General features: G+C 49.7%; 1 long non-coding RNA gene across 1 annotated transcript; it reads left to right on the forward strand.

Moving 5' to 3' along the window:
• Nucleotides 1–21,228: 21,228 nt before the first annotated feature.
• On the forward strand, nucleotides 21,229–24,642 carry LOC146858330 (uncharacterized). Its single transcript, XR_014979678.1, has 3 exons — nucleotides 21,229–21,379; nucleotides 23,036–23,303; nucleotides 23,711–24,642. It is a non-coding gene; the product is annotated as an uncharacterized LOC146858330 (long non-coding RNA).
• The last annotated feature ends 47,447 nt before the right edge of the window (nucleotides 24,643–72,089 follow it).

Raw genomic sequence — 72,089 nt, forward strand, 5'->3', positions numbered from 1 at the left:
CAAGATATATCTCGTGTTGTAACAGAGAAGGGCTGAGAACTATCAAGCCAGAGGATTGATAACCCACAAGAGATGTCGGAGGTCCCTGCCGGGACCAGCTCACAGCAGATGGAAATGAAAACGCTGCTTAATCTCATATTGGAGAAATTCAGGGAGATGAAAAAATCCCAGGCACATGAGACAGCCGCTCTTCATCTAAGACTGGAATAAACCGAAGGATCTATTGCAGCAAGGCTCGAAGAAGCAGAGTCTAGGATAGCTCTCTTAGAGGACCAGATGAGCTCTACAATCCAGAAAATTAATGAAGTGACGGCAGACAAGATCATCCTCGAGACAAAACTGGAAGATCTAGAAAACCACTCACCCCGCTCGAATCTTTGAATTGTGGGAGTGCCCGAGGGGAGTGAGGGTACCAATACCCTCCGCTGGGTTGAAGCATTTATCTAAAAAAAGTGCTCCCGGACCATTCTGGGGATCTAACATCAACTAGGGTCCATCGGGTTCCTGCCCATTCCATCCTAAATCCCAAGTACCCTTATACAATTCTAGTCAACTCTTCTGACTACAGAATTAAAGAGAATGTTTTGACGAAAGCAATTCAGCAGAGACAGTTTGCCATCGACGAGGGTACTAAATGCCGGATTTTCTCAGATATGTCAGCAGGGGCGGCACGAAGACGCAAAGAATTTGTTAAGTTATTATTTTTATTTAAAGCACAGGGGGCTCAGGCATCCATCGCACAGCATTCAAAGCTAAGGGTGCTCGTCAAAGGAAAGTTTCATTTGCTCTCGCGGGTAGAGGAAGCCCAGGAGCTTCTGAGAGAGATCACTGCTCTAAAATGAAATTGCTTTGAATCCAAGGTATTGAAGTGAAGAATGTTTGAATCTTTGTCCACTGGGGATTATTACCTCTGTGTGGGGGGGCCAGTCACCGAGGGTGCAGGATCAGGGCACCCCACCAAAGCAGGGAGGGTGAAATGTGGGTTGCGGGGCCTGAAGGACCACATTTCTGGGGAGGGTTCTACGGGTGGGGGGAGTGGAGACAGGGGTGGGGGGGTACAGTAGAAGCAGCAGTAAAATGAGAAGTACCAGGGACATTTTTGGAAAGATTGTTGGGATTATGGGATTATTGATGTATTTTGTATATTCTGCAGATACACTGTAAAAAATTATAAATCAGTGCTGTATTATCTCAGTTAACGTCAAAGGAATATTAAACAAGCAAAAGTATGGAGCATTAATTAGGTGGTTAGCTTCCTTCTCACCCCAGGTTTTATTTTTGCAGGAAACCCATTTGAAAACCAATTCCCCAAAGCTATTCCTTCCCAGATTGTACTCTCATGCCCTTTTTGCCTCAGCTGGGCTGACTAAAAGAGGAGAAGCTATGTATTTCTGCAGAGGTCTTCCTTGGGAATTTGGTCAAATTTGGAGAGATCCCCAGGGAAGGTGGATTTGGGTCGAGGCCAAATTAAATGGTACGATATTAAGCTTTATTAACTATTACGGTCCAATTGTGGATGACACTACAGTCCTACTCAAAATTAGCGAGCTACTTAGGGGGGCACGGGGAAAGATAATCTTGGGTGGCGATTTTAATTTTATTCAAGATCTAAAGAAAGATACTTCAAAATAAAAACAAAAAAGAGCTGAAACCAAAAACTAAAAAAGTGGTAGAGGTACTAAGACAGGAACATATTTCGATGGACCCTTGGCGTGACGCTAATCCAACCAAGCTTGAATTTTCTCCAATCAATTTCATACGGCTTCCCGAATTGATTTTTTTTTAATATCTCAATCTTTGGGCTATACAAGTATTAAAATAGAGGTAAATCCATTTTCTGACCACTCCCTTATTAAACTCGAAGTGGAGATTGAGGAATGCAGGAGGTTAAGATCCAGGTGGCAGATGGATAGTCTCCTCCTGCAGGATCCTCAATGGGTGGCCGATACAAAAGAGTGGATAGCAGAATTCTTCAGGATAATTGATAATACGGCAGAAATCTTTTCAGTTTGGGGAGGGTTTAAGGCAGCCCTTCGTGAGCAGATGATTGCGCTCGCAGCCGCTCAGGCTAAACAAAGGAGAGAAAAGATCATTAAACTCTGGCTGGCAGTAGAAAACGCAACGAGTATAAGAAATACACAGTCCTTTGAGACGGGGGACGCTGGAGTGAAGCTAGAAAGGGTGAAGTATGAATTGAAGGAGTTTTTCACAATTGAAGAGATAGCCAGCTCCAAAACATATCAACAGTGAGTGTATGAGGAGAGTCAAATGGTGGGCAAAATGCTTGCCAGAACAACCAAAACTAAATAGGAAGCAGCCATGATCTCTGAAATTATTGACCCCAAGACCAGAGCCTCTTCAATTGACAAAGAGGACATAGCTTGAGTTTTCTTAGAGCATTACTCACAGCTATAGACTACCAGATATGAAGCCGGAGCGGATCAAATTATTAACTATTTCGAGGAAGTAAATCTTCCTACTCTCTCAGGGCCATTAGCGGAACAGCTCAAGCTCGACATATCTGAACAAGAAATTATATATGTGGTAGAGTCTATTGCAGGGGCAAAAGCCTGTGGAGCCGATGGGCTCCCAATTGAATTTTATAAAACCTTTTCCAAGGATCTAACCCCCTTCTTGGCGAAACTGTTTAATAATATCAATCAGGGAGGCAGTGTTCCTCCAAGTTTCAAGGAGTCCATACTGGTCAGCTTTGTAAAAAAGGGAAAAAACAGTAAGGATATCAATTCATGCAGGCCAATTAGTCTCCTTAATGCAGATTTTAAAATGTTAATGAAAGTCTGGGCACAACGTTTTACCCCCATCGCACAGGCTCTAATCCACCAGGGACCAGACCGGGTTTGTTGCAGGGAGGTCTATGTCCACTAATACTGGGTTTTTAATTCAGGCCCTTGATTACGCGACTAGTAATACAATTCCAACCCTAATTACGATGGTCGACGCCGAAAAGGCGTTCGACTTGGTCAACTGGGATGCACTTTTTTATGGTTAAGGAAAATTTGGCATCCCGTTCCAAATTACAAGGATGTTGAGAAATATCTATCAAGGGACCCAAGCTCAGGGTTATAGTAAATGAAGACTCAATAGGGATAGTGGATATAAATCGTGGAACCAGACAAGGTTGTCCGATGTCACCTATACTATTCACCTTTTTTATCGAACCAAGCTAAAACTTTTTGCTGACGACATAATTTTGTATCTACGCCAGGACAAAGAGAATTCAGAACAAGTATTGGAAGAACTCAATAAATTCGAACAAATAGGGGGATACAAAATAAATCAAAATAAAAAGGCTGAGATTTTAACACTAAAAGCTGATTGCAATTTTTGACCCCCTAATCTAAAAATCCAGGCACTGAAGGAAGAACCGATCAGATATCTGGGTATCTACGTCTCTAATCAAGTAGAACAATTATTTAATCTGAATTACCTAGCTATGCGGAATAAAATTAAAGCCCTACTGGATAAGTGGACCCTTCTACCCTTAACTCTGATTGGCCGTGTAGCACTTTTAAAAATGTCTATACTTCCCTATTAATATTTCGTTTTATAAATGTACCCTTGAAAATTAATTTCAAATATTTTAAAGAAATGGACTCCATGTTCAGGGAATTTGTGTGGAATAAGAAGGCCTCCAGGGTCAAATTGCCCATATTGCAGTTGGAAATAAATCAGGGGGGTTTCGCCTTATCAAATATCCAAACTTATTATGAGGCAGCTATATTAGACCTTCCAGCACGTTTACAGGAACCTAATGGTCAGTTAGACATATTTTTGCTTGAAAGGATGATTTGTGAGTCTGACACACAAATCCCAATCTTTTTAAAAACATCTAAACTGCCGAAAAAGTCCCATTGCAAGACAATTCGAGACTATTCCGATAGATTGCAGTCTTTTTTTAAACAAGCTGACTCCCCAGGGTTTATTTTTCTGTAGCTAGAGGAATGTAAAACTTTCGGTCTGCAAATTCATTCCAGCCGGCTTAAAAGATGGAAGGATAGTGGCTTTTTTCATCTCTAAGACAGTGATCTCCTGGCATGAGGTTCAAAGTAGATTTGGTAATCAAAACAAGCGTGGGTTGTTGGAGTATTTGCAGATCGTACATTTTATAAAAAAATACAATCTACTGTCATGTGGTGTGCCAACTAATCAGGTTAATGCTTTATATAAACGAAATTAAAAGGGGTAGGAAATTGGTACTCTCTGTTGAGAAAATGCAAGGCACTCCCCCTGGTTGAGGAATTTCTGGGAAAAGTAACCTGGGAAACTAATTGCTCCTTCTCTCCTCAGGAATGGCAGTCAATAGCCCAGGAAGGAAGTAAGGCCTTAAGAGCAGCCAATTTTAAAAGGATGGCCTTTTTGTCTCGGTGAGTGGCCTCTTACACCCCGAAAACGCTAAATAAACGTCATACGGAAGTGGACAATAAATGTTTTCGATGCCAGGCTCAAGGTGAGGGAGACTGGCTACATATATTTTTTACGTGTCCAAAGCTTGAAGTTTTTGGGTGTAAGATCTTCTCGGCAATAAGCCAGGCAATTAAAAAGAAGCTCAACCCCGAGGCAGAAGTAGCTCTTTTCGGTTTCTCTAAAGTGAGGCCAGATTTGACCAAAGTAGAAGAGACATACATTGCAATTTGCTCCATAGTAGCTCGTTCTTTAATTCTCCAAAATTGGAGATCTGAAGAGGTACCATCCTATCCTAAATGATTGAACAAAATACAAAGGATAAGGAGGTTTGAAGAAGTTTATGCTACGAGGGTCGGGGCAACAAAAAAGTCTGCAGCGGTTTGGAGGTTTTTTGACAATTGGGAAACAATGACAGAAACTTAGCACTTTAGCATATTGCACTTTATGCCCTGATATTTAAGGGAAGGTATGATTGCACTTTAATATCGCCATTTTTAGTATAGGTAGAAGGTTTTTAACACTTATTGATGGATTTATCTCGTTGTTTGCTCGATAGCACGTTATGATCATGGGAAGAAGCGATTAAGGTTTTCATTTAGTGGCTATATTGAGGATGTAATAATGGTAACACTGTTAGTAATTATGCACATTTCACTTTATGGTCCTATATTTAAGGGAAGGTACAATTGTACTGTAATGTTGCTTTCCAAAAATAAGTCTATAACTGTCTGGAAGCTCTTCTTGTAATTGGGAAACAACGATAGAAATCTAGCATCTCAACTCATTGCACTTTAATGTAAACAGTGTTTGCAGCTATGCTCACCAAGACGTGGTTTGTATTCAAAGCACTTTAGCACCTTAGGGGAAAATTATTTTCTGTGTTTGATAGCCAGAACATGTGGTAGTTTTAAATGATTATATGGCTCTGCCGGACTCCCGCCGTGTCTTTTAAAGAATTTTGATTTATTGGTATGTCTATTTATTCTTTATGGGTTCCAGTTGACAAATGAAGGTGTATTATTGTAAAATCGATTTTTTATTCCTGACGATCAATTTTACTATAATGTTGTAATGTCTTTTGCTCTGCTCTACAAAAAGAAAATAAAAAACAAAAAAAAAGAATTCCGCTGGACGATCCACGCTGAGAGACTGGACTTTTGCAGGTTTATTCAGGCTGGCTGACTTGTTTAGAAGAATGGCATTCCCTTTCATCTGAGAAGACATTGATGGCTGGCTGAGTAATGCAGTGTGACATGGGGTTGGATCCATCAAAGCACCGACCATGAGCAGTGCAACTTTGCACCATCACTGGTAATGGCTTTGCTGATGCTGCCCCGGCCGGGTGTGTGCGGCACTCAGACCAGGGACCACTAGAACATCAGTTGGGCCCAGGAGCAGACGGTCCCTGCTTGGTGAGCTATGCACAGCGCACACCACCTTGAATGGCTTTGCCCTCTTGATTGCAGATGTGTGCAGGATCCGACAGCACCACAAATATCGCCCCCAAGACTGATAAGGTACTGTGCAACTTGAAATTCCAGGCAGGATGGGAAACCTTGCCTCCTGGAATTTGAACCCATCCAGTTTTATGGTTAAAGCCTCAACTAAATCAAGGGAGGAGAGGCACACCAGGGACAGTTCCCCTGGGATTCTCCCAATGAGGGTTCATAGTGCATTTTGCGCATTTACTGGTTGAAATATGCCTTTTTGGAACAGAATGGGTTGTTCCCTAAACTACATTACAACCCATAGTTATGATGTCAGTGTAACATGCGGCACGCCCTCTGAACTTTATGTACAGTATTGTGTTGTTTGTAAAAGTAAAGTACTTTTTCTTAGCAGAAGCGCTGGCGGGGCATTGGTTTATTTATCGCTGTTGGATGGTCTGTTGAGTTGTGAGTCGCCAACCTGACACCACCATCCTGAGTTAACCCTCAGACTGCTCGACTTTGCTATCCTGAGAGTTAAGTTCTAAAGGTTACAACTAAGGGTGGGCGTAGTTCGCGAAGTAGCACTTCGCGAAGCTACGCAAAGTGAAATTCGCACTACGCGAGCTACGCGTAGCACTTCGCGAACTGCGTAGTAACATGTTTGCACTGTGCAAGATGTTGTTTTCAATGATTGCACAGTGCGGACAAGCAACCGGCACTGTGCAATCATTGAAAATGGCATCTTGCACAGTGCGAGCTGTAGTTTTCTGCTGCTCGAATAGATTTTTACTCGAGCAGCAGCTTTCTCAACGCGAACTGGTAGTTTCTCATCACGAGCGGTCGCGAGCATACGCGACCCCTCGCAATGAGAAACCTGACCTCCTTGCATTGGGAATCTCGCCGGGAGGTTTATTTTCCATGCTCGCGATCGCCAACTTGATGTTGCTGATCGCGAACAAGGAAAAAGTCTCGCCGGGATGTCATTTTGCTTGCTCGCGGTCGCCAACTTGACGTTGAGGACTGCGAGCAAGCAAAAAATGACCGCAGCACTACGCAACTCTACGCTACGCGTGTTCGCACTGTGCTACGTGCAGTTCGCGTAGTGCGAAGTAGCGCGAACTTCGCAATCTACGCGAGCGTAGCGTAGTGCTTCGCCCAGGCTTAGTTACAACTTAGTGCTTAGTTGTGAAGGATATATTAAACGTTAAGCCCCATGATGGCAGTGGTAAAAGTCAGGATTACCGCAATCTGAGTTAGAAGCTCTGGAGTCGCCTCTGGGGCTACAGAAAGATATCCCACATCTGGAACACTGATAAACACATCAGGACTCGCAGGGAAGAGACTAAAGAACTCCGATTATATTGTGGTTATCTATATTGTATGTTTAGTAGTTAGCTGTGTGTGTATTAATGTGCTTTTCTTTTCTTAAATCAAAATCACTGAGTGGCCATTGATTCATTGATTAATAACATTATGCTTTGCAGGGTTCTGAGTTTCTAAGCCCTCATCACCCGTCTGAGTAACCCTTGGACTCCTCTGCCTCGCTATCCCGAGAGTCAAGTGCTAAAGGGGTGCACTTGTATTCATTTTGGATCCAATAGTATGCAAAAGCTGTGAGACAAAAGGTAAACGACCACAATTGTTACAATTGGGGCCCAGTAACATCAATTGCTCTGTAACTACTCAAACCGCATCTCACAGAAGCCCTGAAAAGTTGGAATAAATGTTTCAGCACATTAACGTCTGTTTCAAAATTATAGGCTTTGCATGTGTAATGTGTAATAGCCAGCCTGTGAAAAGATAGTCTACCAATGGAGAGTCACTAAATGAAGCTGAGTGATGTTTTGTGTGAGTTATATTTTTTATTTCATTATGTGTTTGGAAACACCTGCAAGCATGCACCAGCGAGCACGTTTTCCAAGTGACCAGAAAAATCCACAATAAAGCATCAGTAACTCAAGATGTCCGGCCCTTTCTTCAGGGCAATATTTGACCCAGCTGTTGTCTGTTAGCTGGTGGATATTGGTTGCAGATTGGTACCCTTACCCTTATCGATGCTGAGGGCACCCTACGGCATTCACCCGCGGGCCAAGGAAAAAAGGTTCAGGTACCGGGACTGGAGAACTGAAAGCAGCCCTGACAAAACTGCTCACACCAGCCTCACTCCTTTCGTCTCTTCATCCAATCTTTCTATTCACATCCATTCATTCTCTCCCTTCCTCTCTTCTCCCTCTTTAATCACTTTCTCTCTCCCTTCCCCTCCCTCTTTTCCCTCTCTTGTGACGCCTTCCTATTAACCCCATGGAAGAGCGTCAGCGTTGCATCCCTTGATCCCCCGGGCAGCACGGCAGAGCAGCCCACGGCCTATCCAGGGAGCTGGTGTGCGCTGGACTCTTAGGATTCAATGGCACACAGAATAATGCTGAATAAATCAATGCCCGGCCAATGCATTTTCTTGGGAAAAGAAAAAGTACTTTATTCTGAATCTCGCAGCTAAATTCTAGGCAGAAAGTAACAATGGCACTTAGCGCTCGGTTGCTCTGGCAGACAATGCTTTGCAGTAGAATGGTAATGGAAGGAAGTGCTGCCCACTGGCATTGGCACTATGGTCTGCCCGCGTACTCGCTCGGCCAGCTGGCACTGGCTTCGAGGAATGTAAATGTTCTCAGTGTTAAGTTACAGTTTGTGCCAACTCACTGTCGGGCTATGCTGCTCTGTTATAGTGAGTTCATGGCAGGCTTTACCTTGCAACACCTGCTCCCAATGCTTTGGCAGGGGTGCACCGCCATCACAGACATCCATTCTCTCATCACTGCGCCCCCTTCCTGTCCTCTGCCAGGGCACTTCTAACCAGTACCTAAAAGTAAGAGCCAAGCCCCTTCTCTGGAAACCCCTACAGCTTGCACCACTCTTTGCCTCTGCCATTGTTGCCAAGGACTGTACCGGCACAACTGCGAGCCATTGCACCCCTACAAGTGTGACAAATGAGACTATTCCAGGCACCCCAAGGCTATAAGAATGGCTTAGTGGAAGGCATAGTTCATCTTTAATGTAAATTAAATTATTAAACACTGTTATGCTCATCTCAACATTAGATAGATAGCACCACCATGTAATAGATTGTCATTAGTGTCGGAAATGAAGTGCTGGTGTCGAGCACCGGAAACAACCGGCTCAAATTAAGCACTGCCCTTGCCCTCTTCTCCGTGAAGCTGCACTGGACTCCAGTAGCATTCACGGTCGAATGTCGTATCTTATTAACCTTCACCATGTCGAAAGAGAAAGTTCCAGGAGCATAGTCGCATAAAGACTTCAGGTGAAGCAGGAGGAAAGCTGAGTGCTACAGTTGTCCCCTAGAAACCCTGGCACCGAATCCCCTGGTCTCTGTGGTGATGGGAGGACCGAGGGTTACAGTTTAACGCAGCATCACAGCACCCCGCCGCACTTGCGCTGTCAGTCTGGAAAAGCTGCTGATCATGGCTCTGTTTTACAAACACGGTGAACTCCTGGTACTTGGACACAGAACCACAACACTGGGGCTCCTTGTAACCGGTTCACCGAAGCCACTGGGCAATGTGGAACGCACCTAGGGGACACTCCCAGGCCATGGAACAGGGCCAAGTGAGACTCGAGGTGCAGTTTGTGGGCAACTAGAGACATGCCCTTTGCCTGTATGGGCTCATCACCAATCCTTATAGCGCCAACCTCTCCCTAGGCGTTTAAGTGCAGGTGCAGCAGATGTGAGGTTTATCTAGTTCTTCGTGTGGTCAACGCCGCTTCCTTGAAGCAGCTAGACTGGGACATTCATCCCATACGGGCAAGCCATGGCTTTGTCCTCCAGTGTCAGCAGACAGGATGGAGGGGCTGGGAGCTCCCTGTTTGAGTAGCTAAAACAAGGGCACGAAGGACAGAGGAGATTCCACACTCAGCCACCACACAGCCTGGAGTGGATAACACCTTTGGGGATGAATGGAGCAGGCTGGGTGCAAGGACTCTCCTTATTCTTCAAAGGGGCCCTCTGGCTCCTATCCTCAACACCCTAGAGTCTTGTACCCTTTAAAGGCGATATCCTGCTTTGGAGGACTCCAGCAAGAAATGTTGCTGTCTGACCAACTCCCTTAAGCATCCATTTTGTGTACCATCCACATACAAGAGATGACGTTCAGATAGTGAGGAGGGCCCATGGTGTGCCCCTCAAAACCTCAGCTCTGGTTCTCAATCCATTCTTTGCAGACCATCAGAGCACATGCATGATTGTGGTATGTTGGGAGCGCAAAACTCACAAAGATCCAGTGACTTACTACACAGGGGCGGCTCCTCCGTCGCTCCACTGCTTTTAAACAGTGCACTGCAAAGCAAAGGAAACATAAAATGATAATAACATTGAGTTATTAGTTTATTTCTTGCTGCTTTGCGGGTGGGCTGGTGGGCGGGGCTGCTCTGCTCTCGGAGCAGGGCAGGGGAGGAGTGGTTTGCCCACTACTAAGTGCGTAATGACTGTTTCGTCGCCGCGATCTCGGGCCGCCCAAACCAGTCATGCATACTTTCTCCATTCCGGCTGCATTACAGCCTGCATGGAGAACAAGCCCAGGCCCCCATTCCCTGGTTGTGCGTCGAACAAGGACACTCAAAACCAATCAAAACGCTGCTTTACCTCGTTGAGATTGGTCAGGGTTAGCCTTTTCCGTTCTTCCTGTGCCTCGGTCTGACGAGGAGCGTAGGTGCAAAGATGCAGGATTGGCGCAGCAAGGTAGGTGTTGCTTTTATTATTATTATTTGTGTTTACCGTCCCCCCCTGCCTCACACCCCCACCTCTCCCAGGCGCCCACACCTGCCCCGCCACCCACGAATAATGCCGGCCGTCACTGTTACTACATGGAAAATTCAGGAAGGGGTTTGCATGATCTCCAGAGCCATGCAGGGGGCATTTCGGTCACCTACGTTTCTGCACAGACCATGACTGGATAACAGCTTCCACCACCTGCTAGAAACCTCGCTGCTAATAGCCCTAAGAAGCAGGACTTTTGGAGAAAACTCACTGCTCATCATTTCTGTACACAATGCAGGACAGAGGAGCAAGGGCGCACAGGTTATTGACTTGCAGTTCACTGGCTTGTAGTATCTTCATTTCCCTACAAGACCAGACTGACATTTTTTTTTTGGGGGGGGTGGGGGGAGTATGAATTGTAACCTGAAGCATGGGTCACAGACCCATTGTGATGTTTCAATGGGTGTGAAGGTGACTTCAAACAAAATGTCAGATGCGATTTTTGAAATTCAAACCATTCTGTGGTAAATGCTGCTGTGTTTTTGTGATGCTTGTTGTTAGTGGGATACATTTTTGTTAGAAATGTTTGTAGACAGCCAGTGTCAGGCCTATATCCGCATCGTGAAGTTGTAAGGGCCACCTAGCAAAGGAAACAGTGGGACTGCATGTTTTCCGTACTGATAGGAATGCTAGATGTGCGTTTATTGTATTTTATAGAGAGAAGCAAAAAAATACATGAAAAAACATAAAACTAAATTAATTATTTCGTTACAAGTCAGAGAGATCACAACGTTGCTAACCATAAATATCCATATTATATAACTTTTTGTTACAGAAACAAATGCACAAGTAAAACAAACTAATTTACAGCAATAAACAAACATAGATAATACTGATTATGGTATTTTAGATTGTAACGTGAACTACTTTGTTTTAAAGGTCTGCTCGTTGTTTTTGGCTTTAGCCGTGCAAAGTGTGTGATATCACTAAGTAAATTCCTGCCACCGACGATTTAAAGAGCGGCTCTTTATCCAGCCAGCCCTAGCTAGGATCAGGTGTCCTATGACCATGGAGGGGGCTGTATCAGATGCCCTTTGGCCATGGAGGGGCTAGAACCAGACGCCCTATGGCCATGGATGGAGCTAGGATCAGACGCCCTATGGCCATGGAGCTAGGATCAGACGCCCTATGGCCATGGAGGGGGCAGTATCAGATGCCCTGTGGCAATGGAGGGGCTAGGACCAGGCGCCCTTTGGCCATGGATGGAGGAGCTAGGATCAGTCACCGTATGGCCATGGAGGGGGCTAGGATCAGGCGCACCAGGGCCATGGAGGGGCGAGGATCAGGCACCCCATGGCCATGGAGGGGATTAGGATCAGGTGCCCTATGGCCACGGAGGGGGCTAGGATCAGGGGCCCTACTGCAGTGGAGGGGGATAGGATCAGGCACCCTACTGCCATGGAAGGGGCGAGGTTCGGGCGCCCTATGGCCATGAAGAGGGCTAGGATAAGATGTCCTGTGGCAATGGAGGGGACAAGGATCAGGCACCCTATGGCCATGGAGGGGGCTAGGATCAGGCACCCTATGGCCATGGAGGGGGCTAGGATCAGGGGCCCTACTGCCATGGAGGGGCTAGGATCAGGGGCGCTACTGCCATGGAAGGGGCGAGGATCAGGCGCCCTATGGCAAGGAAGGGGCTAGGATCAGATGCCTTGAGGCCATGGATGGGGTTAGGATCAGGCACCCTATGGCCATTGAGGGGGCAAGGATCAGGCACCCTGGGGCCACCGAGGGGGCTAGGATCAGGCACCCTAAGGCCATGGAGGGGGCTAGGATCAGGCACCCTGGGGCCACCGAAGGGGCTAGGCTCAGGGGCCCTACTGCCATGGAGGGGGCTAGGATCAGGGACCCTACTGCCATGAAAGGGGCGAGGATCAGGAGCCCTATGGCCATGGAGGGGGCTAGGAACAGGCACCTTATGGCCATGGGGGGCTAGGATCAGGCACCCTATGGCCATGGAAGGGGCTGGGATCAGATGCCCAGTGGCCATAGAGGGGGCTAGGAACAGGTGCCCTATGACCAAGGAGGGGGCTAGGATCAAGCAGCCTTTGGCCATGGAGGGGGCAAGGATCAAGCGCCCTATGGCCATGGAGGGGGCTAGGATCAGGCGCCCTATGGCCATGGAGGGGGCTTGGATCAAGCGCCCTATGGCCATGGAGGGGGCTAGGATCAGGCGCCCTATGGCCATGGAGGGGGATTGGATCAAGCGCCCTATGGCCATGGAGGGGGTTAGGATCAGGTGCTCTATGGCCATGGAGGGGGCTAGGATCAGGCGCCCTATGGCCATGGAGGGGGCTAGGATCAGGCGCCCTATGGCCATGGAGGGGGATTGGATCAAGCGCCCTATGGCCATGGAGGGGGTTAGGATCAGGTGCTCTATGGCCATGGAGGGGGCTTGGATCAAGCGCCCTATGGCCATGGAGGGGGCTAGGATCAGACGCCCTATGGCCATGGAGGGGGATTGGATCAAGCGCCCTATGGCCATGGAGGGGGTTAGGATCAGGTGCTCTATGGCCATGGAGGGGGCTAGGATCAGGCGCCCTAAGGCCATGGAGGGGGCTAGGATCAGGCACCCTGGGGCCACCGAAGGGGCTAGGCTCAGGGGCCCTACTGCCATGGAGGGGGCTAGGATCAGGGACCCTACTGCCATGGAAGGGGCGAGGATCAGGAGCCCTATGGCCATGGAGGGGGCTAGGAACAGGCACCCTATGGCCATGGGGGGCTAGGATCAGGCTCCCTATGGCCATGGAAGGGGCTGGGATCAGATGCCCGGTGGCCATAGAGGGGGCTAGGAACAGGTGCCCTATGACCAAGGAGGGGGCTAGGATCAAGCAGCCTTTGGCCATGGAGGGGGCAAGGATCAAGCGCCCTATGGCCTTGGAGGGGGCTAGGATCAGGCGCCCTATGGCCATGGAGGGGGCTTGGATCAAGCGCCCTATGGCCATGGAGGGGGCTAGGATCAGGCGCCCTATGGCCATGGAGGGGGATTGGATCAAGCGCCCTATGGCCATGGAGGGGGTTAGGATCAGGTGCTCTATGGCCATGGAGGGGGCTAGGATCAGGCGCCCTATGGCCATGGAGGGGGCTAGGATCAGGCGCTCTATGGCCAGGGAGGGGGCTACGATCAGGCACCCTATGGCCAATGGAATTATTTACCAGGCCTTTTGTCTCAGCTGATAATCTGATGGTTAGATATAAAACCGAATATATTGTAGTGAGCAGTTTTACAAAATTACCATCAGATATGCTTTTAATCTTCAAAGAAATTCAACCCAGAAATTTGAAATTACCGAACACTCTGTAAAACGTGTGAGAAGTCAACATCCGAAGTCCAAAATCTGGGACATTCAGAGAAGAGTCGTCCGGTCAGAAAATGATTCCCATATTTATTGATATTGGTAGATTTGTGTTACAGTGTATCAGATACCAACCTTTGACCCGCCCTAGAGTAGTTAGGATTCGACTGTTAGACAACAAGTACTTCAAGTAAATTAGCCCTGCTTAACCATTGCTCACTAAGGACCCAATTTAGAGATTAAGCCGGGCCCTAACTAATAATGAGCCAGTACAGGGAGCATGCCATGCCTCCTTTAAATTGCCAGGCATACGCTCACTCAACAGGCTCTAAAAGAAAAGAGATAGAAAAAGGACAAAAGAGTGAGAGTATCGTGCATAGTTTCACGTGACTAGATTCAGAGTTATTATATTTTTCAAGAGTTTGTTACATTGCACCCATGTACTGAAAGTGATGTATGTCAATGCTAAGACCTCTTGTCCTTCTACCTGCCAAGTATGCTTGAGTTACAAGATACCAACCCGAACCATCAGACTTCACACTCTGAAATGCTGATTTGTGGTTCTTCAGAAATGGAAAGATATTTAGTAAGGCCGGGACTTTGAACGGCAGGAAGGTCCAGAGAACTTATGCTTGAAACATGAAGACTGAGGCCTTTCTGGCTGTTAATATTTTTGTAAAACGTGTTTAATGAAGTGCTGACTTGACCCAGCAGGGAGTCAGAGTACTTTCCAGAAGCAGCAATAATACAACGAAGATGCATAATGGCATGGGATGGCATAGTGTCACATAGAGTGAGGATGGAACACTGTACCACTGTCTGTGTTCAGAGTGTATGTAGTGTTAGCATCAACACATAACAAATTAAGGTCAATCAATCAATCAGGGGTTTGTAAAGCGCGCTACTCACCCGTGAAGGTCTAAAGGCGCTGGGGGGAGCAGCTCTGGATCAGCCAAAGAGCCAGGTCTTAAGGTTCCTCCTGAACGTGTGCACAGGGAGATCGCTCCAGGTCTTGGCCGCGATGTAGGAGAAGGCTCTTCCGCCAGTTCTGTTTCTGCGGATGCGTGGGACCTCTGCCAGGGTGAGGTCGGCAGAGCGGAGGTTCCTCCTGGGTACGTGGAAGGATACTCTCTCGTTGAGGTATTTGGGCCCGATGTTGTTGAGGGATTTGTAGGCGTGGGTGGTGATTGATGAATACAGAAGCCTAATGATTATAAAGAGATGCATGGACTGCTTCCTAAAATTGTACCTAGAAGTTGGTGCTTATTACAAGAGTATGATTGAAAAAAGTACAATGTGAATTTTTGATGGAATATATGGTAGTAGGCACAGCTCCTATAGAGTAGTGTACAGTGGGAACTAATTAGGATATGAGCATATATATAGAAGAGCATCTAAGAAACTCTTAGTAGGAAAGTTACAAAATCAAGTTGCATAAAATGTGATGGAAAGGGGTAACATTGATTATAAAGACGAGTATCAGGGGCCAGTACATTGAGAGTGGGGAGGGGGGCAGTGTCGATGCAGAGTTGACATGTCTCAGAAAGAGTAATGGGGAGTAAGGTTTATTTTAGGGGATTCCACATGGGGAAAATTAAGGTGGCTCCATCTCGTCTGGTGATAGGAGGCAGCACTAGAGGAAGAGACAACCTGTACCCAAGCTCCCGGCGGAGGGGGTGTTCCTGAGTCTGCACGCTCAGTGCGGGAGTATTGGGTTTGCCGCCTATACAGGAGGAATGTGGTAGATGCAGGAGCACCGGTGGACTATCACAAGAGGAGCAAACTCTGCATTTCAAGTGACTATTGAAAAATATCACTTCCAGTTTCTAATACGATGAACAGGGTGTAGGGTCAAGAGGAAGAAATATGTAGGCACGAAGAGCATTATAGAAGGAGGCTCCACTCTGGGACTAGGAATGTTTTAAGACCTGGTATCGCTGGTCAGTTATAAAATACTCGAAAGTATTGGGCATTGGGTGTGGAGTGTTCAGAGACAGTTCTTCTGCATGATGGAAATCAAATATTAGCTGGAATCTGTTATGTTTCGCTGTTTTATCAAAGCGCGCGTATCTTGGGACAGTTCATCTTGAAGCGGGAGGTGCAAACTGTCAAGGTCTGTGACCAGCCGCTGTCCATGCTGGACCTGTGCTGGGGTGAGGGAAATGGCCACAGCCGCTGTCCATGCTGGACCTCTTCTGGGGGTGAGTGCAGGTTGCACAACCGCTGTCCATGTCGAACATGTTCTGGGGGTAGGGTAAGTTTGCACAACCATTGTCCATGCTGAACCTCTTCTGGGAGCGAAGGAAGCTTGCACCTGTCCAGGGATTGAGAGAAGCTTCCACAAACGCTGTCCATGCCTAACTTGTGATGTGTTTGAAGGACGTTTGCACAACCGCTGTCCAAGCTGAAGCTGCCTGGGGGTGAGGGAAGTTTGCACAATTGCCGTCCATGCTGAACCTGTTGTGAGGGTGATAGAGCTTTGTACAACCACTGCCCCTTTTGAAACTGTTCTGGGGTGAGAGAAGTTTGCACAAAAGCTGCCCATGCTGAACCTGTTCTGAAGGCGAGGGAAGATTGCACAATTGCTGTACATGCCGAACCTGTTTTGGGGGTGAGGGAAATGTGCACAATCGCTGTCCTTGCTAAACCTGTTCTGGGGGTGTGGGGAGTTTTCACGACCGCGGTCCATGCTGAATCTGTTCTGGGTGAGAAAAGTTTGCACAGACGCTGTCCACGCTGAACCTTTTCTGGGGAAGAGGGGAGTTTGCACAATCACTGGCCATGCCTAACTTGTGCTGTGTAAGAGAAGTTTGCACAGCCGCTCTCCAAGTTGAAGCTGCCTGGGAGTGAGGGAAGTTTGCACAATTGCTGTCCATGCTGAACCTGTTCTGAGGGTGATAGAGCGTTGTACAACCACTGCCCCTGTTAAAACTGTTCTGGGGTGAGAGAAGTTTGCACAATAGCTGCCCATGCTGAACCTGTTCTGAGGTGAGGAAAGTTTGCACAATTGCGGTACATGCTGAAGTTCTGGGGGTGGCGGAGGTCTGCACAACCACTGTCAGTGCTGAAGCTGTCTGCTCGTGAGGGACGTTTGCACAACTGCTGAACCTCTCCTTGGGGCAAGGGAAGTTTTTACACAACTTGTTTTCATGCCGAACCTGTTCTGGGGTGACGGTAGTTTGCACAGCTGCTGTCCATGCTGAACCTTTCTGTGGTTGAGGGAAGTTTGCACAATCGCTGTGCATGCTGTGTCTGTTTCAGGGGTGTTGGAGCTTTGCACAACCGCTTAACATGCTGAACCTGTTCTGGGTTTCAGGGAAATTACCACAACCAATTTCCAAGCAGAACCTGCTCCGTTGAGGGACGTTAGCAAAATTGTTGTACAGGCTGAATCTGTCCTGAGGGTTTGGAGCTTTGCACAACCACTGTCCAAGCTGAGTGTGTTCTGGGGGTACGGAAGTCTGCACAATAAATGCTGAGCCTGTTCTGGGGGTACGGAAGTCTGCACAATCAATGCTGAGCCTGTTCTGGAGGTGTGGGAAGCAGGCGCAATCGCTGTCCATGCTGAACCTGGTCTGGGGTTGGGGAAGTTTGCAGAATCGCTGTCCATGCTGAACCTGCTCTGGGGTTGGGGAAGTTTGCAGAATCGCTGTCCATGCTGAACCTGCCCTGGGGTTGGGGAAGTTTGCAGAATCGCTGTCCATGCTGAACCTGGTCTGGGGATGAGGGGAATGTTCACAACCGCTATCCATGCATAACCTCTTCTGGTAGTGAAGGAAGCTTACACCTGCCCAGGGGTTGACAGAAGTTTGCACAAACGCTGTTCAAGCTGAAGCTGTCTGGGGATGTGGGAAGTTTGCAGAACTGCTTCGTACGCTGAACCTGTTCTGGGCATGAAGGACATTTGCACAATCAGTTTCCAAACGGAAAATGTTCCGGGGGTGAGGGAAGTTTGCAAAATTGCTGTCAATGCTGAACCTGACCTGGATGTGAAGGAAGTTTGCACAATTGCTGTCCATGCTGAACCTGGTCTGGGTGTGAGGGATGTTTGCACAATTGTGGTCCATGCTGAACCTGGTCTGGGTGTGAGGGATGTTTGCACAATTGGGGTCCATGCTGAACCTGGTCTGGGTGTGAGGGATGTTTGCACAATTGGGGTCCATGCTGAACCTGGTCTGCTTGTGAGGGAAGTTTGCACAAGCACTGTTTATACTGAACGTGTTCCTAGGGGTGAAGGACGTTTGCACATTCGTTCTCCAAGCTGAACCAGGTCTGGTGGTGAGGGAAGATTGCACGACCACTAACCATGCTAAATTTGTTCTAGGGGTGAGGAAAGTTCGCACAACCTCTGTCAATGTTGAACCCGTGCTGGTGGTGAGGGAAGTTTGGACAATTGCTGTCCATGCTGGACCTGTTCTGGTTGTGTAGGACGATTGCACAATCGCTGTTCATGTGGAACCTGTTTTGGGGTTGGCGAAAGTTTGCACAACCACTGTTCCTACTGAACCTGTTCTGGGGGTGAGGGAAATGTTCATAACCACTGTCCATGCTGAACCTCTTCTGGGAGCGATGGAAGCTTGCACTTTTTAGGGGGTGAGGGAAGTTTGTACAATCACTGTCCATGCTTAACTTGTGCTGGGGGTGAGGGAAGTTTGCACAGCCGCTGTCCACGCTGAAGTTGTCTGGGGCTGAGGAACATTTGCACAACGGCTTCACATTCTGAACCTGTTCTGGGCATGAGAGAAGTTTTTACAAGCAGTTTCCAAGCTGAATCTGCTCCGGGGGTCCATGTTGACCCTGGTCAGGGATGAGGGAAGTTTGGCCAACGGCTGTCCATGCTGCACCTGTTCTGGGGTTTAGGGAAGTTTGCACAACCGCTGTCAATGCTGAACATGTTCTGGGGTGGGGGGAAGTTTGCACAACCGCTGTCAATGCTGAACCTGTTCTGGGCTGGGGGAAGTTTGCACAACCTCTATCAATGCTGAACTTGTTCTGGGGGTGAGAGAAATGTTCACAACCACAGTTCATGCTGAACCTCTTCTGGGAGTGAGGGAAGCTTGTGGTGCTACTGTCCATGTTGCACCTGTTTTGTGTGTACCCACTAGCTAGCTGAATCTGGGACCAAGAATCCTTGAATGGGCATCTGAAGCTCTGCTTTCACACATGAAGCTGTTCTTGTGAGTCACATTGGTACCTTGGTATATGAGGCTTTTTCTGTTGATGAGACTGTACCTGTGCCCATAAGGCTATGCACTGAGGTACAAGTCTGGTCACTGGGATATGCGAAGTTGTGGTTTCTTCACGAGGACGGGAGAGCGTCATCCCCCGTCCGCTGCGAGCTGGGCAGAAAATGTCATTGCCATTTTATTTTTTACCGATGTGCAGCAGCCAGCCTACCCCAAGCCCAGAAACATGGGGGGGGGGGGCACATCCTCTGCTGTCGACTGGCAGCATGGAGGACTGAACCAGTGGCTGGCCAGACCCTTCAAAGTGCGCATGTCACTTTGGCTGGCTGTTTTGTGCCAGCCACAGTAACTTGCTCACTTTGAAGCTCTCCGCCCAGCTGTCTTAGACAAAGCACAGGCCTCCAGGGCCTCAAGGAGCGTCCAGACAGCCTGCTCCATCCTATCCAGGTGCTTCTCTCATGCGGATTAAAAGAATGAGAGCAGCATCTGGACTGGTTAGGGGAGCTTGACTTCCACAGTAGACTGGAGATTCAGAAGTGGAATAACGGGGAGGACGAGCAGCCGTTGACAAGTACCATTTATTTAAAATGTTTTTGTAGTTGTTTTTTCGGCTTTTGGAGGGAGGGAATGTTTTATTTTGGGCTTTTGGAGGGAGAGGTACTCTATTTTGGGCTTTTGGAGGGAAGGGTGTTTTACTTTTGGGTTTTGGAGGGAGGGGGTGTTTTATTTGGGGGTTTTGGAGGGAGGGGGTGTTTTACTTAGTTTTTTGGGAAGTGATGGGGCACTTCACTCACCCACCACTTTCAACGGGTACCAGCTGCCCCTGGATATGGGGCTACCTCTGGCCACTGAAAAACACACACTGATGTTTGTGGGAATAAGGATTTATGTCAAAAAGAAATTAAAAAATGGCAGGAACAGGAAAATCAAGTATTATCTACGAATACTTGGAGGACCATTAATCAGTTTAATTTTAGTATACTTAGAGGAGCTAATTGGCGCAGAATGTTATTCTTTGGGAAATGGTTATTATATCGTACTCCTGCGGCTATTTCCAAAATGTATTCAAATTATCCATCGAACTGCTTCAGATGTATACAGCATACTTTTGCCAACTGGTCCCATGTAATGGTCCATTGTACGAAAATCAGGATATTTTGGGAAGAGATTTTTGGGTTTTTTTCAGGCCTATTATAAAATTACGGTTCCTTTTAATGAAAAATTGATGCTTTATGGTTTTGACCCGGATCTTAAAATCCCCACCCATTCTGTTAAATTACTGTTTATAGCAATGGCAGTGGCAAGATCTTTGTTATTGCAGAACTGGCGGTCAGAACAGATCCCATCTAAAGTAGAGTGGATACAGAAAATGAGGAGAGTTAGGAAAAGTGAACAAATTTATGCTATGCGGGTGGGAGGTACAAGAAAATTTGATAAAATCTGGGGGCCTTACTTTGATTCCGATTGATTTCCTCGATAGACGATGTTAAACTTCTTTGCTTGGCTGTATTCTAGGCTGAACCTGTTTTCGTTGTATCTGATCTTATGTATTGTTGATTAATTCTCTTATGTCGCTAAAGTACTTTAAAAAAAAAAGATGTTTGGGGGAATACAATTACGAATGTTTTTACTAAAATGTCACGCTGTTGTTTGTGGGCCAAATAAGCGAATTAAAAAATGAAATATCGCTAATTGTAGACAAAATTAGCATCTTTTCAAAAATGAAAGGGCTGGTATTTGTGGACAAAATAAAAATAGTTGATATCGATCTTATTTGCCAATGGAGTATTCAAGCAATTCTAAACACTTCAGAGGAGAGTGCGATTCCCTCAGCAAACCATACATCCCTAAAATATTTCACGAGCCTGTACTTTCTATGACTGTTCGGTAAAGTCTGACAGAGTATCCTGCAAAATGCACTATTTGCATTTTGGGGGTTTTCCCAAAACTGTCCATGGGAGGGATGGGGGAGGGACCATAGCTACCTTCTTAGCAAGGATAGGCTTGAAACTGATCTGCGCCCGCCAGGTTCAAAGGTCACAGCCAGCCGCCACTACGCCCGCCGGTCAGCATGCTCCCCAGACCACGGTCCCTTCGGACATCCTGTTTAAAATGGACGCGCTCCTGCTGACGTATTCTGCTCTGTAACCCAGAGGCGGCGCGGGAGGAAACATAAATATCCCTCGTCCCCTGAGTCTGTGCGATGTTATCCCGGTGAGTAATGGGAGATCTTAAATCCCCTGCAGTTTAAGCCACTGATGAATTATCGCGGGCGGCGCCTTCCGAAGAGAACAGACATCCCGCGGTTCCAAGAAGCCGCAATTCCCTGGTTTGTGTTCCGAGCGAGTCGGGAGGGGAAGCGATCCATTCAACTGTATGAAAGCGGGGTTAACCCTTCCCTGTCATGGTAGAGCAGGCAGGCAAAAATATGGGCAAGGGGGGTTTGTGGTAGGCAGCATCATGGCAGTGCATTCGAATGGAAATGGGCACACCGGTGCCAGTCAGTGTTGGGCCGCCATTTCACCTTCCGTCCTGATTTCTTAGCTCCTCACTCTGACTGGACGGTGGGAGGGCAATATCCTGCGGCAAAAATGACACTGGGGAGCTTTTTTCAGCCAGTTCCAAGTTTTTCCACTGAATGGGGAATGATAAGGTTTTGTAATGACATTTATTTAGCGCCTACTATCATTGTTGAGGCGTTGAAGCACTTTGCGGCTAGTAGCATGCTAATCCTGGACCCTGGGCTAGAGGTACTTTGGTGGTAAATTATTCTTCCTTTGCTTTCTCTTCATTGTAGGTTAATTGGGTTTTGTCTGTGGCAGTGAGATCTCATGCATTCACTCCAGTTTTATGCTAGAAGTAAATTAATAGAAATAAGAATGACAGACAGGGGCAGTATCTTTATATAGGTGCGGGGGCATCACCCCCCTGTTTCTTTGCCAAAATACATTTTTTATGCTCACTGCAGTGCACGGCATGACCATTACCTGGTCAAAGAACGACGTTGCATGGGGGAGGGGGAAGTCTTCACTCCGAGCCTGCTCCTTGGGGTGAAGTGCACATGTCGGGCAGGATCGGATTGGTAAGGTGGGCACTCGGGCAATGGCCTAAGGGCTGGTATCCGAGTTCCAGCTGTGGGCTGCTTTTTTGGGCAGCCTGTTGGGGAGGGGGTGGGGCGATTTAGGCGGTGTCTGTGTTGTTTGGATGCCACAAGCAGCCCAATGGGTGCCTGAGTGGCCTTTCTGGAGTCAGATGGGTGTCCATTACCTCCCTTTTATCAACAGGCAGAGCTGTCACTCCCTTTCTCTCGCTGGGACGGCCCATTAATGTATGCATATTGAGCGGGGGCAGGGGGCCCGAGCAGAAAACATGCCTCTGTCAGAGACCCCCCCCCCCCCCTCTTTTTATAAAACTTAGCCAAAGTAGTGTTTTGCGGAAAGGCAATATGCAAAAGTGGACCACTTTTTTTAGCATGACCGGGCCGATTTTTAATCATCCTAATCCAACCCTGATGTCGAGTGCCTTGCTCCGACCAGCCCGACATGCGCACTTGAGCCCTCGCCAGGCTGTACAATGTAGGAGTTTGAGGGATTGCTGCAGCAGATGCCAAGGCTTCAGATGAGCGGTGGCAGCACCTGACCCAGCCAATACCTGAGTCAGGGTCTGTCAACGCTCAGCAAATCCTGGCGCTGCTGGAGTTATGGGGTGAGGCCGGGCCTGAGGAAGGTGAGCTGCACACCCGGAGGCAGCACATCGCAACTGTTACTGCCTGTGACGTCACGCCAGACTAATGGGTTGTTTGCCTGACTGCTGCATGAAGCTCAGCCGCCGCCTGCCATTCTTTACCCGGCCTTTGCCTCTTCTATTTAGTATTCAGGCTCATCCTGGTCCGCGGGGCCCTGGGCCGCCATTGGCTGGAGGCTAGTGGCTGGGAGGAGAGGCCCCAGCCCGGCTGGCACAATTGATTGCCCTGGAGGCCTAAGGCTGTGGGCGGGAGAGAGCTGGGCTGCGAGCTGGAGAGAAGAGTGGAGCTCGGACCAGGACAGGAGAACTGGGCTGGTGGGACCGGCCACGGGAAAGTTGAGGAGAGTGACCGGCGATGGAGTCTACGGAGCTGAGGTAGCAGGTGATGGAGCAGGTAAAACACATTTTGTATACCTCCTCTAATTTGCATGAAATTAATTACGTAATCATTCTAAAATGTATTTAAATAACATGTTTGGAGTGAAATTTACTAATCAACCTTTGCACCTTGATAAACACAAAGTACACGTGGGACTAAAATGCTGATTGCATGACAGAACAATTAATTAATTAACTATGGTACGCAAACTAACCTTAGATTGTAGTGAAATAGTAAAATTGCCTGATTTATGTTGCTTTGTGATTGTTTGTGCTTTAAAAACATCAAATGGTAAGTAGCATTGCTTTAATTGTTGCTACAGCTAGGAAAATACTAATATATATATAGGGATTAGTATGGGTTTGAACATCAGAACCTTCATTTCTATAGTTTAATTACTGTTATGTCTATTTTTTCTTAAGTTGGCATTCAGGCGTACTAGGCCGCAGTACCCAAGATGGCGTTCTCTGAAGCAGATGCTACCATGTAGACGTGATGACCTGTGCGCATGCCCAGATTGCTCTTGAAATCACACGGTAGCTTGAACTCCTGACATCGTGTTCCCTGCCAAGGACGAAAGTCAGGACTTCATCGCCAGCCAAGGGATGACCAAATGAGACTCAAGGAAGAGACAAAGAGAAGACCTATCCGTGGGACCCTTTCACCTTGGGAAGAAATATGGTTACTCTTCCCCTCCCTGGGAACGGAACAGAATATGTCAATTTGAGAACTTTGTGAAAAGTCATTATGGAGAACCAGTTTACACTGCGAAAATTTCAACAAACTACTGATAACCCCGAACTGTCCAATCAGAACTTTTGGTCTGCCCTAATGATTCTATATCTAAAATGAAGTAATTCAACGAAAGTATATAAAACCCTCTCATCAATCATTAGAGGTCGTCAGAGTCGGAGGAGTTGGAAGGGTTGGTTGCCGCAGCGTTCGTTCGGTTCTTTCATTGGGTCACGGTCGTGGTTGCCTATATCATTGGGTTATTTCTTTGTGTTTCCTAAATTCTATGCTATCAGTCTGAGTGTGGAATTTGGTCCATGCTCCGGATTGATGTTCGGACTTTGCTGAAACCCTGAGCTTTCTACGCTGTATCCTGTATTTTGCATGCCGGTTTGATCCTTTGGTGATGACTGGACTGTCCGTTCGAGGGAGCCTTCTTTTGAGAATGCTGATAACTTCCTGTTTGATTTGAACTTTCCTTCATCTCTAAATTGGTAAAGATTCAATGTACTTTTCTAAAATTTTATGTCTAAAAGTAATTTCTGAATGTTCATATTTCCTTTGATAAATTTACTGATCAAATAGCGAGCTCTAGAGAATAAATGACAATTTAAGAGTTTAATTAATGGTAAGATAAACAAAATTTGAATTAATAAGAAATGAGTTTGTGGTTCTTAAATTAATTACAGAAAATATCAAATGTTTCCTGGGCTTTAATTGTGTCTTAGCTGGTTCTAATTCACCATCAACCAGTCCAACTAATTGGTCCATCGACCAAGTGGTGCAGTGCCTTGATGTTAAGGTCAGGATTCTGAAGATGTATATGTATAATGTGTATAAAATGTAAAGCAAATTAATCCTGATAGGTAATAAGGTACCCACATGTCCAGCGCTTTTCTACTGCGTACAGATTCGAGTGAGTTTGATTGAATGACAAGTGTGTTGGTGTTATGGGCCCCACCAATGAATGAGTGTACGAATGAGCTGTTGTGAATAAGAATCTGTGACATAAGGAGAATATGTAAATCTTGTTATCCGTGCTGCAACACAGGGCACGCACTGCTGCCGGAGGTGAGAACGCAGCTCGAGAGAGGAGGTTTGGCTTTGCAACACCCAACAAATGCTGCAGTGTCACAGTCCACACTGGTAAGTGACTGGTCTGGGACGGGCTCCTACATCCCATTCTGCGTGCCACTGGTAGGTTGTGAGCGTCTCAAGATCAGGGACGTGTTCTACCCATCTCGGGGTTCTAACTACCCTGACGTCACTGTAGTACTGTGCTCTGACTATCCCTTGAATAACTCCGATGCGCAGCAGCAACCTGGAGTAAACAGAGCCCATACTTGTAAATACACGGCCTGTGCGAGGCAGCAGGGCTCTCCATCCCTACCCGCAGCAAGGTGCTGTGAACATGAGCCCTGGCAGCTCACTCTGAGCGAGGAGGTCAGAGATCCAGACTGAAGGCAGGTCTGTCAGGAGACTATGTAGCAGTGGTTTTCAACACTTTTAACTTCCTCCCCCTTAAAATCATTTTATGGACGCTCCTACAATGAGAACCTCTCTTTTACGCTACAAGTTACAAGCACTACAGGTAAGCTAAAAGGCAGTGGAGTTGAAGTGCACGCTTTTTAATATATATGCGCACTATTTCTCTCCATACTACACTATCCCTTTACCCCATGTTGTTTTCATCTGAAATGTTCGTCTGGTTTGCTTTGTTTTTACATCATATCCATTTTTTGTGATAAAGTGAAAAGCACTGCAGTAGATCAATTTTTTCTGTATGTATTTATACACATCAGCCCTGCTGCTGAGACAGCAGGCTAATGGGGTCACCAAGTAATGCCAACCTTCAGTGACAGTGGCACCCCGTCTACACGGTGTACTGATTGCTCCAGCAAGGTATACAAGTTTACTCAGGAAAGATAACAAGATTAACAAGCATTTGCAATGCAATAGGGCTTGCATTTACGCGAGACCTACTGCATTGCAAAGGTAGACATCTCGGACAATGGGAGGGAGGACGGGAGGGAGAAGGCATGGACAACAGGAGGGAGGGCGGCTGGGAGAAGGCTCAGACAACAGGAGAGCAGGGAGCGAGAAGGCACGAACAACGGGAGGGCGGGCTGGTGGGAGGGAAAGAGGAGGCACGGACAATGGGAGGGAGGGCGTGATGGAAGAAGGCTTGACAATGGGAGGGAGGGAGTAAAGAAGACACCAAAGCATGTCAGTGCCTGCAGTAGGAGAACCTCGTTAAAGAAAATAGTGCTCACAGTCTAAATAACATGTACTGTGTAAAACTGAAGTAAAGGGGCCAGTCGCCATGGGAAGTGACAAATGAAGAGAAGGTACTACTAAGGAGGGACTAACAAGCCTATTGACGAATCAGAAGCGAGCATTTAGGATGGACAATGACACAAGCCAATGGCAAATATGGGCGGAGAGTGGGCGGGGCTTCTATTCACTACTCCTCTACAATAAGTCTTGCACAGCATCGCATGCGCGCTGACTCTAGACTCGACCTAAAAAGTCTCTTGGTGCTTTACAATTGATCCAGTTTAGAAGTATGTTCGGTGCATATAATTAACTGAGAATGACACCCTAAGGACCACGAGGAACGTGAGCAGACCATCACAGAAAGTGCAAGGTGGATTGGAAGTGTATTGGTGCTGGACTGCATTGTGCCATACAATAGTGCAGAACAGCATATTGTGCTGGCACAGCTGCAGTCATGAGTGAACTCTCTAGTAAAGGCATGAACACAACTTTTGAATAATAAAATGTTATATGTGTGTTGTTGTTACAGGCTGCACTCCTAAATATATATATATATATATATTTTATTTTTTTATTTTTTTATATATATATATATATATGTATATATATATATATATATGTATATATATAAACAAAATTGATCTACTGCAGTGCTTTTCACTTTATCACAATAAATGAGTATGATGTAAAACAAAGCAAACCAGCTGAACAGTTCAGGTGAAAACAACATGCTGTAAAGTGATAGTGTAGTATGGAGAGAAACACTGCGCCTACGTGACCAGTTGGGTTACTGAGTACACCGTTTTTCCACTAGGAAAAGAATGATTCATTTTCGTTCACTCTATTTTCAACTCTCGTCCACTCTCCCTCGCTCAGACGTTCTCTTTCCCTGTGTCCCTCTCTACTTCTGTATCTCTGATTCCAGGCCCTCTTCTCTCTCCCATTCTCCCTCTGCTTTCTCCCTTCTCTCTCCCCGTCATTGTTTCGCTCTCTTCATTTCTTCCCTTCTCACATCTTGCCGCGAAGTCCTAGAACACCCTACCCCTCCACCTTCGCACTTCAACCTCGCTTTCTGACTTCATAAAGGGACTCAAGACCAGACTCTTCGACTCATACTACCCGCACAGTGCCTGGATACCCTCTGGGGTGACAAGTCGCGCTATATAAATACAAATTGATTGATTTACACACACACACTGCTCTCTTTGTCTTACTGTCTCTCTGCCTATCACTCTCTCTGACACCCTCCTGCTCTCTCGTGCTCCCTCCCGCACTTTCCACTTCTTCTAGTTGACAAGTTAGAATATGCATGGCACCTTTGTTATACCACTGCTTGAAGAGGAGGGTTTTCAAACATGTTCTGTGGGAAACAGTCTGAGCAGGCAATTCTTGTTCGCTCACAGTGCAGTCTTTAAATATTTTCTCGCCATGTTCCCACCAGCACAGGCCGGCTGCCATTGGTCTCTCTGTTGCATGGGTTTTGTATACTGCCTTACGATAGGACCTTGAACACTCTACAGAGGTGTTTTTATTAAAAGACCACCAGAGGTTCCATAATATGCAAAGTAGTATCAGTCTGAGTCACATGTTACAGGCTTAAATTCTTTTGTGCCCTAATGATGTCCTAAATTGCTTTATTAACCTTCTTGCTTTCTCAAATTTGCTTGAAAATGCACCATTGGCCCACACTTTTAAAAAAAAATTCCCAGGGGGAAAAGCCCATGTACCCCTCTTATTACAGATGGTCTCGCTCGCTACGCTCGCTCGCCACAGGGCACTCATCCCATACTTTTACATCTCACCACTTTCAAATGTCACCAGCCGCCACTGATGACAGTGGTAAGGCAAGTCATTTTTGGGAAATGGTGACATGCACCCATGTTAATTTAATGAGTAGATAGATTAAAAGAGATTTGAATCTAGATTATTAAAGTTCATTGAAATTTGAAACGTATGGATTAGCAGATTGGAGAAAGAACAAGATTTGGGCCACACAAATGGGAGTCGATGTAGAGGCTGTGTGGTAACCAGGATAGGATTTGTGATTTTTTTCTTGTATTGGTACATGCAAAAAAATAATAAAATATTATAAAAACACCACAGAAGAGAAAAAGATGGTGGAGAGATTCCTGTTGAGAGGATACACACACAAGGTAGTGGAAACAGCCAGATTGAAAGTGAGTAGAACAAACAGGGATAGCCTCCTTATACCTGAATCACAGAGAGGTAGGAATCAGGCTATTTGTCTGATTACGACATTTAACTCTAACTCTGCAGCAGTCAAGACCATAGTAAAAAACACATTGGCACTTAGTGAGATTGAACCCTACGATTGGGAAGATGGTCAGCCCCAGTCCACACATAACATATCATAGATGCAATTCACTCAAGGACATTTTGGTACACACTTTGGATGAGCCAGGGCGCACACAAGGCAGCACATGGCTGAGGGACCTCCCGGATTTCCACAAGTGTGGAAAATGCATAGCATGCTCACTCAGTACTAATGTGAAAATGGTGTCTTTACCCAGTGGAAAGTGATTTTGTGGTATATGTTTTGGTTTGTGTCTGTGGCTTGCGTTATGTGGGCAGTACAATATTTCCTGTGAAGAAAAGGGTTTTTGAACATCTCAGGGCTATCAGGAACAATGATGTAACGTATCCTATGTCTAGACATTGTAATATGCTGCATGTTCCTAACACTACTGAAGGTCTCAAGATTTACTTTTTTGGTATCGACAGGGTTCCGGCAAAAGCAAGAGGTGGAGACAGAGAACGAGCCCTGAGAAGACTAGAATACCAGTGTATCATTTGTCTCAGCAATAAACATCCCGGTGGCCTCAATCAGGATGATGAGCTCCATGTACATTTGGGCTGAGACGTCAATTGGCTCCCGCCATTGAACCCATCTGTTGTGTCCACTGTCTTCCCCTCTCTCTAGTGTCTCCAGCAGGGCTTTCTCCCCTCCCCTGTCTCCTCCAGCTAGTCTTTCACAATCAGGCAGGTATCTTCTGATTCTCTGCAAAACAAATTGGTTATGATTGTTCTGTTGTTCCCCCCGGAGTACAACCCATTCGGTGTTGATCCCTTCACATCTCAGCAGTTTCCCTTCTAAAGAGCCCATAGTATGCACTTGATGGCATTTTCAGGTGCCTTTTTCTAGAAGTGAGGCCCTGGAGAGCAGTTGACTGGGGGTCGGTTGATCCGAGTTATGTGTTTTCTTTGCATTCTAAAATGTACTGTCGTTTTTGGTCTCTTGAAGAGGATGAATTCTATTTCTATTTTTAAACAAGCATTTGGAGCAGTCAGCTCGGGACTGAGAATTTATTAGTCACTTAACTTTTCACACAGTACAAATATGGGCTATGCGCAGTTTGCACTACAACCTAAATGTATTTATTTCCTGATGCATTTGATTTCTTTTTTTCATATCATGATTTCTCACAAAATTGATTTCTTTTATTTTAATAATACATACCGGTAAATGTGTAATGGAAGTTTTTCTACTATGTTTGTGCACAATGGTTACTGTGCTTTCTAAGGTAAATAGCGTTACAACAAACAAATGATGGACGGAATGCTGACAATGCAGACATTCTCCCCCAGTCAAGAGATCTGGGTTAAATCCATCGTTCTTTTGCCCACTACACCACCCCAGTTTAGACATGGCCATATGCAAATCAGTCTTGACCCTGTGCCTCATGGGAACAGTCCAGCCCGAACTGCCAAGCCATGTCTTCCCTGGACCGGAATCAAGCATCCTAGGACCGGTTTCTGGCTATCAGCCGTCATCAGCCAGGATAGCTTGACTTCAGTGGCGTAGTGAGCACGGGTCCCACGTCTGGGAATACCCATCCCACTTAGGGCGAAAAGCGTTACAACAAACAAATGATGGACGGAATGCTGACAATGCAGACATTCTCCCCCAGTCAAGAGATCTGGGTTAAATCCATCGTTCTTTTGCCCACTACACCACCCCAGTTTAGACATGGCCATATGCAAATCAGTCTTGACCCTGTGCCTCATGGGAACAGTCCAGCCCGAACTGCCAAGCCATGTCTTCCCTGGACCGGAATCAAGCATCCTAGGACCGGTTTCTGGCTATCAGCCGTCATCAGCCAGGATAGCTTGACTTCAGTGGCGTAGTGAGCACGGGTCCCACGTCTGGGAATACCCATCCCACTTAGGGCGAAAAGCGTTACAACAAACAAATGATGGACGGAATGCTGACAATGCAGACATTCTCCCCCAGTCAAGAGATCTGGGTTAAATCCATCGTTCTTTTGCCCACTACACCACCCCAGTTTAGACATGGCCATATGCAAATCAGTCTTGACCCTGTGCCTCATGGGAACAGTCCAGCCCGAACTGCCAAGCCATGTCTTCCCTGGACCGGAATCAAGCATCCTAGGACCGGTTTCTGGCTATCAGCCGTCATCAGCCAGGATAGCTTGACTTCAGTGGCGTAGTGAGCACGGGTCCCACGTCTGGGAATACCCATCCCACTTAGGGCGAAAAGCGTTACAACAAACAAATGATGGACGGAATGCTGACAATGCAGACATTCTCCCCCAGTCAAGAGATCTGGGTTAAATCCATCGTTCTTTTGCCCACTACACCACCCCAGTTTAGACATGGCCATATGCAAATCAGTCTTGACCCTGTGCCTCATGGGAACAGTCCAGCCCGAACTGCCAAGCCATGTCTTCCCTGGACCGGAATCAAGCATCCTAGGACCGGTTTCTGGCTATCAGCCGTCATCAGCCAGGATAGCTTGACTTCAGTGGCGTAGTGAGCACGGGTCCCACGTCTGGGAATACCCATCCCACTTAGGGCGAAAAGCGTTACAACAAACAAATGATGGACGGAATGCTGACAATGCAGACATTCTCCCCCAGTCAAGAGATCTGGGTTAAATCCATCGTTCTTTTGCCCACTACACCACCCCAGTTTAGACATGGCCATATGCAAATCAGTCTTGACCCTGTGCCTCATGGGAACAGTCCAGCCCGAACTGCCAAGCCATGTCTTCCCTGGACCGGAATCAAGCATCCTAGGACCGGTTTCTGGCTATCAGCCGTCATCAGCCAGGATAGCTTGACTTCAGTGGCGTAGTGAGCACGGGTCCCACGTCTGGGAATACCCATCCCACTTAGGGCGAAAAGCGTTACAACAAACAAATGATGGACGGAATGCTGACAATGCAGACATTCTCCCCCAGTCAAGAGATCTGGGTTAAATCCATCGTTCTTTTGCCCACTACACCACCCCAGTTTAGACATGGCCATATGCAAATCAGTCTTGACCCTGTGCCTCATGGGAACAGTCCAGCCCGAACTGCCAAGCCATGTCTTCCCTGGACCGGAATCAAGCATCCTAGGACCGGTTTCTGGCTATCAGCCGTCATCAGCCAGGATAGCTTGACTTCAGTGGCGTAGTGAGCACGGGTCCCACGTCTGGGAATACCCATCCCACTTAGGGTGAAAAGCGTTACAACAAACAAATGATGGACGGAATGCTGACAATGCAGACATTCTCCCCCAGTCAAGAGATCTGGGTTAAATCCATCGTTCTTTTGCCCACTACACCACCCCAGTTTAGACATGGCCATATGCAAATCAGTCTTGACCCTGTGCCTCATGGGAACAGTCCAGCCCGAACTGCCAAGCCATGTCTTCCCTGGACCGGAATCAAGCATCCTAGGACCGGTTTCTGGCTATCAGCCGTCATCAGCCAGGATAGCTTGACTTCAGTGGCGTAGTGAGCACGGGTCCCACGTCTGGGAATACCCATCCCACTTAGGGCGAAAAGCGTTACAACAAACAAATGATGGACGGAATGCTGACAATGCAGACATTCTCCCCCAGTCAAGAGATCTGGGTTAAATCCATCGTTCTTTTGCCCACTACACCACCCCAGTTTAGACATGGCCATATGCAAATCAGTCTTGACCCTGTGCCTCATGGGAACAGTCCAGCCCGAACTGCCAAGCCATGTCTTCCCTGGACCGGAATCAAGCATCCTAGGACCGGTTTCTGGCTATCAGCCGTCATCAGCCAGGATAGCTTGACTTCAGTGGCGTAGTGAGCACGGGTCCCACGTCTGGGAATACCCATCCCACTTAGGGCGAAAAGCGTTACAACAAACAAATGATGGACGGAATGCTGACAATGCAGACATTCTCCCCCAGTCAAGAGATCTGGGTTAAATCCATCGTTCTTTTGCCCACTACACCACCCCAGTTTAGACATGGCCATATGCAAATCAGTCTTGACCCTGTGCCTCATGGGAACAGTCCAGCCCGAACTGCCAAGCCATGTCTTCCCTGGACCGGAATCAAGCATCCTAGGACCGGTTTCTGGCTATCAGCCGTCATCAGCCAGGATAGCTTGACTTCAGTGGCGTAGTGAGCACGGGTCCCACGTCTGGGAATACCCATCCCACTTAGGGCGAAAAGCGTTACAACAAACAAATGATGGACGGAATGCTGACAATGCAGACATTCTCCCCCAGTCAAGAGATCTGGGTTAAATCCATCGTTCTTTTGCCCACTACACCACCCCAGTTTAGACATGGCCATATGCAAATCAGTCTTGACCCTGTGCCTCATGGGAACAGTCCAGCCCGAACTGCCAAGCCATGTCTTCCCTGGACCGGAATCAAGCATCCTAGGACCGGTTTCTGGCTATCAGCCGTCATCAGCCAGGATAGCTTGACTTCAGTGGCGTAGTGAGCACGGGTCCCACGTCTGGGAATACCCATCCCACTGAGGGCGAAAAGCGTTACAACAAACAAATGATGGACGGAATGCTGACAATGCAGACATTCTCCCCCAGTCAAGAGATCTGGGTTAAATCCATCGTTCTTTTGCCCACTACACCACCCCAGTTTAGACATGGCCATATGCAAATCAGTCTTGACCCTGTGCCTCATGGGAACAGTCCAGCCCGAACTGCCAAGCCATGTCTTCCCTGGACCGGAATCAAGCATCCTAGGACCGGTTTCTGGCTATCAGCCGTCATCAGCCAGGATAGCTTGACTTCAGCAGACAATGGGGGATAATTGACCTGAGGAACGCCCACTGGGGGCGCTTTGCGTGCCAATAAATGATCGTAATGTCGAATTGAAGGTGAGGTGTCAGTGTGATGTTTTAAGTGAGCCCATGAAGAAGAGGCGGATATGCCTTGAAACGCGTCGGCAACATGGCAGATTTTAATGGGGAGGTCAACGTGAGTTGTTCAAGGCAAAAATAACCGGATGGTATGAAGCGCCGTCGAGTGACCTTCCAATGCTTCAGGGCATTTTGGTGAAACAAATATACACACGGCAGCCCGGCCGTGGGAAGGAGCACCATTTCTACTGGATGAAAGGCTGGGGTTAGAACTGCATTTTGACCTGTCAGCACGGCGTTTCTGAACATAAATTGCTTGCATAGACTGTCTCCTACCTACTATAGGATTACAAATACATACGCCAGAACGAACGCACACTGAACCTACTAAAGGGATTAATGTTACTCACCTTCAGGGACTTGCTTGTCCCAGCAGACAATGGGGGATAATTGACCTGAGGAACGCCCACTGGGGGCGCTTTGCGTGCCAATAAATGATCGTAATGTCGAATTGAAGGTGAGGTGTCAGTGTGATGTTTTAAGTGAGCCCATGAAGAAGAGGCGGATATGCCTTGAAACGCGTCGGCAACATGGCAGATTTTAATGGGGAGGTCAACGTGAGTTGTTCAAGGCAAAAATAACCGGATGGTATGAAGCGCCGTCGAGTGACCTTCCAATGCTTCAGGGCATTTTGGTGAAACAAATATACACACGGCAGCCCGGCCGTGGGAAGGAGCACCATTTCTACTGGATGAAAGGCTGGGGTTAGAACTGCATTTTGACCTGTCAGCACGGCGTTTCTGAACATAAATTGCTTGCATAGACTGTCTCCTACCTACTATAGGATTACAAATACATACGCCAGAACGAACGCACACTGAACCTACTAAAGGGATTAATGTTACTCACCTTCAGGGACTTGCTTGTCCCAGCAGACAATGGGGGATAATTGACCTGAGGAACGCCCACTGGGGGCGCTTTGCGTGCCAATAAATGATCGTAATGTCGAATTGAAGGTGAGGTGTCAGTGTGATGTTTTAAGTGAGCCCATGAAGAAGAGGCGGATATGCCTTGAAACGCGTCGGCAACATGGCAGATTTTAATGGGGAGGTCAACGTGAGTTGTTCAAGGCAAAAATAACCGGATGGTATGAAGCGCCGTCGAGTGACCTTCTAATGCTTCAGGGCATTTTGGTGAAACAAATATACACACGGCAGCCCGGCCGTGGGAAGGAGCACCATTTCTACTGGATGAAAGGCTGGGGTTAGAACTGCATTTTGACCTGTCAGCACGGCGTTTCTGAACATAAATTGCTTGCATAGACTGTCTCCTACCTACTATAGGATTACAAATACATACGCCAGAACGAACGCACACTGAACCTACTAAAGGGATTAATGTTACTCACCTTCAGGGACTTGCTTGTCCCAGCAGACAATGGGGGATAATTGACCTGAGGAACGCCCACTGGGGGCGCTTTGCGTGCCAATAAATGATCGTAATGTCGAATTGAAGGTGAGGTGTCAGTGTGATGTTTTAAGTGAGCCCATGAAGAAGAGGCGGATATGCCTTGAAACGCGTCGGCAACATGGCAGATTTTAATGGGGAGGTCAACGTGAGTTGTTCAAGGCAAAAATAACCGGATGGTATGAAGCGCCGTCGAGTGACCTTCCAATGCTTCAGGGCATTTTGGTGAAACAAATATACACACGGCAGCCCGGCCGTGGGAAGGAGCACCATTTCTACTGGATGAAAGGCTGGGGTTAGAACTGCATTTTGACCTGTCAGCACGGCGTTTCTGAACATAAATTGCTTGCATAGACTGTCTCCTACCTACTATAGGATTACAAATACATACGCCAGAACGAACGCACACTGAACCTACTAAAGGGATTAATGTTACTCACCTTCAGGGACTTGCTTGTCCCAGCAGACAATGGGGGATAATTGACCTGAGGAACGCCCACTGGGGGCGCTTTGCGTGCCAATAAATGATCGTAATGTCGAATTGAAGGTGAGGTGTCAGTGTGATGTTTTAAGTGAGCCCATGAAGAAGAGGCGGATATGCCTTGAAACGCGTCGGCAACATGGCAGATTTTAATGGGGAGGTCAACGTGAGTTGTTCAAGGCAAAAATAACCGGATGGTATGAAGCGCCGTCGAGTGACCTTCCAATGATTCAGGGCATTTTGGTGAAACAAATATACACACGGCAGCCCGGCCGTGGGAAGGAGCACCATTTCTACTGGATGAAAGGCTGGGGTTAGAACTGCATTTTGACCTGTCAGCACGGCGTTTCTGAACATAAATTGCTTGCATAGACTGTCTCCTACCTACTATAGGATTACAAATACATACGCCAGAACGAACGCACACTGAACCTACTAAAGGGATTAATGTTACTCACCTTCAGGGACTTGCTTGTCCCAGCAGACAATGGGGGATAATTGACCTGAGGAACGCCCACTGGGGGCGCTTTGCGTGCCAATAAATGATCGTAATGTCGAATTGAAGGTGAGGTGTCAGTGTGATGTTTTAAGTGAGCCCATGAAGAAGAGGCGGATATGCCTTGAAACGCGTCGGCAACATGGCAGATTTTAATGGGGAGGTCAACGTGAGTTGTTCAAGGCAAAAATAACCGGATGGTATGAAGCGCCGTCGAGTGACCTTCCAATGCTTCAGGGCATTTTGGTGAAACAAAAAACATATATATATATATATATATATATATATATATATATATATATATATATATATATATATATGTGTGTGTGTGTGTGATCGGGGTGACTTGCAGACTAAAATAGATGCTCTTGACGCAGAAATAAAGATATTTGGTGATTCCCAACAGAAAATGAAACTCCATGATGAGATGATGATCAGATTTCCAAAAGAGGAGGAGAAGATAAAACAGAGAAAGACTTATAAATTCAGAAGGGACAAGGAGGACTACGCCAATGGGCACATTTTTTGCCCGCAAATTTGATGCCTACAGAAATGCAACAGCAAATAAACGAATACAGGGACAAAATCAGTTTGATAGAAATTCACCACAAGAAGAGGTTCCGTCAATATCAGACCTTAGCTCTACGGTTGAAAGTGAGTCAGAAACGGAGGGTCAAAGAGACCGTGCCAAACAGAGTGCCATCAAACCCACTTTGGGCGAGGAGCTGGATTATTTGAGACGCAGTAGAAGGGAGATATTACGCCATAGAAATCGACCGGCAAAAAACGACGAACCCAGAGTAGAAGGCAAAGGAGACAAGCAGCCAGAAAGCGCCAGCAACAGGCGACCTGCTCGTGGACGGGGGTGGGGAACCTGGAAGAACAAGTAGTGGGAACATCACGAACACAGATCCACATGGAGCACACCAATGATAACACCATCATTAATCTGGCGAATGTTGATTTAACAGTGGCAGAACAGCAACTGCTCTCATTGGGTCTTTCGTATTGCCCAGAGTCAAATTTTGATTATATGCAGATCCGTGCTGATATTTATAAATTTATACGAAAACTGAAATAAAAAAAGTATCATCAACTTCAGTGGGGAGCAGGATATCCGCAAGTGACATTTCCGGTGCGTCAAATTTAAATGCAGTTGATCATGATATATTGAAGGACTTGCACAAGCTGGAGCAGGATGGTAGGGCCCCAGATGAAGCATTAACTCAGGAGGTGAACGAAAGGGGCACCTCAAATTGGAGACCATCTGGATTAGAGGTCTGTGCGAAACCGGATACCCCTTTCAAAGTAAAATCAAAATTTATGCCACGGGATTCGTTGGACGTTTTTAATGAACAAGTGGTGGCACAGGTAAAGAAGTTGAACATCAACATCAATAAAAATAATAGAAGAGTATCCGATCATGAAAGAAAATATGGCCAATTGATAGCAAAACTCAAAAAGGAGAAAAACTTAGTAATTAGGAATTCGTATAAGGGGGGAACATTGTACTGTGGCCTTTACAGGAATATTTGATTGAGGCCTATTCCCAATTGAATAATACTGATTGCTATCGTAAGAGCTCCCTTCACAAATTCAAAGCCATTCAGGATCTCTTTTTCACTAAACTGTTGGCATGGAAAAGCAGGGGTCTTTTGAGCCTTGAGGAATATAAATATTTGAGAGAGAACCAAACAGTACCCTCAATATATTTTATTCCCAAAGTGCACAAGGATATCAACAGACCACCTAGAAGGCCCATCATTGCGGCATGCGATGGACCATTACAGAACATGTCAAGATACATTGACTTCTTTTTACAAGAACATGTTCACAATCTTAAATCTTATGTACAGGATACGATCGATTTCATTCGAAAAATCAAGGATATACATTGGCATAAGGGTTGTTATTTAATAGCTCTTTACGTATCCTCTTTGTACACTTGTATAAGAAACCACGATGGGCTAAGAGCTGTTGAGCATTTCTTGGCAAATAGGCCACTCAAGTTTGTACAGCATAACAAAATGTTAATTGACTTGCTGACCTTCTGTCTTGAAAATAATCTGCTTATGTTCAAAAACCAAATGTACCAACAGATACATGGAGTGGCGATGGGGGCCAGCTTCTCCCCCAGCTATGCCTGTTTGTTCATGGGCTGGTGTGACGAGCTGGTCCTCAAGAGACAATTTAAGTACATTTACAAAGAGAATATTATTTTGTATCTTAGATTCATTGACTATCTGTTTATTGTGTGGCATGATACAGAGAATGAAGCCAGGGATTTTAGTGCACTTATCAATGTCAATGATGTCAATCTGAATTTTACATCTAGTATTAGTGACAAAAGCATTACATTCTTGGATGTGCGAGTTAATGCAGTTAATGATATTCTGACCACATCACTGTATCGTAAGGACACGGCTGGTAATACAATATTACATGCATCCAGTGCGCATCCTCCACATTTGATACAAAGCATTCCCTATGTGGAGATTCTGCGTATACGTAGAATATGCAGTGAGGAAAAAGATTAGGAAATCAAACAGATGGAAAGTAAAAAACGATTTTTGGAGAGGGGATACAAAACACAAACCATTGATGCCGCAATAATGAAATCTAGAAAGCGTACTAGGGAAGATCTTCTGCAGTACAACACAAAATCTCAGGGTGCAGGTAGTAACTGTGCGGATGCAGCTGGGGACCCTACTCAACTCATAATGACATATTCTAGACAGAAACAACAGCTGTGAGGCATCATAAGACACAATTGGCCCATTGTTTTGGATGACCCGATAATTGGTGATTTACTCACTAAACATCCGGCCATAACATACAGAAAAACAGCATCAATGGCCAATGCATTAGTGAAGCGTAGCCCAGAGGACCAAGATTTAGGGGGATGGCTCGTAGCTAGAAAAGGTTTCTTCAAGTGTTCCAGTTGTAAGGCTTGCCAATATGGTTCTAATAGAACCACATACCATACTGTTTTCAGTGATAGGTTACAAGCCATAAATCAACATTTAACATGCCGAACCGATCATGCGATTTATGTGTTAGAATGTAGCTGCAATTTGGCATACGTTGGTCGCACCAAATTAGATGTTCATAAAAGAATTTTACAGCACATAAGGGCAATTAACAACAATGACCCTAGCTGCCCTGCGGCAAGGCATTTTAAGGAGCAACATGATAGCAGTCTTAAACACTTGAAATACAATGTAATTTATGCTCTCCCACCACAGAAGGGAGGGGGTGACCGGGAATCAAAATTGAGGCGCCTGGTGACTCGCTTTATTCTTGAGCTCGATACAAAGCATCCCGGGGGCCTCAATATGAGTGAGGGTTTATACACTTAGGCGCCGATCACGATCCTGTAAAAACCGGGTACGAACCGTCGGACGGAGCATATTCTCCGTCCGACGCGTACCCGGTCGTCAAAATCTACCAACATGGAATTACGATTCGCACGGAAACACCATTTCCGTACGAATCGTACAAAACCCCGACCGACGAAAATAATCATACAAATGCGATCCGGGAAAGCGCCGAGCTGACGTCGGGACGCTCGCAGCCTGCCATTCACGAACCAGGAATTACGATTCGCACCGACGTCATCCCGCACGGTGAATATTTTCCGGCAGCCAAAAACTGCCGGGAAATCAGGACGACGCGAACAAGGAGTACCAGTACGCGACAGACAGACAGGACGAGGCGAACAAGGAGTACCCCTACGCGACGGACAGACAGGACGAGGCGAACAAGGAGTACCAGTACGCGACGGACAGACAGGACGAGGCGAACAAGGAGTACCCCTACGCGACGGACAGACAGGACGAGGCGAACAAGGAGTACCCGTACGCGACGGACAGACATGGACCCGAACCTACGTGTCATCCCGGCCCTCATAGCAGTCCACCTCCTCTACAGGTTACGACGCAGACGCCGCAGAAGGTCAGAACAACAAAGGGAGGGGGAAAGGGGGGGGGGCAGGACCAGGGGCAGGCCACAAAACCCCCACCATAGTCACACAGCACACATGCCCTGGACATACCTGGCCCTCAGGCCCTGGTCACTACGAGGGGGTGGGGGCGTGTCCAGCTAAGCCAGCGACCGCCACAACGGAAGTTCATGACGACGCGAACCGGCAACACAACCAGACAGGTACGTCCCGTACCCACGCCTTAAGAGCGTGGGTACGAGTCGTACCACGCCCACACCTACATCACCCCAACAATGGCGGGACGGCTCGTACCCACGTGGCAAAGGCCTGGGTACGGCCCGCACAAGCATCACATAGCGTGGGGACGGATATGTACGGACCGTACCCCCACCCCGTATGCATGGAGCGTACCCCCCATGCCAACAGTGTAAGTACGACACGTCCCCCCACCCGCATACGTATGGAGCATACCCCCACCCCAACAGTGTAAGTACGACCCGTACCCTCACCCGTGTACGTATGGAGCGTACCCCCACCCCAACAGTGTAAGTACGACCCGTACCCTCACCCGCGTATGTATGGAGCGTACCCCCACCCCAACAGTGTAAGTACGACCCGTACCCTCACACGCGTACGTATGGAGCGTACCCCCTACCCCAACAGTGTAAGTACGACCCGTACCCTCACCCGCATACGTATGGAGCGTACCCCCCATCCCACCAGTGTAAGTACGACCCGTACCCACACCCGCGTACGTATGGAGCGTACCCCAAACCCCAACAGTGTAAGTACGACCCGTACCCTCACCCGCGTACGTATAGAGCGTACCCCCACCCCAACAGTGTCAGTACGACACGTCCCCCCACCTGTGTATGCAAGGAGCGTACCCCCCATGCCAACAGTGTAAGTATGACACGTCCCCCCACCCGCGTATGCAAGGAGCGTACCCCCCATGCCAACAGTGTAAGTACGACACGTCCCCCCACCCGCGTACATATGGAGCGTACCCCCACCCCAACAGTGTAAGTACGACCCGTACCCCACCCGCGTTCGTATGGAGCGTACCCCCAACCCCAACAGTGTAAGTACGACCCGTACCCTCACCCGCGTACGTATAGAGCGTACCCACACCCCAACAGTGTAAGTACGACCCGTACCCCACCCGCGTACGTATGGAGCCGACTCCCACCCCAACAGTGTAAGTACGAACCGTACCCCCATGGAGCGAACCCACACACGTGTATGTACTAAGCGTACATATTGTTAAATAGGAGGGGTGTGTGCCTATCACTCCCAGCAGTGCCCAGAGGCAGGAGGGGTGTGTGCAGAGTCCTCCCAGCAGAGCCCAGAGACAGGAGGGGTGGGTGCAGAGTCCTCCCAGCAGTGCCCAGAGTCAGGAGGGGTGTGTGCCTATCACTCCCGGCAGTGCCCAGAGACAGGAGGGGTGGGTGCCTATCACTCCCAGCAGTGCCCAGACGCAGGAGAGGTGGGTGCAGAGTCCTCCCAGCAGTGCCCAGATGCAGGAGGGGTGGGTGCAGAGTCCTCCGAGCAGTGCCCAGACACAGGAGGGGTGTGTGCCTATCACTCTCAGCAGTGCCCAGAGACAGGAGGGGTGTGTGCAGAGTCCTCCCAGCAGTGCCCACAGACAGGAGGGGTGGGTGCAGAGTCCTCCCAGCAGAGCCCAGAGACAGGAGGGGTGTGTGCAGAGTCCTCCCAGCAGTGCCCAGACACAGGAGGGGTGTGTGCAGAGTCCTCCCAGCAGTGCCCAGAGACAGGAGGGGTGGGTGAAGAGTCCTCCCAGCAGTGCCCAGACAGGAGGGGTGGGTGCAGAGTGCTCCCAGCAGTGCCCAGACGCAGGAGGGGTGGGTGCAGAGTCCTCCCAGCAGTGCCCAGATGCAGGAGGGGTGGGTGCAGAGTCCTCCGAGCAGTGCCCAGACACAGGAGGGGTGTGTGCCTATCACTCCCAGCAGTGCCCAGAGACAGGAGGGGTGTGTGCAGAGTCCTCCCAGCAGTGCCCACAGACAGGAGGGGTGGGTGCAGAGTCCTCCCAGCAGTGCCCAGACACAGGAGGGGTGTGTGCCTATCACTCCCGGCAGTGCCCAGAGACAGGAGGGGTGTGTGCAGAGTCCTCCCAGCAGAGCCCAGAGACAGGAGGGGTGGGTGCCTAACACCCCCAGCAGTGCCCAGACAGAGGAGGGGTGGGTGCAGAGTCCTCCCAGCAGAGCCTAGAGACAGGAGGGGTGTGTGCAGAGTCCTCCCAGCAGTGCCCACAGACAGGAGGGGTGGGTGCAGAGTCCTCCCAGCAGTGCCCAGAGTCAGGAGGGGTGTGTGCCTATCACTCCCGGCAGTGCCCAGAGACAGGAGGGGTGTGTGCAGAGTCCTCCCAGCAGAGCCCAGAGACAGGAGGGGTGTGTGCAGAGTCCTCCCAGCAGTGCCCAGACACAGGAGGGGTGTGTGCAGAGTCCTCCCAGCAGTGCCCAGAGACAGGAGGGGTGGGTGCAGAGTCCTCCCAGCAGTGCCCACAGACAGGAGGGGTGGGTGCAGAGTCCTCCCAGCAGAGCCCAGACACAGGAGGGGTGGGTGCAGAGTCCGCCCAGCAGTGCCCAGAGACAGGAGGGGTGGGTGCAGAGTCCTCCCAGCAGAGCCCAGACACAGGAGGGGTGGGTGCCTAACACTCACAGCAGTGTCCATGAAACGCAAAGGGTGGAGTAGCCACAGATATCATGCCCACAAATGTCAGTCAGGTGCACAAAGACCCTGCAGTACATGTACCACATGTGTGCGAGGCTGGGAGTATACGCATGCATAGCGCAGAAAAGAAAACATGTACACATGAAGTCATGTCAATAGTCCAGACACACAAGTACTATGACTACCAAGGATGCCACGAATGATGCAGGTGGAGACATCGCTCAGCATGCATGTGCAAAGTAGAAGGAGTCCGTCACACACCCAGCTGATGTAGACACAGCTCAGCACCACATATTGGGAACACCCTGCAGGGAAGATGTCAGGGTACACAGAGGAAGGAATACACGGTGGTACAATTCCACCATGCAGCAACTGCGTACATGGACAGAGAAACCTTGCTAACACCGTGTGATGGCACACAGATACCAGGGTCCCCCCTATGACCAGCACACTACTACATTTCCCACACAACCAATACATGATCACCACCCAAAATCATGTAGCAGCCCCACCAACAGCAATATCAGAAAAGCAGTAGTGTTCAAAGGAAACAAAAATGGCTTTAATCAGCATTTTCTTAAAGTGTTTGTTCTTAGAAAGTGCAATAGTAACAAAGCCCATAGGGCAGTCCAGAAGTCACAGCTGGATGGGGGACACAGTGGGATACGTGTCTCCTAGCTTGCCTGCACAGTTACAAGTCGTCGTCTTCCACAGGGGTGAGGGCATCATGTGGGGGGGAAGGAACAGGCACCGCAGGGACAGGAGGGCAAAGGGTAGGCGAATTGGGTGCAGGGATGGAGGACTCCACCACAGGGGGTGGGGCAGGGCCAAAGGTGGATTCTAGGAGCGCGCTGCACACCTTGGCAAGGTCCTCCAGGGACTCCCCTGCACCCGAAGGAACCACAGGCCCCAAGTAGGGGGGGGGGTCAGAGGGATGGGTCGCAGCGCCACTGGGGGTGGGTGTGGACAGGGGGGGGGACTCAAGCACCCTGACCGGGGACTTCCTTGACCGCTTGCGGGGTGGTGTCAATGTGAGGCTCAGGGACAGAGCGGCCATGAACGAGTCTTTGGGGGAGATGTGGCCAGGAGAGCTGAGGGGAGGGGATTTGGAGGGAGTGGATTGGGTGGAATGCGGACTCCCACTCTGGCTGCGTGTCACACGTTTGCCCCCCGACCCAGTGGGTGTGCCTACTACACCCTGTGTGTGCGTGTCAGGAGGTGTGCGGCGGACCTTCCCTACTGGTGTGGTGCCTGTGTGTGTTGTGGTGGGTGCATGCTGACGTCTGGGTGTATGTGGGACAGGTATGGGAGTGGGAAGTGTGGAAGGGGCAGGGGTAGGGGGTGGCACGTAGCGCTGCAGGAGACCCACTGCTGCAGTCAGTGTCGAGTCTATCGACCTCAGCAAGTTGCGTTGGTCAGCCTGCGATGAATGAATGCCCTCCAAGTATGCCTCCATGTTGTTGAGGACCAGGCTGTGGGCATGGAGGACATTAAGGATCGCAGTCTGACCAACCTGCAACTGCCGCTGGATGTCCACAGACTCGGCATTGGCGGCAGCAGTGGAGACAGGGGCAGGGGGTGCGGTGCCTGGCAGGAAGGAGACATGCGGTGACCGGGCACGCTGGGAAGGGACACGAGCACGTGGGAGGCGGCTGATGCCAATGGAGGGGGTGGTGCGAGATGTAGGGCTGCTGTCAGATGGTGGTGCAGCCACCGCCCACTCGGAGAGATCATCCTCGGACCCGTCAGCTTCATACTCTGTTGTGCCAGTCGACAGGTCCCCGGGTTCACTCTCCTCCGCCTCAGGCCCACCTGATGTGCCAGCCGCGATTTCACCGCTGGCACTGGTGCTCGGTCCCTCTGCGCCGTTTGTGTCCATGTCTCCCTCCGTGTCCCCCGACGATGCTGTGGGCAGGGTGAAGACACAGAAATTAATCATACACCTGTATACATATGTCACATGAGTCCAATCTACTTAGGTTACAGTGCATAGCCTGAAACAAAAAAAGAGTTACAACTACTAAACAAGGTACATATGTAGGCCCTGCAAGACACAGTTGTTTGACCCACCATGCCACCGGAAAAGTATGGAGAGCATGACACAATAGCAAATGAGATGACATGGAATGTTGACTGAGGAGCAAGGCCCTGGGGACAATCCAGCACTGCATCTGCACCACACAGCGTGGCAGGAAATAGGGATGAGCAGGGACCATAGGCAGGTACTAGAGGCACATGCAGCATAGGTAATACTGATAACATGCCCACCCTGACTGGCACACTGCACCTTGACTGTATGTCCAGGCAAACATCACACACTGGCCAGTCCTGGCAAGGAGATTTCAGGTCTTGACATGTCGGCCATGGCCGCACCACCCACCCCCTACATGAGACAAATCTACGGAGACACAGGAAGCACGTACATCTCTTAGTCTGGGTGAAATACACATGGGATGTGAAAATTCTATATTGGACACAAAATACCCAAGTTGCGCCTGTCCAAATAAGCATGTACAAATGGGCATCATGAGATGATTGTAACAAGACACACAGGCAATGGCCACCGTGAGTATGTACTGGGAAAATCAGGTCAGGCGGACAGTGGACACTTGTACTACATTTCACGTCAATATACATGGTGCCAGGGGACACTGGCACAGAGCACAACCTATGCTGTAGACACAGAGATTGTCGACATTTTCGGATTACACACATGAGACCTAATAAAATATGCCTCTGGTGACAGTAGTGGCCACACAACTCCATGCTCCTGAATGGGAATGACTGCAACACACGCTAACATCCCTGCACTATGCGTACCGCACACTCATGCACATCATGTCACAGGCCACCACATAGGACATGCGTGCTGGAAGGCCTCGCACTTGAGAGATTAACTCCCATGTCTGGACTCAGCATTAGTGCCAACTGACATGGAACCCACAAGTCCAGAACGGGACAGGGCACAGGCAAGGTCCCAATACCTGTTACACACCACCCCCACACATGATGCTGCAGGCATAGTACACGTGGAGAAGGTGCCAGGCTACATAACCTTGTGACGGAGTGACTACACACAGACCAGGGAACACATTGCAAGGAGGGGAAGGGAGGCAGGAGAGCACTGCAACACTGTGGGTAACAGGATCCGCACAGCACCATAAAACCCTGGCAGTGTACCCATGGAACAGTGCACGTACAAATGCTGGTGAAACACAACAAACACACATGTACCTACCCCCTTGCTGCTGCTGCATCTCCTGTAGGCGCCTGTCCAAGTCTGGAAAGACCACCGCCAGCACACGCTTGTGGATGTGGGAGAGACGGCGGCACCCGCGGTTCTTATGGCTCTCAGGTGAGTCCCCCAGCAGAACCCGTGCGATCCTCCGCGTCCAGCACCGGATATCCTGCCAGCGTTTCCTCATCTGGGACAGGCGCCGCCTCCGACCATCCGCACTCCTCACGGCGCTGACGGCGTCCAGCCATATCTGCTCCTTGGCAGAGGCGTCTACCTGTGAGGATGAACAAGTGACACTACATCAATACACCTGGCACATGTCACAGAGACACAGATTAGAACACATTTGCTGTTTACAACAAGGCATAGTATGCATCCAACGCATTGGACCTTTGTCATAGGGACATGATCCTCTGGGGAAGGCCAAAAGCAGTACGTGCCATTGAAAGGACACAGGTGGATTGAGGGCAACTACACAATCAATGATCCAGGCTCACACTGTGCATCACACCCACCCCTCCTGTCTCTGGGCACTGCTGGGAGTGATAGGCACCCACCCCTCCTGTCTCTGGGCACTGCTGGGGGGACTCTGCACACACCCCTCCTGTCTCTGGGCACTGCTGGGAGTGATAGGCACCCACCCCTCCTGTCTCTGGGCACTGCTGGGGGGACTCTGCACACACCCCTCCTGTCTCTGGGCACTGCTGGGGGGACTCTGCACACACCCCTCCTGTCTCTGGGCACTGCTGGGAGGACTCTGCACACACCTCTCCTGTCTCTGGGCACTGCTGGGGAGACTCTGCACACACCCCTCCTGTCTCTGGGCACTGCTGGGAGTGATAGGCACCCACCCGTCATGTCTCTGGGCCCTGCTGGGAGGACTCTGCACACACCCCTCCTGTCTCTGGGCACTGCTGGGGGGACTCTGCACACACCCCTCCTGTCTCTGGGCACTGCTGGGAGGACTCAGCACACACCCCTCCTGTCTCTGGGCACTGCTGGGAGGACTCTGCACCCACCCCTCCTGTCTCTGGGCACTGCTGGGAGGACTCTGCACCCACCCCTCCTGTCTCTGGGCACTGCTGGGAGTGATAGGCACCCACCCCTCCTGTCTCTGGGCACTGCTGGGAGGACTCTGCACACACCCCTCCTGTCTCTGGGCACTGCTGGGAGTGATAGGCACCCACCCCTCCTGTCTCTGGGCTGCTGGGAGACATCAGGCATTCCCACCCCTGGGGCCCCCCCTACAGTACATGGCATGTGGGTCACACCTGGACACAATGCCAGAAGTTACAGTCACGAAAAAGGGGCACAGTCTGTGCCAGTGGACACTGCACTCGCCTGATAACCTGGTCGCCCATACAGCATGGGGTACTGTGGGAGGATCACATCCACCAAAGCCATGTTCTCCTCCAGGGTGAATGGCTGTGACCTCTCCACAGCCCTTGACATGGTTCCAGGGAATCAGTAGCAGCAGCTGGGTCGTGGAATACAGAGATGTGCAGGCAAGTGCTCCCTCATGGGACCTGGCTGCCTTATATCTGCCTTGCTGGCCCATTTCATTCACAGGAGTGCAGAGTGATTTGCATCCTATGTTTCCTCCAATCCCTTCAAACCTAGCAGTCAGTGGGTTCTTATTCTGTTTTTTTCGTCAGCATGATGTCAACCCCACAAACACATTGCAACAATGTAGATTCATTCCAACTGACTTCTGCTGTGCACCTTCCAGAACAAAATCAAACTTAAAACTTGGTCTCCATGACAACCAGCATGCATGTAGGCCTTAATACTTGTCCCCCATGTGTCCCCTATGTAATTTGGAGCTTCACACACAGGTACGGTGCGTTCCGGGGCCCTAGGGCACCCCAAATGCATAGCAACGGCCCGTACACACGCCTGTACGCTCCCTATCACTATGGGTGTCCTCGCGTATGCGTACTCGTAGTGGTACGGCCCGTACACACGCCTGTACGCTCACTATCACTATGGGTACGCATACGCGAGAACACCCATAGTGATAGTGAGCGTACAGGCGTGTGTACGGCCCGTACCACTACGAGTACGCATACGCGAGGACACCCATAGTGATGGGGACCGTACAGGCGTGTGTACGAGCCGTACCACAATGGGTGTCCTCGCGTATGCGTACTCGTAGTGGTACGGACCGTACACACGCCTGTACGCTCCCTATCACTATGGGTACATATACGGCAGCACTCCCATAGTGATACGGGAAGGTACACAGGCCCTCTTAGCAGTAGTACGGTGTTTTTCACACATCACAGTGGTGACAGGCAGCACACAGGAAGGGATAGGGCTGACATACTTGTCCATGGATGGACATCAAGGCATTGTCTGGCCAGTACTACATGTGTGGGGCACAGGTGTGAAAGGGTGTGATGTGGCACAATACTCCTAAGTGGAGAAGGCACCAGATGTATGATGAGATGTGTAAATATGTAATGTGCGACGGTGCAATGTGTGCCAGGCATGCCCTTGACTCCTTTGACATGTGTGCATGTCGTACTGCACACTTGGCATGAGCGTCACTGGCATGGCATGGACACCAAATCACGGAAGTGTCCCCTGAAGCCCGGTACAGGGGTTACCACACCTGACATGTCACTACCCACGGTGCACGATGTGACTATGTCATGTATGTGTGGGGGGTTCACATTAGGTAGATGTTTGAGCTCCCTCAAAAGGTGCAGCCGTTGCAGCAACCAACATGTGTCTGTGTGTAGATGGCCATGGCACACTGTTACGCACACCAGGCCACATGTGGTCTCGGATGTGAGGTGCGTATGTATGCATGGGACACGGTTTTGCGTAACAAGGACATGCCTGCATCCTCTCTATGAATATGTGGTGAGTCATCACATGTGCACCTTCATGGCAAGGTGTGTGGGCTGTCCTAGTGTAATGTCATGTGACCTGTGGCTCTAGTGTTCCGCTACCAGTCTCTGCAATCGACATCCTACTACTGCTGATGTGTGGGTGTATGTCACTCCTGTCTTGCGTCTGGCTGTTCACTTGCACTGGGACACAGCTAATCCCATGCCATGGCATGTGGAGGTTCTCAATCTGCGTGTGTTGATGGGTCTTGGGAGGAGTGTCACCTGCCAGCCATACGTGTCCAGGGCATGTGGCACATACCTCACTCCGTATGTAGCATATGTGTATAGACAGATTAACATGTGCTCAGGGCAAATTATTTGTTGAAGTGGTGCACTCACTCCTCCTTGTCATTTCCAATTTCCTGCAGAGCGCCGCCTCTTCCCCGAGCAATTCCGGACTTGGCTGACATGCGGGAGAATGATCGTATCCGGTGCTACCGCTTCCCCCAACGGTTGATTCTGGAGTTGATGGCGAGACTGGCACCACACCTGCAACCGCTGCACAGGTATCCTACGGCACTGACACCCAAGCTGAAGGTAATGGCAGCCCTACATTTTCTAGCCACGGGTACCTTTCAAAATACCATAGCTCATGTTGGTGGCATGTCCCAGAGCATGTTCTGCCGTGTGCTGCATGATTTCTTAGAGGCCATGTTGATTCACCTGGATGACTTTATCCATTTCCCAACCCCTGAAATGTTGACTGGGGTCAAGCGTGGATTCTATGCCCTGGGAGGGATGCCCCATGTCATTGGGTCCATAGATGGGACACATGTAGCTTTGGTACCACCACACGCACAGGAGGTAGCGTTCCGCAATCGCAAGCACTACCACTCCATCAATGCCCTTGTGGTGTGTCTGTCCAACATGGTGATTTCACATGTCTGTGCTCGTTTCCCAGGATCAGCACACAATGCCTACATCATGAGGCGTAGCAGGATGCCTGAAATGATGACGCAGCTGCGCAACGAACGAGCATGTGTTGTACACTCTGTCTGTCCTGTATTTAGCGTTGACTTCCAGCACGACCGCTTCTCCTGTTCTAACGATGTCCATGTGCTTCCCATGTAGGGGACGCTGGCTATCCCAACATGCCATGGCTGATCACACCTCTCCGCAACCCCATCACGCCGGCCCAGCTCCGCTACAACACCGCCCATGGCCGGACAAGGCGAGTGATAGAGAGGACGTTTGGCCTGCTGAAGAGCCGATTCAGGTGCCTACACAAGACCGGCGGCGCACTCCCATATGCCCCGGCGAAGGTCTGCAAAATCTTCATGGTCTGCTGCATGCTGCACAACATGGCAGTTGAGAAAGCTGTGCCACTCATACTGGATCAAGATGACGAGGACCATCCACCCGTGGAGGACGAAGGGCTTGGCAATGGGGCTAGTGATGTGGAGGATGTGGAGCCGCAAGAGGACATCCGGACTCGGCTCATACGCGACTTCTTTGCTTAGTGGTGAGTACCAGTGTCTGAGTGTGCACGCATTGGTCCCCGTGTGGCATGTGTTGTGATGTGTCTTCACCTGCATGTATGCCACGTGAGTCAGAGGTGTGTGTGGGTGTGTCACTGGAGTGATGGTGCCAGTGATGGTTGTATTTCCCCAGTCATAATTGTGACCTAGCATGTTGTCATCCATACATGTGTCGAGTAAATGCACATGCAAGTGGCTGTGCTTCTTGTGTCTGACTGCTTGTGTGTCTCTCTTCCCCAGGTACTTGCGCATGCCGTCTGCTGGTTGCATTGTTGTGGCACTGCTATTCCTCATGGACACGTCATCGTGTGCTGACTCAGCGTTACAGGCACGGACAAGTTTTGAAGTCTCCTTAGGGTAAGGGATGCATCAGGGGTGTATTGGGTGTGGCAGTTGTTCACGATATATGCACACTGCCCCTGTGGATGTTTGGTTCCTCTGCAGACATGTCGCATCACCATGGTGCACATGACATGCAGCTGGGTACACCTGAATAGATGGTCAGACTTGTTGACAGTCATCAGTGATGGGATGGTGGATTGTGATGATGGCATCAATGTGTGTAACACTGCCCTCGGACACATACGGTTTGCATTGGGTTGACATGCTGTGGGACTTCCACTTCAGCTGATCAATGGTGTATGGCAGGCTCTCCGTGAGCAGCTGTGGGTGTTCAGCTGTGAGCCGACGCTTGTGTGCCAGTTCCATGGCTCTCACGCATTTGTGCTGCAGAAGGGGGGTGCCAGTGTTGGACCCACATGTTACTCCACATGAAGTGTTCATGTGTACTTCAAGTTGCCTCTGCAATCCCGAAACATGACTAATAAAGGTGTCCCTAGGCCTCCAAGGTGCCTCTTCTCAGTCAATGCTGGTGTGTTGCCACGGTGCATCCAGCATGTCTGGCATGGTTTTCCCTGATAGTGGCTATGTGTCTATGTGTCGAGTAGCAAGATGCAAGCTGTGTGTGTGGGATGTGACTGTGTATCGTGCATGATGTCCATGACTGTGTGGGTATTGTGACATGTGCCATCCCCATGCATCCAACGTTGGCCAGGCCCCCATTAGGTGCATCCACCGGACTCAAGCTTGCAGGACATGGTTCTGCCACCTGTCTACACATACCTGGGTGCCCCCCAGGACACTGGACATGATCCCTGACCTCTCCGCATGACTGTTGCTGTACTCAATATGTCTGTCAGCACGGTTGTGCGGCCACCCCCTCAGCTGGTTGGGCCCATCACGGGTGTGTATGGTGCTCCATGTCTGTCTTGCCTAATACACTGTGACCTGTGTGTCCTGTGCCAGACTCATGCCCCAGGGTGTGGATGGTTGAAGTCAATAGAGAACTCAGGCATGGTTAGACTTTACAAGACACATGTAAGGTAATAATGCAAAAGGTAGGCATCTTCTCTTTATGATGTAACTTTTTATTTTGGTGGGGGTGGGGGGGGTATGACATGAGGGGCTTTCCGTGTGTTTGGAATCCAAAGTTCAGTAGGGGAGTTGGTGTCCTTGCCATTGGAAATCCTCAGAGTCCATGCCACAGTCTTTGTCAACATTGGTCAGACAGTGACCAGCAAGGCCATGTGGCAGAGAATGTCTTTTGATGCTGTGATGCTGTTGCTCCAGTGGGCCAGGTGCCAGGCCAGGTGTCCTGGGAGATGGTGATGTAGCGCCGACCCTCACGGTCTTTCCCGTGGACGACCCGCCCTCCTGCGGGGACCCTCAGAAGCAGGCCGTGACGACGTCTGGGATGCTCCATCGGATGTTTCCTCCTCCTCCTGATCCCTCCCTGTGGGTGGTGATGTTCTCCGCCTTCTGGCACAGGGAGGGTTGCCCATGTTGTCGGCCATCCGACAGAGTGTATCGTGAATTCCTGTGTACGCCGTCACGAGCTCAGCATGTCCGTCCTCCATCCTCCGTTGGTGTTGCAGTAGACAGGCATGTAGCTCCGCATGTTGCTGGGCCTGCTGGGTCTTGATCCCCTCGAGGACGGACACAACCTGGGCCAGGCCCGTGGTGTCCTGCCGGTATGTGTCCAGGATGTTTCGGACATGGGAAAATACCGGGTCCCCAGCCAACTGGTCAGGCTGGCGCCTCCGCCGTCCTCCACTCCCACCACCCCTGCCCACTTGCACCTGGCCTGCCCTTGTGGGCACATCGGGTCTCTGGGACCCCTGAGGGGTGGCATTGGCGTTGTCGCCTGCCTCCTCCTGGGTGCCCGGGACACCGTGTCCCTCCTGGCCAGCCTGGCTGCTTTGTGGTGGTGGGGCAGGGATCCTGGGTGTCTCCTGGGATGTGGCAGGAGTGGGGGTGGTGGTTGGCCCCGTTGTACCTGACGCAGGTGCTGCAGGTCGTTGGACACCAGAGGGGCCAGGTTGGTCGGGGTCGTCCACAGAGTGGTGAGAGTCGTCGCTGCCGGTGGGATCGGCCTCCCGCAGAGCCGGGTCCTGTGAGTCTTCCCCCCCAGTGTTGGGGGGGTGAACCACGAGGTTGACCTGTGTGTGAGAGAGACAATGTTAATTTAGGTCCATGCAACATCCATGTTTCATCAGTTTCAAAGTTGGAACATTTCCTCTGGGAATTTGGATCTGTCTGGCATTCCAATCACAGTGCACGTGTGCATGGGTGTGTCCCTTGGGCACAGGTTGGGCGCCTTTAACTATGTGTGGCACAGTCTTACTTGCTGCGTCAAGTGTGACTGCAGTCAGCAGTGGAGTTGGCAGGTGTGGCGAGCCGTGCATTGGCGCCTTCCGTGTTGCACTGTACGTGGGCACATGAAGTAGTTACACGCACTTCAATGATGCAGGTAGCTGTCATTGTGCTCGTGCACAGGTTGTGACATGGCCCCCGTGTTTAGCCATGGAGGAGAGGGGGGGTGCTGGCACTGGCCACCCTTGTCTACATGCACGCAGTCCACCTGCTGACGAGCGGACATTCCCACACACCAAAGGACTGATTTGCTCTCCCTGTGTCTCCCTCCCTCTCTGTCCCCCTCTCCCTCCCTCTCTGTCCCCCTCTCCCTCCCTCTGTGTGTCAGCCTCCTCCCTCTGTCCGTCTCCCTGTGTCTCCCTCCCTCTCTGTCCCCCTCTCCCTCCCTCTCTGTCCCCCTCTCCCTCCCTCTGTGTGTCAGCCTCCTCCCTCTGTCCGTCTCCCTGTGTCTCCCTCCCTCTCTGTCCCCCTCTCCCTCCTTCTCTGTCCCCCTTTCCCTCCCTCTGTGTGTCAGCCTCTGTCACCTCAGCCCAGCTTCCTGGGCACACACTGTTAGCAGATCTTTGAATGGCCCTTGGCTTGTTGATGTGAGTTTGTTTCTGATCTCCAGGCACCCATTGGGTGTAGTGTGTGTCTCTGCGCTGCTGCTGTGGTGGTGTGTGCTGCCACTCTTTCACAATGTTGGCTGTTCATTAGCTGCTGTCATGTGCAAAACAGTCCCTTCACCCCCATGTGTTGATGCAAGGCGTCCGCCATTTGCTGGCAAGTCTTTCCTGTGTGGGGACACAGTGTTTGTCTGGCTGTGACCTAGGCCATATGGGCAGAGGGCATTGTTGTCTGCTTCTGAGTTGCACTGTGTGAATTTTGGGGCCCACCCTCCCGCCATCCGGGTTACCGTGTCATGTGTTGGTGTCTTCTGTGGCCTGTGACTTGACATTGTCCAGCTGGGTGCATGGGGCATGGTGGCGGCAGTGGCATGTGCGTGTTCATGGAGTGTGGTTGAGTCATGCGATAGCTTGGGGTGGTTGCGTGCCTGATTGTGAGTATGGTTGTGGATGACGTTGCCCCCATGTGAGGTGCGTTGTTTGTGTACTCACCCGGGTCTCGGAGTCCTCCTAATCCCTCCACTGTCTCCACCGGCAGTATGGCCATCACCCTCTCCTCCCAGGGATGGTAGTGTACGGGTCTGCGGGACGGCCTTCCTCCAGTGGCGTTGGCATGGTTGTGTTCATCCAGCATCTTGGCTCGGACCCTCCTCCGCAGATCGTACCACCTGGCTTGGCATTCCTGCTTGTTCCTTCTGGTGTCCGCAACAGCATTCACAGCATCGACGATGGTCTGCCACATGGCTGTTTTTTCTGACATGCTGGTCTGTCTGACCAAGGTTCCAAAGAGCTGTGGCTCGACTCTGAGGATTTCATCGACAAGGACCTCCAACTCTCGGTTACTGAACTTTGGATTCTTGTTAGTGGGCATGGTGTGGGGTGTGGGTGTGGATGGTGGGGGGGGTGTGTGTGGATGGTTGTGGGTGTGTGTGTGTGGTTGTGCAGGTGTGTGTGTGAATGTGATGAGGGTGTGTTTGAGAAGGTGGTTGTGTGAAGTTGTGCAAGTGTAAGGTGTGGTGAAGCTTGTAGTGTGGTGCTGTAGGTTGTCTGTGGGGTCTGGCAGCAGTGAGTCTGTTGCAAAGGCTCATGGTTTGTGTGTGTGGGCCCTTTTTATTGGTCCATTGGTGGGTGTGGCTGTGTTTGAACTTTGGGTGGGTGTGTTATAAGGAGTGGTGGTGTTTTGGGCCTCTGTTTGTTTTTGGCTATTGCAGGTCAGTGAATGTGTTGTTTTGGTAGTTGTTGGACATGTTTTGTGGCTTTGTGCCATTCGAATGGTGTATTATTGTGTCGTTTTGGTTTTTCCTGGTTGTGTACGTGCGTTTTTTGGCGTGTATACGGTGTGTACATGGGCCTTTTTGTTGTACAGTGCTGTCCTTGTGTGTGGCTTGGTACGAGTCGTACTATCGGTTGTGATGTTGGGGCCTGGGGTGCGCTCCGTCCTTAGGATGTTGTGGTGTGGGTACGCTCCATGCATACGCGGGTGGGGGTAGGACTCCAACGTACAGGGGTGTACATACACGGTGGTACGACACGTACAGGGGTGGGGGTACGACTCTGACGTACACGGGTGTAGGTACACGGGGGTACGACACGTACAGGGGTGGGGGTACGACTCGAACGTACAGGGGTGTACATATACGGTGGTACGGCACGTACAGGGGTGGGGGTATGACTCTGACGTACACGGGTGTAGGTACACGGTGGTACGACACGTACAGGGGTGGAGGTACGACTCGAACGTACAGGGGTGTACATACACGGTGGTACGACACGTACAGGGGTGGGGGTATGACTCAAATGTACAGGGGTGTACATACACGGTGGTACGACACGTACAGGGGTGGGGGTAGGACTCGAACGTACAGGGGTGTACATACACGGTGGTACGACACGTACAGGGGTGGGGGTACGACTCTGACATACAGGGGTGTACATACACGGTGGTACGACACGTACAGGGGTGGGGGTACGACTCTGACGTACACGGGTGTAGGTACACGGGGGTACGACACGTACAAGGGTGGGGGTACGACTCTGACGTACAGGGGTGTACATACACGGTGGTACGACACGTACAGGGGTGGGGGTACGACTCATACGTACAGGGGTGTACATACACGGTGGTACGACACGTACAGGGGTGGGGATCGGACTCGAACATACAGGGGTGTACATACACGGTGGTACGACACGTACAGGGGTGGGGGTATGACTCTGACGTACACGGGTGTAGGTACACGGGGGTACGACACGTACACGAGTGGGGGTACGACTCTGACGTACACGGGTGTAGGTACACGGGGGTACGACACGTACAGGGGTGGGGGTACGACTCTGACGTACAGGGGTGTACATACACGGTGGTACGACACGTACAGGGGTGGGGGTACGACTCGAACGTACAGGGGTGTACATACACGGTGGTACGACACGTACAGGGGTGGGGGTACGACTCGAACGTACAGGGGTGTACATACACGGTGGTATGACACGTACAGGGGTGGAGGTAGGACTCGAACGTACAGGGGTGTACATACACAGTGGTACGACACGTACAGGGGTGGGGGTACGACTCGTACGTACAGGGGTGTACATACACGGTGGTACGACACATACAGGGGTGGGGGTACGACTCTGACGTACACGGGTGTAGGTACACGGGGGTACGACACGTACACGGGTGGGGGTACGGCTCTGACGTACACGGGTGTAGGTACACGGGGGTACGACACGTACAGGGGTGGGGGTACGACTCGAACGTACAGGGGTGTACATACACGGGTGGGGGTTCGACACGTACACGGGTGTACAGACAGGGGGGGGTGTACATTTACGGGGAGTACGACTCGAACGTATGGGTGCTGGGGGGAGTGTTGGGCGCGTATGCGGGCACATGTCTCCATGGTTGCAATGGGAGTTCGGTGCGGACGGTGTTTTTACCATACGGTTGTGTCCTCGGACGCACGGGTTGGATCGTGATTCCTCGGTCGGACTTCACTTTTCACATTTGTACGGTAAATCGTCCGAGGACGTGTCGGACACATTTTCCGACCCGAGGACGTGTGGGGAATGATTCCCAAAGCGGTTCGTATGGACTTTTTACCATGCGAATCGTGATTGCCAGTTTGTACGGCACTTGTTCGATTCGTACGGTAAAAAGACCGGATACGAGTCGTACGGGGGAATTTTTTACAGGATCGTAATTGGCACCTTATTTGTAATTTATTGTATCGAATAAATTCTATTCTTTAATAGTGACATACCGGAAAATAACTAGGCTAGTGAAGATAAATCCTATGATCTCAGTACCCCCCTATAAACCACTCTGGTACAACCAATGATAAATCATGATCTAATCTGCAAATTCGAATTTATTTTGATTTTAGTGTATAATGGGTTTTAGATAATTTATTGTGTTCTTGAACTTAATATGCACTTTAAGAAAAGATGTCATCTCAAGAGAATATGGAGTATTCAAAATGTTGGCATTTTAGACAGATTTGTATCCGATTTTAGGCAATTGAATTGTATTTATTGATATTTATATGTATTTATTTATATGCATATTTGTCTATTCATTATTACAATAGTGGGAATCAACTGCTCATGAATAAGAAGTGTCAACTATGAATTGTGTATTTATAGTTAATGTCCTTTGCCTCTTTTTGCACATGCTCTTTTGCACTTTAATTTATATTGCCAGGACATCATTGAATAAGATATTGGTTCATAAATAGGTGTTTCTGGCAATAAAGTACAAAAATGTTTACAAACTGGTAGAAGCACTTGCACTTTATATGTTAGCACTTATGGTAGTTATGTAGCACTTCTAGTAGGAGGATTTGTTAGGCACTGGGATAAGTTTCAGTTGGCTAATGTGACATAGAGTTAAAAAGGGACTGATGTGTCAGGCATTTGGGCAAAGAATTTCTATGATCATTGGATCCGGGATTATCGAGTATGACACATGAATATTTACAACTGTCAAAGGCGAGGTTTCTTTATATATATATATATATATATATATATATATATATATACGCATGAGAGACCTGTCCCGTGGTGCCCTGCTCAAGGAAAAGTCATCCCTGAGCCCCAGGCAGAAGAGGTGAACTCCAAGAGTCAGTTGGCTGACTTCCTATTAAAGCTACAGTCCCATAAACACTGAAGAAGCTGCCTTGGAAAAGTTAGTAGCTACAGTTGCTTATTCGCCTCTGGCTGCCTAAGCAGAACCCAGGAGATTGAACTTTGACACTCAAAATATGGACCCAAGTCTGCATTACCCAGGATAGTCACTGAAGTGCAGTTTTGTCACCCAAACTGGACACTAGCTTCAGTTAAATGATTCCAATAGTTTGCGGTGGCAAAAGACCAGTAAACCAGTGGCAACTGTTTTTTGGCTGAATTCCCCCTGCAAATCAAGAGACATTAGCTTCTGTGGCCTACGTTGCCCCATCATTTTTTTTTTTTTTAAACTTTGTTTATTGGTTTTGCAATGTATAGCAGTGCATTACAAACACAGAGCACATCTCAGCGAGAATAACAAGCGGAGTGAACAGGCATTGCACATTGCTACAAGAGATTACATCACAGATCCCCTTTTACCAGTACAGGGTATAAGTCATTACCTAGCATTGTATCTGATTTGATATGGCAGTTGATACAGTATTACACAGGAATGCATGCCAGTTAAATTGATTTAGCGATCTATATATTGGACCAGCCCCTCATCTAGGTGTAGCGCGTGATATGGGCGCATTGCATTCCTCACAGTGACCCTCAAGGTGTGTTCAGGTTCTGGGTACAGGTGGCTCAATAGGAGGAGGTTGTGTGCTTGGTTCCTCTAGGAGCCCAGGAGCCACCTTCGCTTTACGTGTGTTGGCCCATGACACAAATGGGGCACATATATCTTTGGTTCTGGATACCATGGGCTTTAGGTCCCAGTATGTCTTCATCAGCGCCTGACAGTAGGTTATTTTTTTTTTAAACAGACTTTTATTGAATTTCAGAAGGTAACACATTCAATCCCCCTGCCCGCTACCTGGCCACCAAGATAAGCCAGGCTGTAGGATAACGACCAGCCCGCCAAACTGAGTACAACGGCACATCTCTCTTCACATAGGGCATCTATGCTGTAATGTAGTCCGTCCACAAGGGTGATCCATTACCATGGTGTGACGCAATCAAAAGACCCCCCACCCCTCTCCCCGTCAAACTCCCCCAACAGAACCCCCCACCCCAACCACCCTCCCAAGCATGTCGCCAGTGTCTAATACAGTCAAGTGGGCAACAAAGCCTCCCATACCACCTGTCCGATTCCCCTCCCGCGGGGCACAGCAGAGAATGTATCAAGAGCACAGGAGGAAGCTGTTTATACCGGGTCCAGAGTCCTCCCCTCGCCCTGCATTCCCATGAACGTGAAAAAATAAATAAAAAATAAAAAAAGTCTCAAGGGTCCCGTGCCATATCCCCCTCCTCAGGATCCCCCTCGTCGTCTACAGCTGGTTGTTTGAACAGTTCCAGGAGTGCCACCCATGCCCGGGCCATTTCTTGTGATTTCTCACTTCCATTACGCCGAGCCAGACTTAGGTGCCGATTACGATCCGGTAAAAACCGGGTACGAACCGTCGGTCGGAGCGTATTCTCCGTCCGACTCGTACCCGGTTGTAAAACATTACAAACATGGAATTAAGATTCGCACGGAAACACCATTTCCGTACGAATCGTAAAAAACACCGACCGACGAAAATATGCATACGAATGTGATCCGGGAATGCTGCGACGTGACGTCGGGACGCTTCCAGGCAGCGTTTCACGACCCAGGAATTACGATTCGAACCGACAGCAGTCCGGACGGCAATATTTTTACAGCACCCAAAAAGTGCCGGAAATGCGAAGTACGGCGCGAAACGACCAGAGTAGGTGGCCCGGTAAGCGCCGTACCCCCCCCAGCCCCCGCATGTACGCGCCGTACCCCCCCCCAGCCCCCGCATGTACGTGCCGTACCCCCCCCAGCCCCCGCATGTACGCGCCGTACCCCCCCCCAGCCCCCGCATGTACGCGCCGTACCCCCCCAGCCCCCGCATGTACGCGCCGTACCCCCCCCCAGCCCCCGCATGTACGCGTCGAACCCCCCCCAGCCCCCGCATGTACGTGTCGAACCCCCCCGTGTATGTACACCCGAGTACGTGTCGAACCCCCCCGTGTATGTACACCCGAGTACGTGTCGAACTGTACGTGTCGAACCCCCCGTGTATGTACACCCGAGTACGTTCGAGTCGTACCCCCACCCGTGTATGTACGGTGCGTACCCCCAGCGCGTACGCACCGTACATACACGGGTGGGGGTACGACTCGAGCGTACTCGGGTGTACATACACGGGGGGGTTCGACACGTACAGTTCGACACGTACTCGGGTGTACATACACGGGGGGTTCGACACGTACTCGGGTGTACATACACGGGGGGGTTCGACACGTACTCGGGTGTACATACACGGGGGTTCGACACGTACTCGGGTGTACATACATGGGGGGGTTCGACACGTACATGCGGGGGCTGGGGGGGTTCGACGCGTACATGCGGGGGCTGGGGGGGGGTTCGACGCGTACATGCAGGGGCTGGGGGGGGTTCGACGCATACATGCGGGGGCTGGGGGGGGTACGGCGCGTACATGCGGGGGCTGGGGGGGGGTACGGCACTTACCGGGCACCTGTTTGGACGTCTCCATGGTTGTTATAGGGGTTCGGTGCGGACGGTCTTTTAACCATACGGTTGTACATTCGGACGCCCGGGACGGATCGTGATTCCCCGGTCGGACTTCGCTTTTCACGTTTGTACGGTAAATCGTCCGAGGACGTGTCGGACACTTTTTCCGACCCGAGGACGTGTGGGGAATTATTCCCAATGCGATTCGTATGGTCTTTTTCCCATGCGAATCGTGATTGCCAGTTCGTACGGCACTTGTACGATTCGTACAGTAAAAAGACCGGATACGAGACGCACAGGGAATTTTTTTACCGGATCGTAATTGGCACCATAGTCTATAGTTCCCCTCGCTTGCTGCCCATTTCACCATTTCCCTATTCCAGCGCCAGAGATTAGGCCCCTGCCTCGTCTTCCAATGGGAAGTAAGTTCCCGCTTGGCCAGGACCAGCCCCAGGTCAATGAACCGGCTGGTGACCTTAGTCTTGGCAGTGTGTGGGAACCAATGCAGCAAGCAGACCCCCGGACCCACCTCCAGCTCCCTCTATGTCACAGTCAGAATTGCAGTCGTCACCTCCCGCCAAAAGTCTCCCACCCGTGGACAGTCCCAGAACATGTGGAGAAAATTTGCCCCATCATGGTCACACCGGGGGCAAGCATCCGACCCCCCAAAATACTCAGCTATTTTACTAGGCGTGAGGTATGCCCTATGAAAAACATAGAACTGGATAAGCTGGAAACGCGCATTTCGGGAACATTTCCATGGTCGCTCCATGATTTCCTCCCAAGTTTTGTCCGCAATGGGTGCCCCCGATCCGCCTCCCACTTGAGTCGCAGTGCAGTCAGGGGTTGACGCATATCACAGGTAATCCGCCGATAAAGGCAGGTCACCGCCTTAAAAGTACCCGCCGCCATGACTACATACTGACAAGCAAGAGATGTGTCTGGCTCCACCAGTCCCTGCCGCCAGTGTTTCCTGACAGCCGCAGTCAGAGCTGCATGCAAGAGGAAGTCCCCCCACGGGAGATCGTGATGCTCCCTAAGGTCATCAAAAGGGAGAAGATTACCATCCTCATAAAGGTCACCCAGTGCCATAACTCCCGCCTCTTCCCAAGCCAACAACCGGCTCCAATCTCCCCCGTGAGGCAACGCCTCACACATCCGCAAAGGGATCTCGGGCGCGTAAGGAATTGCGACATGCGTCCTTCTGGCTAAGCACGCCCAGCACTGCCGTACCGTCCTCAAGTCCGATAGCAGCGAAGCATCTCTCATCGGGACTCGGAGCAACACACAAGACAAATGGTGCCAGCTCGGATCCGGCCCTCCCTGTTCCTCCGGGCGCCTGATGTGACCCGCCACCCACTTCGTAAACCACTGGAGCTGCGCAGCATGGTAGTAGGCCTCCAGATCTGGCAACGCAAGGTCCCCCTCCCCTCTGGGCCTCTGCAGAGTAAGTATGTTATGTTATGTTATGTTATTTATCATTTATAAGGCGCACAGATGCCACAGCCAAGCGGCGTCCTGGCGCTACAAAGGACGAGCAACACAACCAACAGATGAACATGCTAACCAAGATCGCTAGACCAAAGGAAACAAGAATGTTTTCACCGCTTTCCTAAAAGGAAGCAAGTCCGGAATGGGCCGAACACTGAACGGCAATGTGTTCCAAAGGCTGGCCGCCAAGACACCAAAAGAGCGTCCGCCCATTCTGGCTTTTTTAAAGCGAGGGATTGTGGCCAAAAATTGACCGGTTGAACGAAGTGTTCTAGCCGGTGTGTAGTAGGAGATAGTCTGAGACAGAATAGGAGGGGAAGCCAGTTTCAGAATTTTAAAAACCAGGCACAGTACTTTAAATTTTATCCTCTGCCTAACGGGCAACCAGTGAAGATCAGAAATGGCGCTCCTAACTGAGCAAAATTTAGGCAGACCTATCAGCATACGAGCAGCCGCGTTTTGTACGCGCTGAAGGCGTGTAAGCTCTGCTTGATTGGTGCCCAATAAGAGTGCACTGGCATAATCCAATCTGGAAAGAATCATGGCCTGCACTATAAGTTGCCTGGTAGAAGCGTCGAAGAATTTAAGAATAGGCCTGAGACTCTGAAGAACGCCAAAACAGGTGCCCGCAACTTTCTTTGTGTGGGGGATGAATGATAGATTGGCGTCAAGCAGAATCCCAAGATTCTTCACCTGGGTGACTGGTATGGGAGTTGGGCCGAGCTCTAAAGGCCACCAGTCGTCTCCCCAAAGATGGATTTCCTTGCCCAGCACTAAGACTTCTGTTTTTGTGGCATTAAGTTGGAGACGATTGTCGGTCATCCAGCTTGCCACCTCTCTAAGAGCTTGTTGGAAATTAGAGGAATTCAGCGTGGTAGACCCATTAAGAGCCACAGCTAATTGGGTATCATCGGCGTAAGATACCATAGTGAGACCCCATTTATTGGCAACTTCCGTCAACGGTCTCACGTACAAATTGAACAGGGTCGGACTAAGTGCCGAACCCTGCGGAACTCCTTGGGAAATAGGGCGGGGAGAAGACTCGTAAGGGGGAGTACAAACCTTAAAGGTACGCTCGGCCAGAAAAGAGCGAAACCAACCCAAAGCAGTGCCGTTAACTCCCGCTTCTCTCAGCCTCTGGAGCAGGATCGGGTGGGAAACCGTGTCAAAGGCGGCACTGAGATCCAGCAGGATCAGTGCCGCCGTCTGACCAGAGTCTAACATAGTACGAAGATGCTCAACCATAGCCACCAGGGCTGTCTCCGTACTATGGCCTGCTCTAAAGCCATTCTGGGAGGGGTGAAGGATACCTGTATTTAAAAGGTGGCCAGATAGGATGTTATTGACATGAGCCTCAGCGATCTTGGAGACCCATGGAAGCAAAGAGATGGGCCGGTAGTGCTCTGGCTTTGCAGGATCTAATGTTGCCTTTTTCAGTACCGGCATAACCATGGCTTGCTTCCATTTTACAGGTACCGACCCAGTACTGAGAGATAGCTTAATAAGACTGAGAAGAAACGGAAGACACAGCTCTGACAGGTCCCTGAATTGTGCTGGTCTCAGAGGGTCCATTGGAGAGCCCGATTTGACCCTCACCACCAGGGAGTCAAATTCTTCCTGAGAAGGCGCAGGAAGCACCAGTAATGGACTAGAAAAGTCATTCATAGACGTTACAGGATTAAGAGAGGAAGCAGGGGGGGGAAAGATCTATAGATCGCATCCACTTTTTCAACAAAAAATGACGCTAGTCCATCACAATGAGCCTGGGAGCCATTCCCCAACGTAGCGGCTTTCCTGCTAGTTAAATCTTTAAGAACCTTAAAGATTAACTTAGTTGGATTTGCACTGTTCCTGAATTGTAAGGAATAGAAGGAGGCACGTGCTTTGCAGATGGCTCGATGGTATGCCTTAATACTGGCTCGATAAACCTGCTTGAGAGTAACGTCATATGCCTTACGCCAGGCTCTTTCTGCCCTTTTACAGGTAACCTTAAGGAGCCTGAGAGATTCGTCATACCATGGGCTAGAGTGGCCCGGTCTAGTCTTACTCCAGCCCGCTGGAATTAAGGTGTCAAGAGCCCGGAAAAACCAATTGCAAAAATGGTCATATCCAGAGGTGACATCAATGGGAGGTTCTGGTATGTGTTGTGACAACAGCAGCTGAAAAGCCTCCAGGTTCAACTTCCTCCAAGGACGTTTAAAAATGACAGATGTAGTATTTCTAGGAGGAGAAGCAGCCAAAGTGATCCGAATGTCAATAAGATAATGGTCTGTCCAGATAATTGGTTTCGGTGGCAGTGCTTCCACACAATCCAAATTCGTCAGAAAGGGGTCCAAGGTGTGACCCCCAACATGAGTGGGCCCAAGGATCAGCTGATGTAGTCTAAGTGCCTCAAGATCTGTGAGGAAACTACCCACCACCGAGGATAGAGGAGCATCCATATGAATATTAAGATCTCCGATTACACTGAAATTAGCTGATCTAAGGGCTAAGGCAGAGACTACCTCTGGAAGGGCTGACCGAAAGGCGTCGTCGGGACCAGGGGGTCTGTAAATAACCAAGCCAGAAAAAGTAAACTGGGGAGTCAACGAGATAGCGAAGTGGGCACTTTCACAACCCGCAATGCTCACAGCGTTCCATAGACAAGGATAGCACGTTCTTAAGACCGCTGCGATCCCACCACCTCTCGAGTTACGGTGTAAGGTGTGCATAGTGTAATCTGCAGGCAAGGCAAGGTTAATTGCCGCCGTGGCATTATCGTGCAGCCAGGTCTCTGTTAAAAACATTATATCCGGCTTTTCATCCGTGAGCACAGTAAAGACATCTAAATGATGACAGACTAGGGATCTTACGTTTAGGTGGAGTATTTTGAAAGTGGGTGAGCGAGGGGGGACGAGAGGGCGAGTAGCAGAGTTACTAACATTGGAAGGGGGCTCTAATGCCCTAACGGGCATGGGCAAAGGAAGTTCAAAACTGCACCCAGGGCATTGGTAAGGGCCCGAAAGGGGGTCCAGTGGTCCATGCATACAATCACTCACCCTGTTTCTGAAGCTGCGCATATTATCAGCCGTAAACATGGTCATCCCCCTGCGCAGCCTGCCGAGCCCTGCCGAGGCGCAGACGAGCGCAGACGGGCAGGACTCTGGCACGACTCCGGCGCAGGGAGGGCGCCCACAACTGCGCGTCACCGCTGCGCGTGTGAATGGCTGGTTAAAATGCGCCGGCCTTGCCTAGAGAGCCCGCCTCCTCCTCCAATATGGCGCCCAAGATTGCCCTAGCAGTTCCCAAAGCAAAATGGCGTCTGCAAGTCATCCACACATCCCCAATGACGAGAACCCGCTAAACAGCGGTGAAGGTAAACTTTTAAAGTGCAAGTATGAGGAACATGATGTAGTAAGATCAGGGGGAACAAAATAAAGAGCAAAGCAAATACAAAAACGGGAATTTTAAAAGCGAATTGCAAATAGCGCTAGCGTTGTTAGCAGGTAGAGGTACAGTCACCTAGTCCAGCTGACGCGAGCGAGTGCCCGGTTTAAATGCGCCGGCCTTGCCTAGAGAGCCCGCCTCCTCCTCCAATATGGCGCCCAAGATTGCCCTAGCAGTTCCCAAAGCAAAATGGCGTCTGCAAGTCATCCACACATCCCCAATGACGAGAACCCGCTAAACAGCGGTGAAGGTAAACTTTTAAAGTGCAAGTATGAGGAACATGATGTAGTAAGATCAGGGGGAACAAAATAAAGAGCAAAGCAAATACAAAAACGGGAATTTTAAAAGCGAATTGCAAATAGCGCTAGCGTTGTTAGCAGGTAGAGGTACAGTCACCTAGTCTACCTAGCGCTACCCTCCGTCTCCCAGCGCCCCAGATGAACCCTGTAAGCAAAGTGTTCAGTCGTGCGAAGAGCTTACCCGGGATCCAAACTGGGAGGGTCCCAAAGTAATAAAGAAACCTGGGCAATATGACCATTTTCACCAGGGCGACCCTGCCGGCCACCGACAATGGGAGAGTCCCCCAGAAATCAAAACAGGTTTTCGCCCGCGCACTGCTCGCTCCACGTTGCCCTCCAATAGATCAGCGGGAGCATGATAAATCTGAGTCCCCAAGTAGGGCAAGCACCGAGGTTCCCACGGGACATCCCCGGGCGAACTATCCCATCCGGCCCGGTAGGAAACAGACATGACTTGGTCCAGTTCACCCAGAGGCCCGCCACCCTCCCCAAGGTCTCCAGCAAGCCCCGTGCCCCCTGTAGGGCTTCCCCAGCGGTAAACAGCCAAAATATCGAATCCAAAATATCTACTGCCCAGAATATCGAAGTTAAAATATAGAGTGGACAGAATATCGACTCTACAAAATATAGATAGGTCAGAATATCGAAATTGGGGTACAAAATATCGATTACCAAAATATAGACCTTAAAAATATAGATTACCAAAATAAAGACCTTAAAAATATCGAATACCATAATATCGAATTTTAAAATATAGATTACCATAATATCGAATTTTTTTTGTGTTATGTATGGTAGTATATGTGTTAAAATGATGTATTATTGTTGTAATGTATGTTTAATTTATTTAAATAAATGAATGTTATGTAATTTAATTATTGCGTAATTTAATTCCGTAGCGGGTTGTGGGTTTATAGGGGAATAGGGTGGGAAGTAATTTAATTATGGTTAATTAAATGTTAATTATATTGATATGTTTTGATAATTAATTAATTGATAATTAATTATTAATCGGTAATTTATTTTTATTAATTGGTAATTAATTTATATTAATTGATTAATTGATAATTATGTTAATTGTATTTGTTATTAATAGGAGCGGGTTGTGGGTTTGTAGGGGAATAGGGTGGGAAGTAATTTAATTATGGTTAATTAAATGTTATTTATATTTATATGTTTTGATAATTAATTACTTGATAATTAATTATTAATTGGTAATTTATTTTTATTAATTGGTAATTAATTTATATTAATTGATTAATTGATAATTATGTTAATTGTATTTGTTATTAATAGGAGCGGGTTGTGGGTTTGTAGGGGAATTGGGTGGGAAGTAAATTAATTGTAATAAAGTAAATAATACATTTTTTATTTATGTGTATTGATAATTGATAATTAATTTGTAATTGGTAATTAATTATTATTAATTGGTATTAAATTTTTATCAATTGATAATTAATATTTTTAAATGGTAATTAATTGTTATTAATTGGTAATTATTTTTAATTAACTTTTTATCAGTATTGATAATTAATGTCATTTTATATTTAATTTAAATCATTACTTTCCCTACTTTTGCACTCTCTGGAGTGGGAATAGTAATTTTTACCTCTACGCTATCCAACGCTTTCCCTACTGTTGCACCGTTTGGAGTTGGAATAGTAATTTTTACCCCTACGCTATCCAACGTTTTCCCTACTGTTGCACTCACTGGAGTGGGAATAGTAATTTTTACCTCTACGCTATCCAACGCTTTCCCTACTGTTGCACTCTCTGGAGTGGGAATAGTAATTTTTACCCCTACGCTATCCAACGTTTTCCCTACTGTTGCACTCACTGGAGTGGGAATAGTAATTTTTACCCCTACGCTATCCAACGCTTTCCCTACTGTTGCACTCACTGGAGTGGGAATAGTAATTTTTACGCTCTCAGTATCCAACAAAATCTCGACTTTTTTTAAATTACTTATATTATGTTTACATTTTAAGCTATTTTATATAATATTATGTATGTTTTATTTAATTGTTTTTAATATTTAATTAATTTTATATTATTTTTAATACATTTAAAAAATTCGATATTTTGGCTAACTATATTTTGACAGTCTATATTTTGGAATCGATATTTTAGTACTTACCTGTTTGTAGATAGGGAGTCGATATTCTGTCCCTCGATATTTTAGTGTCGATTTTTTGTATAGTCTATATTTTGTCCCTCGATATTTAGTCACTGAACCTTCCCCAGCGTCCTGCAAGAAAATGAGATTGTCCGCATACAATGCTATGTGTTGCACTCGTCCCTCTACTAATAGCCCTGAAAAATACCGGCCTGACCTGGCATGAGCAGCCATGGGCTCCATTGCCAGTGCAAATAATAGGGGGGACAACGGGCCCCCCTGCCTCGTCCCCCGAGCGACTGCACAGGCATCAGAAATGAAGCCCCCTGTCCTCACCCTAGCAGTGGAAGCACTATAGAGAAGCGCCGTCCACTGTACAAAACGTTCCCCCAGCCCGAATGCCCGCAATACGTCAAAAAGGTAAGGCCAATCCAGGCTATCGAAGGCCTTTTCGATGTCGACCGCAAAAATGCAGGCCTCCTCCTTGTCATAGGAGTCGGACCCCAAGATTCGCAACAGTCTGCATACATTCATCGCAGTGTTGCAGGAGGGAATTAGCCCAGCTTGGTCCTCATGGATCAGCTTCAACATATGGGGCATCAACCGACTAGCCAGAATGCGACTCAAGATCTTGTAGTCAAGATTGAGCATCGCCAGGGGTCTATACGAGGAATGATCCCACGCAGGCTTACCCAGCTTAAGAAGGGGAACTATGAGGGCTTCTCGCGTGGTGGCAGGGAGGGCCCCCTCTCGGTGTGCCATATTATAAAGCGCCACCAAACAGGGTGCTAAAACATCCGCCTAAGCTGCATAGAACTCAACAGGGAGCCCATCGGTGCCCGGGGTTTTGTTCCTGGCCATGTGCTTTATGGCACTGCGTACCTCGCCCGCTTCAATGTCCCGACCCAGAGCCTCAGCGTCTGCAGCCGCAAGTTGTGGGAGCCCCGCCCTTGGCAAAAATTCCTCATCCCCCGGCCACCCAGGACCCACCCTGCTCCGGTACAACTCGGCGTAATACTGTTGGAAGTGATCATTAATGTGCTTTTGGGTGCACAACACCTCAGCACCTTGCCCCCGCAGTTCCACTATCGGGGTCCCCCTGCGCGCAGGGTTGGCCAGCCAGGCTAGCAATGTCCCCACCTTATCGCGTTCCACATGCGCCTTATCTATGTAGGCCTTATAGTCAAAACAGCACAATTTCTTGATTTGGACTGCTAATGCCTCTCGAGCCTCAAGCAACCCTGCCTGCCTGTCCGGGCGCTCCGGACGCTCCTTCTCCAAATTGCGCACCTGCCGTTCCACCTTCTGGACGTCCTGCAGCAACACTCTGCACGCTCCCACTACCTCGCCTATACAGCGCCCCCGAACTACGGACTTAAAGGCGTCCCATTCGACCACCAGGGACGATGCCGTATTGGCGTTAAGTCGAAAATAGTCCTCGATGGCCGACCCAATGTTAGCAAGAAACACTGGGTCCTCTAATGTGTCGGGTCGAAGTCGCCACGTGGGAATGGCAGGGCGATCCCTCATCCAGTGTAAAACTGTCAGCAGTGGATTATGATCAGATGGTGTCCTGGCTAGGTACTCACTATGTACCATTGCCCCATGAACACCTGGGGAGCTAAGGATCGAGTCCAGCCGAACATGGAGGTCGTGCAACGATGAGAAATAAGAATAATCCCTCTCACCCTGATGGTGCGCCCTCCAGGTATCAGTCAGCCCCCATTGTCGCTGCCAATCTCGCCGCACCATGGCCAGTCGATGTATAGGGGAATCAGCAAGAGGGGGATGAGAGCGATCCAGGGAAACATCCGCGATGCAATTAAAGTCACCCCCCAGGAGCACCGAGCCAGTCAACAAGGGGGCCAATGCCCCAGAAAGGTGCACAAAAAAGGAAGCTTGATCTGTGTTGGGGGCATAGATACTCCCTAGAACTATGTCCCTGCCATCCAGTCGCCCCGTCACCATAACATATCTGCTTTCAGGGTCAATCACCTGTCCAGTACTTTGAAACGGCACCCCCGCCCGAACCCAGACCAACACGCCCCTTGCATATGCTGAGTACGTGGTACAGAACACCTGTCCACGCCACCTCCGCTGCTGTGCCAACCCTTCTTGTTTGTTCAGGTGTGTTTCCTGTAGCAGTGCTATCTGCACTCCACGCCGACGAAGATAAGCATGGATCTTGTGGCGGCGAGTCATACTGTGCATCCCCCTAATGTTCCAAGATAAACATTTAATACCTACGGCGGTATCCATGACATGGTAAAGCTAATACTGTACATCCTACCTCCCCCTGCGACATGCTTGGTCCCACCCTCCCCTACCTCAACTCCCCCAACTCCCACACCCCAGGATAGGTTCCTCAAAACTAGCCCCCATCCAAACTAAAAGAACCATCAACCTTGCCAACATGGAGAGTGAGATGTGTGCCGACCCAAAAAGGGACCCAGAGCCCCCCGCCAGCACCCCCGCCATATGTGACAGGACCAGCAACAGCCCTTTGGGGGCCCCAATAAGGACATTCAAAGAGGACCAACTCCCCTGTGTGCGTTGGGGAAAATCCCCTCCAACTGTCAGACCTGGGCTGCAGTACGAGGGCAACCATCCCCGCCATCCAACCCCAGCTCAGCCAAACAAATCCACCGTCTGCGGGGTCACCACCGGAAGCGCAGGTTCGGAATCCCCACTCGTGCTGCCATCTGGAGAGAACCCCGAGACACCCAGCACTCGTCCAGAAGAAGCAGAAGCCGGGCTGGTGCCACCCCAACTGATCGCCACCACTGCCCGCACAGCTCTGTCTCGTTCAAGGCGATGGTCTGGCAATGGAGGAGCCCTCGACGGACTCACAGTGTCAGGAGATCGTCTCTCCGCAGCACTCGCAGGTGACCTGCGCCCCGGTCCCGCCTGTTGAGTTTCCAGCCAGCGCCACGCATCCTGCGGAGTGGTGAAAAAGAGGGTGCTGGGGCCATCCACCACCCTCAGCCGCGCCGGAAAGAGCATCGCATAGGGAATGCGAAGTTGTCACAATTTCCGCTTGAGAGCTACAAAGGAGGTACGCTGTTTCTGAACCTCCCGTGTGTAATACGGGAAAAGCATCACCCTAGAGTTGTCGATTTGTAGCCGTTGCTTCTCTCGAGGTTTCTGCAGGAGGTGGTATCTGTCTCTGTAGTGCAGCAATCTGACCACCATCGGTCTCGGGGGTGCTCCCGGCTTGGGAGGCCGCGCCGGGACCCTGTGAGCTCTTTCAATGGCAAAAAACGGGGAAAACCGCTCCGGGGCCACCTCCGACCGAAGCTAGTCCTCCAGGTACCGGACTGGTCAACCCCCTCCACCCGCTCCGGAACTCCCACTATACGGAGGTTATTCCTGCGAGAGTGCCCTTCGCTGTCCTCTGCGCGCAACTCCAGTGTCCGCACTCTGTTCTCCATCTGCATCAAGGACTGTTGCAAGGCAGTCACCCTATCCGGCACCTCCTCCAGCGTCTTCTCGGTCGCTTTCACCCGCTCTTTCAGCTTCCTGTGATCGTCCTTCAGCAACTCAAGGTCCACTCCAATAGAGTCTATCTTTGTTTCGAGGGCCCCCAGAGAAGCCGTGATGGCCTGCATAATATCCGCTAAGGAAGGGCCGCTCGGAATCTCCACACCGGGGGTACGTGTCGGGACCTCCTCATCCTCCGACCGGTGCTCCCCCTCTTCGTCCTGGAGGACCGCAAACCCCCTTCTCCTCGACGTTCGCCCCATCCTAGACGCTCACCAAAGGCCTCACCAGCCACCACCAGCGGCAAGTCACCGTCCGCCCCAGCAGCGATGGAGCAAAGTAGCCAATCCAGTCGGCAAGACAGCTGCAGCAGGTCAAGCTCCGGACAGCGCACAGATGGGCAGGGCAGCCACACCGGCATCCAACAATCCAGGTGAGTCCATGCACCGACTCCCACACCCCCGCCGCCAGAGTTAGGAGGATGAAAGGGGGCCAGCACTGTGCCGCCAATGCAACACCGGGGTCAACCAGCCACTCGTGCCCACGTGCCTCCACAAGCCACCCTCGGTGTAGAAAGGTGCCGCCGAAATCCAGCTGTCCGCGGGCAGGGCCCCAGAGTCCGCACTCCAACCAAGTATCTCCTGCTCACCGGCGACGAACACGGGGCACCACGGGCAGGACCCTCTGCTACTCCTCCAGCGTCCGCCGTCACCTTCCAGATCTGGCAACCCCTACACGGGAGCCACGCACTCGCACCAGCCAGTCAAGGGGAGGCCACCCAAGGGGGCAGCAGCGCACCAACCCAACTCCAAGCCGCACCAAAGGGCCCCCAGCCAACCCGCGCCTCCTCCGACAGGAACCAGCTGCAATTGGGGCACCAAGCCGGGCAGTCACTCACCCCAAGGGCTGACCCTCCACTGCAGGAATCTCCCAGTAGCCTCGCTCCACTTCAGTCAGAGCCCATCAGCTCTCCGGTCCCCAACAGGAGGCAAGTAGCGGTTCCACTCTGCTGCCCACGTATGAGCTCCGTATCGTCCGCGACACCGCCCGGCAGGCCGCTCCTCACCGTCCGCTCCGAGCCGCCATCTTAGGGCCAGGCAGCAGTAGCGCTCAGCCTCTGCCCTCCGCTCAGCCCGCTCTCCCCAGGCACAC

Source organism: Triturus cristatus, chromosome 3_2 (assembly GCF_964204655.1).
Source record: "Triturus cristatus chromosome 3_2, aTriCri1.1, whole genome shotgun sequence".
In the NCBI taxonomy this organism is placed as follows: Eukaryota; Metazoa; Chordata; class Amphibia; order Caudata; family Salamandridae; genus Triturus; species Triturus cristatus.